Raw genomic sequence first — 72089 nt, 5'->3', positions numbered from 1 at the left:
GAAAGACGTGGGTACGAACACGTTGAAACGCATTATTCTCCTATTTTTGTTTTACAATTAAATTCATTCTTCTTGTAAAGAGTAATTTTTACATTCCTTGACGTTTCTTTAAGCACCTAATCTAATTTGATTTTGCTCCAATACAACATTTATGCGTGGGTTGGACTTGTTTGCTTATGAAATTGAACATGACCTGAGGGGAGACTAGTTCTTGTTTTGGGAATGCAGTGCAACACATTCAATAGATTTCAGCTAACAGTAACCTAGTTCTTGCCCCTAAATATGTCTATATGGTCACTATCTATGGGAGAATATATTGCTTGCAAGTTGATTAAGTTGTGATGATATTGCATTCGTTACCACTATGATGCTTGTTGATAGAAGAAATCAACAGGGGAGGATTAAAAACTTTGGTATGCATTGTCCAGTTTGATGTTCAGACAAAGGTTTGAATATGAGTTCTAACAAAAACAATGATAATAAACAAATAAGAGTAACATATTTATTAACACAATTAAGATTTATTAAAAGAGCTTCTTACAATTCCCTGAATCTTAGGTTTAAAACTTTAGAGAATAAATTTTATTTTATATTCTCGAATACATAAATCTGATTAGAGGCTTGAAAATCTTAGAGTCTTGGTTATTTACCAAGTGTTATCACATTTCATAGTGATGAAGTATGTCTCTTAAATTAAAAAATTATATTGCTTTATTATGAACAATGAATCATGATTATTTAAGGAGACATCTATTAAATATTTATGTTTATTGTTAAAAGATATGACTATCTATTTAGATAGTTGTGTTCTTATAAAGAGACATGAAAATTTCTATAAATAAAAGTTAAATTCCATTTGTCAAACACACCAAAAAAACACATCAAACGTTTCTTTCTATTCAACCACCATCTTTTATATTCTTAGATTAATCTATAAAGAATTTCTGCATCCTAGATTGTTCTAAATTCTTTATAAAAATTTGTATCTTTACTATGCTCCTCTCAGTGTTTAGTGAACTGTTTCCGTCAGTGCAACATGTAAACAATCATTGAGTTTTATTGTATCATCGAGTTTCATTTACCAATAACTGATCTTTTGCACACTATAATATAGGTGAGGGTGAATAGAACTTTAAAAAAAGTGACATTAATACACGCCTTGAAGCCTCCGTTAATTTCTTATAAGTTCATTATTATCCCCACACACCAATAATTTTAAAGTTCTATTTTTACAATTTATGAGAAATTAGAGAAGATATTATTGATTTAGAAGAAATCTTTGTAGCAATAAGTGGTACATTAAAGTGTCTAATAGATTAGTTTTTGATAAAGTAACATGTCAGTTTATTAAACACATCGTATACATGCATAATTATGATTGATACATAAATATATGATATATATATATATGATATGCATATGCATATATTTTAACAATCATGGAAAGGAGAAAGAAAGGAAGTTAATGAGATTTTTAAGCAATGCAAGGAAATAATATTATTTCGATTAAACTTCCAAACATGAAAAGTTGTGATTTTTTAAAAAGACACTTACGTACCTATTGGTACATTATATAGAGATGTTTGGTTGATGTTGAATTAATTTAATTCATTCCATCCAATTTGTGAGTGAAAATTTTAATACAACAACATTCTTTCTTTTTTATGATATATATATATTTAATTTGATATATGAATTTATTTGTTTATTTAAATCATTATATTAGTAACTAGCATTTGAGTGATATTGATGAAACATTATTTTCATTGTTAAAAATCAAAGTTTGTATATGATTATAATATAAATAATTTTGGTTGTTATTTTTGTTAAATAACCATAAGCTAAATGAGTTTTATATATGATTGTACAGATTTTTTTTTATGTTATTTTGGCCTAGAAGTGGTTTTTACTGGAAATGAAATAAATCATATGCACATATATGGTTAAAATTTCTAGTCAGTATAGAATAATGGAAAATATTGACTTATATAATAAGATCAATATTCTAACATGAAATCTTCTAGTGAGAATATATAACGTGATAATCATATATTTGAAATTGAGATCATGCTGTGCATATTTATGATGGTGCATGTATTCTTTTTATATATGGCTTCGATATGATCTATAATCTCGTGGTTCTATAAAATTTTGAAATGTACTAAATTTAGAAATTTACTTTGGAACCCAAAGAATCAAAGATTTTATGAGTATGGAAATAGCAATATGAATGCTATTTCACCCATTTAGGTGATGAACATAATTATGATCATAGTTAGAAAATAATTGAAAAATAATTGAAAATTCCATGGTGAATGGTGAATAAATGTGTGATTTTATAGTCATTTGATTGAACAATTGGTCATCCCTTAATATGACTATATATTTTACACCCTTGCATATACAAGATGTGTTAAGAAAAATAATGTTATTTGACTATGAATGCAAAAAAGGTTTTAAAGTCATGTATTGACTTTGAAAAGAAGTTATAACCAATAGCAAATATATTGTCTAGTTTCACCAAGGGATTCGGCCTCTTTACACAACTTACTTGGTGAAAAAGGCATGATACATTGTTTATTTATTGATATCTAAATATGAAACCAAGTATCCAAATATGAATTTGTCATGATAAGAAAAGATAAAATGATCACTGTAATTTGACAATAATAGAAATGATATCCTAAATAGCATTTTTTTGCGAAAGAATGGATAATTGAACATGGTGGGATGTTGATCTTCTGAATTTTCAGGACACAAATAAATATAAAGTTTCATCATGTGGTATAGATAATTAACATAACTATGTTGAAAATTTAGAAATTTAGGGATGCGATACAAAACTATAATATTTAAGTCACCCATTATGGAAACTTAACTCAATGCTTGGTATAATGTCAAGTCTTAAGTTGAATGAGACAAATTATATCATCAGTATGTGACTGCTAGTATTATAATAATATATAATGTATCATCTCAATGTAAAAATTGTTAAGTACCCATAATGACAAGGAAAGGATAAGGGTATTAAACTCTTAATAAACCCATAACATAAATATATTAAGAGTGTTATAATTGAGGGAACACTCTTGATAGTATCTACCTATGCGAGTGGAAGTGTGATCGCTTCTAGGAGCTCAAGGGCTTGGTGTAATACCCCTACCTGTATTCATTTCCGGGATAGGGTACGAGGCATTACCAGAGTTTACGAATTAATTTTTTTTTTATATTCAATATAGCCCCTTTATAAATATCTAACCTTCCCTGCAATATTAAATCGAGACCAATCCACATCAACTAAATCAATTCAACATATTTTCAAGATAAATTCATGCATATTTATAAGATAACGTCATCACATATCTAAAATCATGTTTGTTAACCATACTAATGGCTAACTTTACATTCATTTCACGTTAACATTTACTTTGTTAGCTTATACATGCCATTGATTTCCAAAATAAAGTTTCTTTATATACCGAAATCCTGATGTTGACAGTGTGATGTGTCTCCGACCAAATCTGACCTCCGAGCTCTTAACACTACAAAACAGGGAAAAAGGAAACGGGGTAAGCACTTTGTGCTTAGTAAGCTCATGTAACAAGAATTATACTTACCTAATATTTTCAATACAATATAATAAACATTCATATATCCATTCAATGCATTATTACCCTAACATGCACAAACTCAACATTCAAGTTAGTACAATAATTTCCATGTATCAATAATATATATACCATGATTGATGAGCTCGTCAATACCATGATTTCCATTTCCTTGCTATTTTTCCATATTTATCCCGTTGAATTTATCGAAATTTCGATGGATTTTCAGAGGTACACATTTATTGTACAATTTCGGGTCCGTCAATTCATATTCATGTGCGCACATATCCATTTCAGAGAGCACACTCCCGCGAACGTCAACCTTGCAGCGGGATTACCAGTCCAAGCTAAATCCCCTGCAATATAAACTCATACAGTATTGTCGGGATTACCAGTCCAGGCTAAATCCCCTGCAACGACAATTACTCTAATGAGCTTGGATCTGAATTACCAGTCCAGGCTAAATTCAGACCCTAATTCGGATTACCCGTCCGGGCTAAATCCATTTTACACATATTCTTTGGGAGGGCTATATCAGGATAGGATCACCCGTCCGGACTAGATCCTTTTTACCGTCAATTCCTTTTCAGAGATCCATCGAATTTTCCTTTCATTCAAACGGGATTTCTTCCCATTTTATCAAATATATCAATGTTTCATAAATTTCCATATAATGAACATTCAAATCATATTCATATCAAAAACATGCATTTCAAGCATTTAAGAATATAATTCAAGTTACACGAACTTACCTTGATACTTGTTTGTAAACAATAAAAATCTACTAATCCCGAACTTTTTCCTTTCCTCTATCTAGCTTCGTATTTGAATCTTCCGGATCTAAATAAATAAATTTAATTATCAATTTAATACATTTCATGTTCATATGCAACATTCTCTATAATTCAACTATTATTTATAGTTCATTCAAAGCTGTCTACTTGAGTCATAGTCACTAAATTATTTATAACTTGAGCTACGGAACTCCAAATTAAGATCCGTTAATTTTCCCTGAAACTAGACTCATATATATTTTTACCATAAAATTTTCATAATTTTTGGTTTAGCCAATCAGTACAGTTTATTCTTCAAAGTCACCCCTGTTCTGTTGTCTAACAGTTCTGACCCTTCTTCACTAAAAATAAATTATCTCTTTATACAGAATTCAAATGATGTTCTCGTTTGTTTTTATTAAAAATAGACTCATTTATAATTCTATACATATAAATTTAAGTCCCTAATTATTTTTATTCAATTTTTTATAATTTTTCAAAGTCAGAACAGGGGAACCCGAATTCATTCTGACCTTGTCTCACAAAATTCATTATATCTCAAAATTTACAAATACATTGCTTACAATATTTCTTCTATGAGAAACTAGACTCAATAAGCTTTAATTCCATATTTTTTTAATCTTCTAATTCTATTTCTAAAATTTATGGTGATTTTTCAAAGTTAGTCTACTGCTGCTGTCCAAACTGTTTTTGTGCAAGCTGTTTATTACCATTTTTCCCCTAAGCTTTTAATAAATGATAATTTCGTCCCTACTCAATTAGCCTCTCAATTGAGCTGATTTTTATCAATTAACATTTTATTCTATCACCTTAAACTAGTTTACAACCTTTAGGAATCAGAATTTTAGCAATAGACTTTAATTCCAAGCATTTTCACAATTAGGTCCTAAAAATCAATTTCTATTGAAATCACCTAATAAAATCATCTCATAAACAAATTAAAGCTTTAATTTAATTCTATTTCATCATAAAATTACAGCACTCAACCATGGTGACTTTCAATTTCATCCATGAAATCAAAAACTAATGAATTTAATAGCAGGACCTAGTTGTAAAAGTCTTAGAAACACAAAAATTACAAGAAAAAGGCAAGGATTAACTCACTTGGTGCAAAAATTATGAAATATCAGCTTAGAGAACCCTCCTATGGCGTTTTTAGCTGCTGGAATTGAAGAGAAATGAAGAGAAATCTAGATATTTCTTATTTAGTCCTAGCTTTATTTAGTTAATTTTGCAATATTCCAATTTTACCCTTAATTTATCAATTTTTCTGCTGATTTCATACCCTTGCCGTCCAGTCCAAATAACTTTTGGGTCGAATTGCCTTTTAAATCCTTTCTCATTAGACTCTTAAGCTATTTAATTACTCTAGCAACTTTTACACCTATTACAATTTAGTCCTTTTCATTTAATTGACTACCCAAACATTAAAATTTCCTAACGAAATTTTAATACCACATTAATAACATTTCATAAATATTTATAAAATTATTTTTGACTCGGTTTTACGAGATAGAGGTCTCGATACCTTGTTTTTACCCAATTTCTTCAATAATTTCTTTTTCTATCTAATCACTAAATTGGTAAAATTTTTCTATCAATATTTTCATACGATTTTCCTATCATATCAATTTTCAAGCAAAAATATTGAAATAAATTTCTCTTTAAATCGGATCTATGGTTACGAAACCATTGTTCCGATAATCTTGAATTTAGGCCATTACAACTCTCCCCCCTTTAAGGATTTTCGTCCTCGAAAATCTTACCAATAAAGAGGTTTGGGTATTGTTTCCTCATTGTCTCCTCCGGTTCCCAAATCGCTTCCTCAATCCCGTGCTTTTGCCACAATACTTTCACCAAATTTATCTTTTTATTTCTAAGCTCTTTTGTCTCCCGTGCCAATATCTTGACCGGTTATTCACTGTAAGTCATATCCGGTTGAATCTCTACTTCTATCAGAGAAATAACATGTGAAGGATCTGATCGATATCGTCGTAACATAGATACATGAAAAACATTATGGATTCTATCAAGTTCCGGTGGTAATGCCAATCGATAAGCGACCGGTCCAATTCTTTCTATGATTTCATAAGGCCCGATAAATCTTGGACTCAGTTTACCCTTTTGACAGAATCGGAGGACTTTCTTCCAAGGAGACACTTTCAGAAATACCTTGTCACGTACTTGAAATTCAATCTCTTTTCATTTAAGGTCAGCATATGATTTTTGACGATCGGAAGCTGCTTTTAGACTATCCCGAATAACCTTTACTTTTTCTTCTGTTTCCAGGATCAAATCAACCCCATGTATCTTCCTTTCACTAAGCTCTGTCCAATATAACGGTGTTCTACATTTTCTACCACACAAAGCTTCATACGAAGCCATTTTAATACTAGACTGATAACTGTTATTGTAAGCAAATTCAATCAAAGGTAGACACCTCTCCCAATTACCTTCAAACTCTAGTATACAACATCGGAGCATATCTTCCAATACTTGAATTACACACTCAGATTGACCATCTGTCTGAGGATGAAATGCAGTGCTGAAATACAATTGAGTACCCAAGGCTTCTTGCAATTTGTCCTAGAAACGAGACGTAAATCGGGGATCTCTATCTGATATAATGGAGACAAGCACTCCATGTAGCCTGACAATCTTAGATATGTACAATTCAGCTAGTTTATCTAAAGAATAATCCATACGTACCAGAATAAAGTGAGCTGACTTTGTTAATCGGTCAACAATCACCCAAATAGCATCTTTTTTCCTCGGAGACAAAGGTAGCCCCGATACAAAATCCATAGTGATTCTTTCCCATTTCCATTCTGGTATAGTAATTGGCTGAAGTAACCCCGAAGGTACCTGATGTTCAGCTTTAACTTGTTTACATATTAAACACCTTGATACAAACTCAGAGATATCACGTTTCATTCCCGACCACAAATACATCTTTTTCAGATCATTATACATTTTATTACTCCCCGGATGTACAGACATAATACCGCTGTGAGCCTCGCGTAGAATCTTCTGTATGAGCTCTAAATTCTGAGGTACACATACCCTACATCTGAATAATAAACAACTATCAGAACCAATCTGAAATTCAGAATCATTACCTGACTCACACTGTGCCCGTTTAACTTGTAACTTCTCATCTTTCTTCTGAGCTTCACATATTTGCTGTAAAAATGTCGGTTTAGCTCTTAATTCTGCTAGGATTGAACCATCATCAGTCAATGATAACCGGGTATTCATAGCTCGTAAAGCAAACAGAGATTTCCGGCTCAAAGCATTAGCTACAACATTAGCCTTACCCGGATGGTAATCAATAATCAAATCATAGTCCTTTATCAGTTCAAGCCACCTGCGCTGTCTCAAATTCAAATCTTTCTGTGTCATCGAATATTTCAAGCTTTTATGATCAGTATAAATATGACATTTCTCACCGTACAAGTAATGCCGCCATATCTTCAGCGCAAATACAATAGCAAATAATTCAAGATCATGTACTGGGTAATTTCTTTCATGTGGTTTAAGTTGTCTTGAAGCATAGGCTATTACTTTACCTTCTTGCATCAAAACACAACCTAAACCATTTAATAAGGCATCACTGTAAATAACAAATTCCTTACCCGGTTCAGGCTGCACTAATACAGGTGCTTTCGTTGATAGGTCTTTCAATCGGTTGAAACTTTGTTGACATTCATCAGTCCACTCGAACTTTACATCTTTCTACAATAATCGAGTCATTGGAGAAGCTATCATAGAGAATCCCTGTACAAATCTCCGATAATAACCAGCTAAACCCAAGAAACTTCTAACTTCAGATACATTCTTCGGTGGATTCCAATTGACAATAGCTGATATTTTACTTGGATATACCCTGATGCCTTCGGCAGATACAATGTGTCCAAGAAAACCCACTTCTCGAAGCCAAAATTCACATTTACTGAATTTAGCATATAACTGCTTCTCTCGTAGAATTTGCAACACAATTCTCAAATGTTCTGCATGTTCTTCTTCATCCCGAGAATAAACCAAAATATTATCAATGAATACTACTACAAATCTGTCTAAGTACGGTCTGAATATCCAGTTCATCAAATCTATGAATACTACAGGTGCATTAGTTAGCCCAAACGGCATAACTAGAAACTCATATTGCCCGTACTTGGTTCTAAAGGCTGTTTTTGGCACATCTGACTCCTTTACCCGTAACTGAACCTGATCGAAGATCAATCTTTGAAAACACAGTAGCACCTTTCAGCTGATCAAATAAATCATCAATCCGGGGTAACGGGTACTTATTCTTTATGGTTACTTTATTAAGTTGCCGGTAGTCGATACACAATCTCAAAGACCCATCTTTCTTTTTCACAAACAGAACCGGAGCACCCCAAGGTGAATGACTCGGTCGGACAAAACCCCTGTCAACAAGTTCTTGCAACTGTGTCTTTAACTCCTTTAATTCTGTAGGAGCCATACGATATGGAGCTATGGAGATCGGAGTAGTTCCTGAAATCAAATCTATAGAAAATTCCACTTCTCTTTCTGGTGGCAATCCTGGTAATTCCTCTAGAAACACATCGGAAAATTCACATACCACTGGAACTGCCTGTATTTTTGACTCAGATACTTTGGTGTCAAGTACATAAGCCAAGTAAGCATCATACCCTTTTTTGACATACCTCTGTGCTGCCATTACCAAAATCATATCAGATAACCCCTCTGTCTGATCAGATTTAACCGGAGCAACTCACCATTCTGACATTTTAGCACAATATATTTTTGTCTACAATTTATTACCGCATCATGCTGGGTTAACCAATCCATGCCCAATATCACGTCAAATTCATCAAATGGCAGTAACATCAAATCAGCCGAGAAACAATAACCTCTTACCATTATTGGACAATTTTTATAAATTTTATCCACCAACACAGACTGGCCCAGGGGGTTCGAGACTTTAACCACAAATTCAGTAGGTTCAACAGATAAATTTTTAATAATTGCAAGTTTAACACATATATATGAATGCGTAGAACCAGGATCAATCAATGCAGTAATATCAGTATCAAGTAAAGAAAATGTACCAGTAATAACATCGGGTGCTGAGGCATCTTCTCTGGCACGAATGGCATATGTCCTAGCAGGTGCTCGTGCCTCAGGCCTACCTGCAGTATCTTTTGTAGCTCCTCGACTACCACTGACATTACCGGATGGTCAAGGTGGTCTACCTCTCGAAACTGGATTACTCAACTTCAATATCTGTTCAGCTTCTTTTTCACCCCTTTCTGGACAATCTCTGAGGAAATGGTCAAAAGAACCACATCGGTAACAAGCCCCGCTCTTTAATCGACATTCACCAAAATGAGCTTTATTACAGTACTAGCATCTTGGTTTAGGAGTGCCAACACTGCCAACACTGGTCACTGATGGAGTAGAAGGCCTTGGATTAGTGCGTTGAGAACCTCGCTCTTTGCCCGAATACCCAATGGCTGAAGTAGAACGATCCTGATACTTCTTCAATTTCTTTGAAGCAGAAAACTGGGATTTTCCCATCGGTCTTTTACTAAAAATTCGAGCTTTCCTCTCAGCCTGTTTCTTTTATTTGCTCAATTCTTCTACTTTGTAAGCTCTCTCTGCCAATGTAGCAAACTCTCGAATTTCAAGAATTCTGATCAGTAGTTTAATGTCTTCATTTAACCCTTCTTCGAATCGTTTGCACATTTCAGCTTCTGATTGTACCCATTCTCGAGCATATTTACTCAATCGAACAAATTCTCTTTCATATTCAGATACTGATCTGTTACCCTATTTCAACTCAAGAAATTCTTTTCTTTTCTGATCGAGAAACCTCTGGCTGATATATTTTTTTTTCTGAACTCGGTCTGAAAGAATTCCCATGTAATTTCTTCTTTTGAAACAACTGAAGCTTTAGTATTCCACTAATGGTAAGCTGTGGCTTTTAGCAGTGAGACAGCACATTTCAGACATTCTTCTGGTGTACAAGATAATTCCTCCAGAACCCGAGTAGTGTTTTCTAACCAGAATTCAGCCCGTTCGGAATCATCATCAACTACTGCTCGAAATTCTTCGGCCCTATATTTTCGAATTTTATCTACTAGAGCTTTCCCTTTTCTGACAGATTCAGTACCTGTACCTTGTGGGATCTCAAGAACCGGTGGAGGAGCAGGAGGGGGAGCTTGAATTTGCTGCATTACAGGGTTAGTTCTTATGTATTGATTAAACCATTCATTCATCATTTGAAAGAAGGCTGTTTTTGCCTCCTCCCCTCGACCCTCTGTCTCGGGCCTTCTACTGCTAGTTTCTTCTCTTTGTACTAAAGCCGGAGCATGACTCCCAACTTCCTCAGATTGAGCTCGGTCGGATGACATTACTATAAGAAAAACACATTTTAAATGGTCAGGAGATATCACACTATCAATAATAATTTAAATGGCATGTATAGCTAATCCCATGTTTGCTACATCAGTCCTAGAATCGGCTAAACCGTAGCTCTGATACCAATAAATGTAATACCCCTACCCGTATTCATTGCCGAAATAGGGTACGAGGCATTACCGGAGTTTACGAATTATTTTTTTTTATATTCAATATAGCCCCTTTATAAATATCTAACCTTCCCCACAATATTAAATCGAGACCAATCCACATCAACCAAATCAATTCAACATATTTTCAAGATAAATTCATGCATATTTATAAGATAACGTCATCACATATCTAAAACCAGGTTTGTTAACCATACTAATGGCTAACTTTACATTCATTTCACGTTAACATTTACTTTGTTAGCTTATACATGCCATTGATTTCCAAAATAAAGTTTCTTTATATACCGAAATCCTGAGGTTGATAGTGTGATGTGTCTCCTACCAAATCCGACCTCCGAGCTCTTAACACTACAAAACAGGGAAAAAGGAAACGGGGTAAGCACTTTGTGCTTAGTAAGCTCATGTAACAAGAATTATACTTACCTAATATTTTCAATACAATATAATAAACATTCATATATCCATTCAATGCATTATTACCCTAACATGCACAAACTCAACATTCAAGTTAGTACAATAATTTCCATGTATCAATAATATATATACCATGATTGATGAGCTCGTCAATACCATGATTCCCATTTCCTTGCTATTTTTCCATATTTATCCCGTTGAATTTATCGAAATTTTGATGGATTTTCAGAGGTACACATTTATTGTACAATTCCGGGTCCGTCAATTCATATTCATGTGCGCACATATCCATTTCAGAAAGCACACTCCTGCGAATGTCAACCTTGCAGCGGGATTACCAGTCCAGGCTAAATCCCCTGCAATATAAACTCATACAGTATTGTCGGGATTACCAGTCCAGGCTAAATCCCCTGCAACGACAATTACTCAAATGAGCTTGGATCTGAATTACCAGTCCAGGCTAAATTCAGACCCTAATTCGGATTACCCGTCCGGGCTAAATCCATTTTACACATATTCTTCGGGAGGGCTATATCATGATAGGATCACCCGTCCGGGCTAGATCCTTTTTACCGTCAATTCCTTTTCAAAGATCCATCGAATTTTCCTTTCATTCAAACGAGATTTCTTCCCATTTTATCAAATATATCAATGTTTCATAAATTTCCATATAATGAACATTCAAATCATATTCATATCAAAAACATGCATTTCAAGCATTTAAGAATATAATTCAAGTTACACGAACTTACCTTGATACTTGTTTGTAAACAATAAAAATCTACTAATCCCGAACTTTTTCCTTTCCTCTATCTAGCTTCGTATTTGAATCTTCCGGATCTAAATAAATAAATTTAATTATCAATTTAATACATTTCATGTTCATATGCAACATTCTCTATAATTCAACTATTATTTATAGTTCATTCAAAGCTGTCTACTTGAGTCATAGTCACTAAATTATTTATAACTTGAGCTACGGAACTCCAAATTAAGATCCGTTAATTTTACCTGAAACTATACTCATATATAATTTTACCATAAAATTTTCAGAATTTTTGGTTTAGCCAATAAGTACAGTTTATTCTTTAAAGTCACCCCTGTTCTGCTGTCGACAGTTCTGACCCTTCTTCACTAAAAATTAATTATCTCTTCATACAGAATTCAAATAATGTTCTCGTTTGTTTCTCTTAAAAATAGACTCATTAAGGATTCTAGACATATAAATTTAAGCCCATAATTGTTTTTATTAAATTTTTTATGATTTTTCAAAGTCAGAATAGGGGAACCCGAATTCATTCTGACCTTGTCTCACAAAATTCATTATATCTCAAAATTTACAAATCCATTGCTTACAATATTTCTTCTATGAGAAACTAGACTCAATAAGCTTTAATTCCATATTTTTTTCATCTTCTAATTAGATTTCTAAAATTTATGGTGATTTTTCAAAGTTAGTCTACTGCTGCTGTCCAAACTGTTTTTGTGCAAGCTGTTTATTACCATTTTCCCCTAAGCTTTTAATAAATGATAATTTCGTCCCTACTCAATTAGCCTCTCAATTGAGCTGATTTTTATCAATTAACATTTTATTCTATCACCTTAAACTAGTTTACAACCTTTAGGAATCATAATTTCAGCAATAGACTTTAATTCCAAGCATTTTCACAATTAGGTACTAAAAATCAATTTCTATTGAAATTACCTAATAAAATCATCTCATAAAAAATTAAAGCTTTAATTTAATTCTACTTCATCATAAACTTACAGCACTCAACCATGGTGACTTTCAATTTCATCCATGAAACCAAAAACTAATGAATTTAATAGTAGGACCTAGTTGTAAAAGTCTTAGAAACACAAAAATGACAAGAAAAAGGCAAGGATTAACTCACTTGGTGCAAAAATTATGAAATATCAGCTTAGAGAACCCTCCTATGTCGTTTTTAGCTGATGGAATTGAAGAGAAATGAAGAGAAATCTAGATATTTCCTATTTAGTCCTAGCTTTATTTAGTTAATTTTGCAATATTCCAATTTTACCCTTAATTTATCAATTTTTCTGCTGATTTCATACCCTTTCCGTCCAGCCCAAATAAATTTTGGGTCTAATTGCCTTTTAAATCCTTTCTCATTAGACTCTTAAGCTATTTAATCACTCTAGCAACTTTTACACCTATTACAATTTAGTCCTTTTCATTTAATTGACTACTCAAACATTAAAATTTCCTAACGAAATTTTACTACCACATTAATAACATTTCATAAATATTTATAAAATTATTTTTGACTCGGTTTTACGAGATAGAGGTCTCGATACCTTATTTTTACCCAATTTCTTCAATAATTTCTTTTTCTATCTAATCACTAAATTGGTAAAATTTTTCTATCAATATTTTCATATGATTTTCCTATCATATCAATTTTTAAGTAAAAATATTGAAATAAATTTCTCTTTAAATCGGATCTATGGTTACAAAACCATTGTTCCGATAACCTTGAATTTAGGCCATTACACTTGGCTCTTACAACACTCATGAAAAAGAGTTTACAGACACATGGCCAAAATAGTGTCCCTAGATACTGTCCATTGACTAGTGTTGAAATCATTGTGTGAGATGTTTTCAGTTAATCAGATAGAATAGTTGGTTCAAAGCATAGTCTATTATGTAATTTCTATTAACTTTAACATATTTTCACTAAGTGAATGTTCAATCGTAAGACACATTCATTTATGCAATTGATTTACAAGTTATCAAAATCTAGAATATTTTGAAAATAGGGGGAGATTATTGGAATATTTTCAAAATATATAGTATTCCAATAGTTGTTGAAAAGTTATAAGTAACCACAAGTTATATCACTTGGTTAGTAACCAAGTGTTATCACATTTCTTCTATAACAATCCATTTTTCAGTGGTACCAAAAACGACGATTTCAGAACCCCATTTTTGATGACCAAATCAGTAAATATTATTTATTAATATTTAAAAATCTATTATAATGTTATATTGATTTTTTATCCTGTAATTTTATTGAACAGTTAGTAATTAAAATATAAGGACTAAATCGTAAAAATCGTAAAAGTAAATCGCTATTGATTTTTATTTGTTAAAAGACTTAAATAAAAATTGTTCAAGAATTTAAATGACAATTAGACCATAATGTATTAGATGGAAGGTTGGTGCATGATTTTAACAATTGTTTTGTTAAAAATTAAAATACATTAATAAAATTAAGGCATTAATTAAAAGAAATAAAAGTGGAAAGAAAGAGAATGAGTTTCATTCTCATCTTCTCCACTAAATATCACTACTGAATGAATAATTGAGAGCTTCAAAAATTCCCTAGCATTCGTCCCTTGCATGTAAGTGATTCTAAAATCCGTTTTTCATAAATTTTATATTTTTGAGATCATTGTAGCTCGATTGTAGCTCGATTTAGCTAACTTGAGTATTAATTCATAAAACTGTTAAAGTTTATAAAAGTTACTGTTGATGAATTTTGAAGCTTTTGGTGTTTAAATATTAGCTTTTAAGCTTAGAAATGAAAAAAAATGATTAAATTGTAAAGTTTAAATGCTAGTTTCGAGTGTAATGACTAAAATGAAAATAATTTGAAATTGACATGAAATTTCTGTAATTATTGAATTTAGAGGGCTGTAGAAGGATGAAATTGAAATCGGATTGTAAAATGAAACTTAAATGTAAAAATTATGATTGTTTTAATTTTAGGGACTAAATTGAATAAAATGAGAAAATTTAGGAAATTGTGAAAAATGAAATTAACATGTTATATACATGGAATGAGATAGTATAAGCTATTAAAATTAATAAATTGAAATGAATTACTAAATAAATCAATATTTGAATCAACCGGTAGATAATCGAGGAAAAAGGAAAATTGTAGATTAGTCCTCGACACCTTGTTTACTATTGTTTTTGCCAGGTAAGTTCATATGATATAATTTTAAATGCAAATGTAATGTATGTGTTTGAATTATGGATCTATATACATTGAATGTGTTTTGAATTGTATGTAAAATAGTACAAAAAGGTGAGAAATAGACTGAATTGTAAAAAATCATTTTAATGTGTTAAGTGTGCCCGGATGAATGTAAGAAATGATAAGATACAATTAGCATGCCATTAGGATTATTGCGTGTTGTATAGTATATGATATGAGATAATACTAATGTACGAAGAATTCACAGTTTAAATCGAAATCCAATATTTGTTGCGAATTACCATGTCTTGTCTCTACGAAGACCACTGTTATTGATTGTCTCTACGGAGACCCTGGTGTGTTCTAAAGGGTTGGATTGTCTATGACATATGCCTATAGGCTTAGCACTTCGGTGCTCAGGTGTGTTTTGAAGTTATCGCTCGAACAAGCAATCTAGTGCGTTTTTGGTGGTTACCTCGCGTATCCGTATCTATTTATTGTAGTTCATCAGGCTATATAATTATTGTAAAACAAAAAATATCCGATTGATATTATGTATTGTATTTGGAACTGTATTGTACGTATTGAAATGTTGTAAAATTGTATCTGATGAACTCACATTACTGCTATGAGATGTGTTGACAGAAAAGTCGTATGGTTAGCTAACTCATTGGGTTAGTTGTGATTTGAGGTGAGTTTACTATTCTAGCTTATATGAACTTACTAAGCATTCGTAATGCTTAGTCGTTTATGTTTATTATCTTGTAGTTGTCTTTTGTGGAACGCATCGATCGGATCAATTCGAAGTCCACACTATCCATCTTCTAACTCGATAGTTTTTTAATTGTTTCGATCTTGGTTATGTGGCATGTATACAAGAGTCACATTACATATGTGTCATTTTGATTGCTCCTGAACTTGAGCCTATGTGGTACTTGATTTTGGATGTTTACATGTTATGTATATAAGTGTGTATGGTGGCCAAATTTTCAATATGTGATGGTTGGGTTATAGCTTAATGCGATGTCTTGAATAAAATCCAAATGGTATTTGTAGGTACGGTTTTGCATGAAAACATGATGTTATGAGATGTCGAATTATGATATTTTTTATCATGAATATGGCTTGGATTTTGAATGGCTATCATAAACATATATGTGTTTGTTGGAAATGCATCAAGCGACGAAAGAAGCATTTGTTTAACAGAATTGACATTGTTATACTTGAATACTTGGTGAATGTATTTAGGTCTTATTAGGCATATATGAATACTTGAATATGTGAACTATCACTGTATTTGACATGGAAGATAATTATATGTGAACTCTATATAAATAGTCATGAGGCAAACTATGATAATGTACGAGCTGTGTTTATATATGATTCTATTTCTAATGAATGTTAGAGTCCTAAAGTATATCAAATTTCTTATCCTAATAAACATCCACTTTATAATAAAATATTTGTCGAAACCACCCCCTTTTTGAATTTTTTTTTTAGGTTTAAAAGAGATGGGGAATTGACTTTTGAAAAACAAATACGTGGAGTCGCCACCGATCTTTGTTTTGGTGTGATCGGATCACCTAAGAATGAAGTTATTTTAATAAAACATTTTTAGTTTACTAAAACAACAACTCTGGTCTATGAAAATTTTAGAAAACGGGCTCGGGAGTCGGTTACGCATGAGGAAGGATTAGCACCCTCACTACGCCCAAAATTGGTACCAAATTGATTAAATATTGTCCTTATGTCTAAAATTAAAAATGTTTTTGAAATGTGGTTCTTTTTAATAACAGTTGAATAACCCGAGTTGATTGTCAAAAATCTTCTTGTTTCGGCGTCCGAAAATTTATAATTTGAAAATCGCGAAAGGATGCTCAACTATTCAGTCCAACGAAAAATCGAAACCCAGTACAGTATGGCACAATTCTTCGAATTTCCGAACATCAAACATTGCCTCACCTTAGAAAATACGAGTGAAATTTCGAAGGGATCTTGGATTGTTTTGAGCAAATGAAAAAGCGCAACCCAGCACGATAGGGCTCGATTCTCAAATCGCCAAACATCGAACATTGCCTTCGTTTTGAAAGGTTTTTAATAAACATGAATGAAAACCTAAAGGAATATTCGATTGTTTTGAACAAAAGAGAAATCACAACCCAGCACGATAGGGCATGATTCCCGAATTGTCGAACACCGAGTATTACCTTCGTTTTAAAGGATTTTTAGAAGACCTGTGGGATATTTGATTATTTTAAACAAATGGGAAATTGCAACCCAACACGTTAGGGCACGATTCAACGAATTGCCAAATATCGCATATCGCCTTCGTTTTAGGGATTTTAATAGACATGAATGAAATTTTGAAGTGATATTCGATTATTTTGAGCAAACGCGAAATTGCAACCCAACACGTTAGGGCACGCTTCTGCGAATTGCCAAACATCAAATCTCGACTTCGTTTTAAAGAATTTTTGAAAGGCGTGAGTGAAATTTTGAAGGGATATTCAATTATTTTGAGCAAACGCGAAATTGCAACCCAACACGTTAGGGCACTATTTCACGAATTGCCAAATATCGAATCTCGTCTTCGTTTTAAAGAATTCTTAAACGAATACTTATAAAACTAACTTAAAACGTATTAACTCGATTTGAAATAAGATGAAATTAATCATAAAAATTTGAATTTCACAAAAACCACATTTCAAAAACAAGGTGGAAAATAATGATTTGAGGTAATAGGCACATATAAGATACCGTACTTGATGAATGAGAATATTAATCAACTAAGAAAATAAACAATTAAATATAATTAACTTAAAAATATAACTCGACTTCAATTATGCATGGAGAACGACTAACATGACAATAATGAATAAATAAAATGCAACTACCGCATATATGGCATAATAAAATTATTAGAGGCACAACAAAATGCAAACCACGGAAACAATATGGTATAAAACTATTTCACAATAATGACGAATAAATGGACATATAAAATATAGATTGACAAATTTGTATAAAACTAGGGATATATATGTAACCCCTTTTTGAAACCGATATCATAGAATGAAAGTTTAAACCAAATTGCATGTAAAATATTTTAAATACAAGTTTATTTAGAAGTTAACAAAACATTTGATAAATGATATGATATATAAAAAAAATACATGACAAAACCTAATGCCCAAAAATGTACATAAATTTTAAGTTGGTCTAAAAACCACACATATCCTTATATCAAAACATTTAAATGATAGGCTATAAAAAATGCATAAGTAATACAATATAAAGAAATATTCAAAAATAATAATTTTGAAATTACAAAAAGGGTTTTTTTAAAAATAATTTTATATATAGAGAGAGTGAGAGAGAATAAAAAAATCATAAAATAGAAAGTATTTTAAAATGAAAAGTCTATTAAAGTAACAATTATATTGATATGTATACCTATGAGTTTAAAAGAGAGTACATGCAAATTTATATAGAAATGATAATGTGCCTAGGGCTAAATCAATTTGATTATAAATTAAACGATAGATTTAAAAAAACATGCTTATGAGTGAAAAAATATATGTATATGTATAATGTATATGTATATAAATAAAATCTAATTAAAATAGATTTAGAAATATATATCAAATATGTGTACTAATATAAGTGAGTATAAAAATAATGTAAACTTTATGCAACACATATGTACAAAACATGTTAAAATAACAAAAAATATATATACCAAAATACATAGATTGAGTCAAAAATTATTATATACATGCAAATACGTTAACTTTATTATAATAAATATATATATAAAATAACGTGTAAACAAACAAATTTAAAAGAAAATAAATAGATAGATATATGTATACTTACACATAGATGCATGTACATGGGATATTGTCAACTCATTACAATGTGTATATATAATATATGTCAATGTGTAAAAATTTGGTGCAAAATACATAAAATGTGGCGATGATATTATATACAAAAAATTACAATAATAAAAAAAAGAGGCAATCATCCAGGCAGTTGAAAAATATAAATAAGTAACAAATACAAAAGGACTGAGAACTAAAAGGATTAAATTAGAATCAAACAAAAACAATAGGAATAATTTGAAGACATAAATAAGGATAAAGGGAAATACGCAATGCGCACAAATGTCAAAGGACCTATGCTGGAAATATTCCAGGCCCCTGAAACTCAGCACACAAGCGCAGACTTAAATGCAAATGCGCATAAATTGACGAAACTAATTTCAAAGAAAAAGAACACAAATATCGGTTGATTTGAACACAGTGCGAAAGGGGAGGGACCGGCGTTGAAATAAACCCTCATCGCCAAAACGCGAGGGTCATCGGGGCACCAGGGAGCTGATCGGGTCAGGCTATCCAAACGGTGTCGTTTCAAGGCTACTCACCATGCCTTAAACGGCACCGTTTCACATCGCCGAATAAAAGAGAATAAGGTCCCTGAAAACCCTAGATTTTTAGTCAAAACAATGGGGAGAGGGGAACCCCAAAAGTTTTGCGCCGTTCGGCCATCATTTCATCACTGCGACGATGGATGATGGCCTTCGGTGACCCCTTTTTACTTGTCTGTTTAATCTAGCGTGGCATTTTTCGATTTAAACCCCGAAATCCCATCCTCGATTTCGATTTCAGTGAAAGGGACGAGGTCTCCGGTGGCTCATATGCGAAGGTAAGTCCTTTCCCCTTCACTTTATTTGCTTTCGAAAAAAAAAAACAACACAAAACGAAGAACAATAAAAAAAGAGGAACGCCCGCAACTCTAAATCGGAAAATCACCTTCCAATATAGGTGGCCTTTTCTTTGTATTCAATATGAAAATAGTCTGTTTGTATTACGTTCGTAAACGTGCATAACCGATTACAAGGTTAAAATCTGGCTTTATAGCCGAAAAGAAAGAGGAAAATAAATCAAAATACAACATTTTCTTTGTTTTGTTTTTTTTTTTGCTGCTATGTTTGCCTCATTTGTTTGCAGGTACAGAGTATGGGGCACGGGCGTGGCACCAGGAGGCTGGGGCGTACGGAGGCATGGAGCTGCTGTCCGGTTGCTGTTGCGGCACGAGCCAAGGCTGCTAGGGTTTCTGCCTTGGCCCTTGTTTTAGACATTGGGCCTATTGGGCCTGTATTTGGGTCCTAGGTTTTAAAAATAGGTCTAGGTTTAATTATTGGGTCTGGGTTTAGCTATTGGGCTGTGAGGTATTGATTTGGGTTTGTATTGGTATTTGGGGCATTGGGCCTATTGTATTTAGTTTTAGGTTTCGGACTGTAAAAATGACTATTTATAAATGGGCTGATGAACTGTTAATAAACAATATTTATGATTTTCTTGTTTTGTTTGTTATTTTAGTTTTTTGTATTTGTTTGCTTGGACCCGGGCAGAATTTGGGCCTTACAAAAATAAAATTGAGTAAAAGTGAAACAATTGTTATTTTATAAATGATAAGAGAAAATTTATGAAAATAAAAATTACCTTCTTCTACCATAAAAGAACATAATATTTTTGTTTAACTCATTTGAATAAAAAAAGTACAAATTTAATTAATTCAATTAACCCATTAAATCAATCGACCTTCTAAGTGATAGGATTAACAATATTTCAATATTCATATATAAGAAAACATATTTATCGAAACGGCAATATTAAAATATCTTATATGACTAATGGCTCGGTATTTTTGGTATTAAATAGAACGAAATAATGTATAGTGCATTTGTTTTGTATGTTAAATTATTTAAAAATAACAATAAACATTATAAATTTAGAGAAAATAGTAAAATAGAATTGTGAATGTGATAAAATTATAAATACATAAAAAATTAATGAAAATACAAAAATATCAATCCTACTTTAGCTTTAGCTTTAACTTAAAGTCCAAGTGCAAATCCAACCAAACCAAACCTCTACTACTACTATACATCGGCGTCGTTTCCACACAAAAATAATTCAATAAAAGCAAAAAGAAAAGAAATAGACAAAATGGTCCAATAAACCAACCCTATTTTCTCTCTCTCTGTCTCCCTGCTCGTCTTCCCTTGTCCTTGTATTTTCTTTTGTTTTTAGATAAATTGGGCAATTCTGGAATTGGGGAATAAAAGGCTAAAAGACAAGACACGATGATGTTTTCAACTCAAGGAACAAAAACCCAGTAAAGGGAGCTAGTCAACTGGTTGGTCGTTGATGATGACGACGACGGTGGATTACGGGGGACCGGGTCCTGGCCAGGTCCGACTAGTCGGAGACTATATTCTGGGTCCAAGAATCGGGTCGGGTTCATTCGCGGTGGTTTGGAGGTCAAGGCATCGACAACATGGGTTGGAAGTCGCAGTTAAAGAGATTGATAAGAAACTGCTGAGCTCCAAAGTCAGTGAAAGTCTGCTCAAGGAGATAAACATTCTCAGCACTATTAATCACCCCAACATCATCCAACTTTTTGAAGCCATTGAGGTCTTTCTTTTTTTCAAAAAAAAATATTTTTGATATACCCACTTTTTCTATTTCCTTTGGAAATTTGAATTATTTTATGACTGATTAATGCGTAAGTAATGCTGTGGCAGACTGAAGATAGGATATTTCTAGTGTTGGAATATTGCGATGGAGGGGATCTCGCTGCTTATATTCAAAGATATGGAAAAGTATCGGAGGAAGTTGCCAGGCATCTTATGAGGCAATTGGGTACTCTGTTTTGAAATTCTTTTACAATCTTTAGACAATTGCTTCTTTGAACCTCATTGATGGTAATAACAGTTATTAAATACAAATTTGATGATTGGGTTGTTTTTGTTTTAAGCTTATAATTCTAGTTGGATATTGCATGTGGGTTTTTGTTGGGAAACCTCATAACAACAGTTACAGCACAAACTTTTGCTGCTTAAGTAGTAACGGCTTTTAAATTAAATGTTTGATAGCTAAGGCAACGGATTTGCAATTTATATTGCTATTATTGTTTCACGTGTGATTTACAGTAAGATATTCTTAATTGCTTTGTTAGTCAAATGGATATGATGCCAAACTGGAGCCCATTGTTTCCTCATATCCCCAATTTTCTTTGCTTACATTCGTTTCTATTTAGCTTATTCAGAAATATCTGGAATGCCCTAATCGGTGGACTATCTTGTGCAGCTGCAGGATTGCAAGTTCTTCAAAAAGAACACCTTATTCATCGGGATTTAAAGCCGCAGGTATGGTGCTTCAATATCTTAGTTTAATTCCTTGTATGTTTAGTAGGATGTTGATTTTCCAAGTAGTATGGGTCATGTTTAAAGAAATGCAGGCATTCTTGTTTTATAGGACACTGCAATGCATTCTCTCTTGTTGTATATTAGTAGATCTATTTCGTAATTAACTGGCAGCTAACCTCTGTAGTTTATATGTGGTGAATACTAGATCATTTATTTCTTTTAAATTTATTGTAACTTTGCAGAACTTACTGTTAACTAAAGGATCAACTCCGCAATTGAAGATAGGAGATTTTGGTTTTGCAAGGTGAACACTTTAATTGGCCTTCTTCTAGTTGGCACAATGCTTAGTTCATGGATATGGCTTCATTTTGCAACATGCAGTATAATTTAATCTGTTTCTTTTTTGCTTTTGATACTTGTAAGGAAGAGATCTTTTTTCTCTTCTCATTTTTTTTAAAATTAGAAAAGTTAGGCTATCTAGAAACATGTGTTCTGACTTCCATGGAACATATGTCAGCCGTATTCTCTTGTCATGACCCAAAATGATTCAAACAAGTTCTGGTTTAGATAACTATATAACATTTTGACACAGGGATCGAAGTTGTTCATAGAAAGCTGTTGATATACCTTGTTTTGCAGATCCTTGACACCTGAAAACTTGGCTGATACACTATGTGGTTCACCATTGTACATGGCACCTGAGATTATTCAGAATAAGAAGTATGATGCAAAGGTGAAAGAACTGCATGGATTTTACTCCCTCCAGTCGACCCACCTCCTTTATTTTTCTTTAGCTAGCTTTTACTTGACTGTAATGATCAATGCAGGCTGATTTGTGGAGTGTTGGGGCAATCTTATTTCAACTGGTCACTGGGAAGCCACCATTTGATGGCGATAATCAACTACAGGTTTATGTGTAGGATGATCTATTTGGCTTATTATCAAAGCTTAAATGCTTCATAAATATTCATTGTGATTCTCTTCTGTATGCAGCTGTTCCAGAATATATTGAGGTCCACTGAATTGCAGTTTCCAGAAGGAGCCCTGGAAGAATTACATCCTGATTGTGTTAATCTCTGCAGAAATCTGTTACGACATGATGCGGGTACTGGTTACTAACGGTCTTGATTTTGGGTTATATGGAACCAATAATTATGCCTGCAGTTTGCAAATATTTGGGATCTTTAGTTTACTTGCAGTACTTGTAAACCCTGCAATCTAAAATTTAACTTAAATTTGCAGTTGAGCGACTGACATTCAGGGAATTTTTCGATCACAAGTTCCTTGGTGAGAGAAGGTAAAATCCTCTTTTAGTGCTTTTGATGCTACTTGTTTCAAATTCCTTTATGTAAAGTTGTCTAGCAGGCAAAGCAACTTGGATTAAGTTTATTGTATTATTATCTGTAGCAAAAAGGTGGGCCTTGAGCTGGACTCATCACGTCTTCAATCAGAAGCAATGGTTGAGAAGTTTGATTCTTCTGCCTCTGAGAAGAAATCTCCATTACCTTATCGGGATCTCATAGACATATCTAGCATAAATCAGAAATCAGTTAGTTCATTTGGATGTGGTAAGGCATCACAAACAAAGGAACACTCCAGTGTCAAAGGTGCTCTTGGGGCAGTGGCTCTTACTGGATGTGATAGCAAAGGAAAATCTGTTGATAACCAGTGTTCACCAGCTGAGCTCAGAGGTGCATTCTTCTGCTAAACAATGTTCCCACTATGCTCTTTTCTTTTCTTTTAATTATTGTCTTTTCTTTTCTTTCTATCCTTCTAATTCCTCATTTTTCCCTTCTATGGCCAGTAGCTGACTCGTTGGAAGGTATTGAGAAGGAATACGTTCTAGTCAATTCTCGTTCCGCATCGATGGAGACTTTCTCTTATTACCTGGAGACGTCCCTCCAAGATTATTCAACTTTGAAGTGCCAAGCAAAGAAGAGTGACCAGGAACCAGCAGTTTCTCTGGAGAAGGAGACCGCTGAAAGTTCTGTCGCTTCTGCAAAATCTCCACAGTTTCAGGGATCAGATTTGCAAACATCATCTGAATCAGCTATGCTAAGGGAAGTACAGAGACTTAACATATTGCATCCCTCAACTAGGCTGCAGTTATTGCATCAGTATGCACTGGCTATTGCAGAAATAGCTCAAGGAAAGGTGATCTTTTATTGTTTTCTGCTGAATAAGTACAGCCTATCTGTTGTAGACAGGCAATTGCATGACCTAGAAGAACATGGATATTGTATTTCTAGTACCAGAAATTTTGTCAGTTATAGAAGAATAGTGAAGTAGTAGCTCCCCAGTTATATCTCTGTCCTTATCTAGGTCATAGATGATCTGGCTATTAAAACTTGAGCGGCTCAACTTTCGGAGAAGCCTGCTTTTCTGTTTGGTGAAATTTTTAAATGCTTTAACCTTTTCCGTTTAGAAACATTGGATTGCTATAAACAGTTAACTAATACTCGTTATATTTTAGGATGTGAGTTCCATTTATGGCCGAGTCAAAGCCTGTTAGTTTTTTCAGGAAAAAACATCTGCATATCTGTTGTTGCAGATTATTGCATTGAGTGAAGCATCTCTCTAACATCAGTTGGGTGCAGTATAATGCAGGACTATTTGTAGAATCATTTTCAGTTGAACTTGTTGTCTTGGCTATATGGAAGAAAGCTCTTCAGATCTGTAGCTCTTGGAAAACCTCTGCTCCAGAAAATGAATCACCTGGAAGCAATTCAGGCAATCAACCTACTACCACTATTCAGAGTAGCGCAGGCTTGGCTCCAAATTCAGGTGACAATGTAGATTTAAATAAGCCTTCATCTGCTTGCATCTGGGCAGAGCAAGGATTTATTAATGCTTATGATCGTGCCGAGAAGTTGTCATGTCATCTTCAAGATATGGATGGTTAGATTGTCAATATGAAATAACACTTTGTTTATAACTTTCTCTTGATTGGGGTTTTGATTGGTCTGTCAAATAATTTCAGCTACAGCACAGATGCCTGATGCCATGGAAATAATATATCAAACCGCACTCACTATCGGGACAAGTGGCGCTGTGAGTAACTTGCATCAACGCCATAATTTATTTACTTACCCTTTGTAGTTGTGACTAACATAAATGCTTTCTTTTTCTTTATCTTTTATGAACTTGTTTTAGGTAGATGAGTATATGGAGAACAAAGGTAGTGCAGCGGCATTGTACTCTAAAGCAATGGTTTTACTTTCATTTATTGTAGGAGAGGCGGCAAGTCTTCCATTGAACCCACCATTTACATTGACTCCTGCCAATAAGAAGCGAATTCAGACATACATTAACAAGTTGCAGACTCATCAATCTCAGTTTCTAACAGCAGCACCGTTTCCTAAGCTGTCTGCAGACTTCCACACCAAATGAAGTGCTCTGCTTGTGTAAAAAAGTAATTTCAAAACTGCAGCAAGTTTTGAGCTGGGTCTTACGAGTATATAATGGGCAATACTAAATGATGTCATTCTATGAATAGACTTGAACTTGATATATCTAATGTATAGAAAAAAAATTATATTAACAAATACTGGCAATCGAACAAAATGATCTTATGTTCCATAGGAGTTTGATGTAAATAGTAGTATTCTTTCTCTTGATAGAATGTAAATTTGAATAGAAATGTAACCTGTACAGTCATGTTTTCCATAAATGGATATAATTCTTTCAATTATTGTTGGAGCCACTATCAGATGTTGATTAAGGATAGAACCTGTCTTAAATTCTTGGGGCAGACTCAACCAAGTAACCCTTGTCTTCTGAAATTAAATTGCAGTGGAGAAATCGTGTACCTGAAATAAATTGGATAAATCGAAATCATTCTTCGCAAGAATAAAAGGATGAGGGATATGCAGACCTGTATGGCATCAGGTGACAATTTTTTCATTATGTCGAAAAATGTCACTCGCCTACTCAACATTTCGTGCACCGTCTGGATTTCATTAATGGAAACAAGGAGATAAGAACTGAATTGATTTCAAAAGTAGAATATAAAGAACCATATAATCAAGTTTCAAGAATAGCGCACCTAAACATCCGGTTGATCTTGAGCTTGAATAGCAGCATCAATATTACCTTTCACTGATTTATCATGGCAGGACCTATTTTGCACCCAAAAAAAATCTAGTTAAGACTAGGAAGAATAAAATAAAAAAAGCAGTTAAAAAGTTACTACAAACCAGTGGATGTCCTGTAGGCTGCAACCGCAAGGCAGGCAAGCAAACCTTTCCTTTTCATTTTGCCGTTTCAATGCATCTAAAAGGTTATAGTGAATAAGATCACCAGAGTAGAATAGTAAACACAAGGGCATATATATGCTGAAAAGAACCCAAAGCAAGGGCCATTCAATACTTAAAGCTTCTTATCTATTTCAAAGGAGTTTTTAACTACAATTGCATTGTCCAGGAAAGTGATTAAGCCAATATAGACATATAGTACACACACTTAAGACATAAGGTCTCGTGAGCTGCAAGTCTTAAAATTAAACATGGTAGTAAATCAGACACGGGGAATATTAGAGATCACAAGCAGCAAACAGAATTTCCTTTGTTGATTGCATGCAATTGCGTAATTCAAGTCGGAGCTTCCCCTTCCAAGCGTATCCTCTTGGGATCTTTCTCTTCACCTTGACTGCCTGTGTTCATCACTCTGCTTTCCTTGGCCTCCACAGAACACCTTTTGTAAGGTTTAAATCCTGTTTGACGGGCCTTAAGCTTTTCATGTCCTAGCCCAATCGTCAGCAAGCTCTTGTCCACAATGTTCTTAGCTTTTGACAACGCTTTTTTCTCAACTCCTTGATGGTCAGAACAAGATCTGAATGCCTCGCTGGAGAAGTGTAAAATTGATGTCTCTCCATTATTCTGATCTGAATTTTGCTCATCTTCACCTACACTTTCCTTTTGCTGCTCTTTATTCTTTCTGTCATGAGGAGGAGAAAAGCTTTGCGGTAGTACTTCTCTCGAGAAGAGAGCTTGAAAAGCCAGTCGGCCCTGACAAAAAAAAAACACAGCTACCAAATAGTAGTGGAGCCACAAATGTAACAATATCACAATAAAAATGAAATGAAAACAAAGTTAAAGCTGCATGAAAAAACACACGCATCAACTCACCCCTTCAGATACCTCCTTCCAAGAATCACTCAGGTTGGTACTGCTTCTGCCACGACGATTGCTACATTCAACTTGTGGATGATTTGCATCAGCTGGCTTCGGATCTTCCTTGTCTTCCTTGTTCTTTTCTAATACATCTATCTCCACGTCGCTAGAAGAAGGTGTATTGGAACCACATGAAGATCGGTCAACTTGTTTTCCATTCTTTGTTTTATTTGGATCTTGAGGCTCAGTTGCTGCAGTTGCTTTCACTTCAGTATTTGCTTTTGCCTCACCACTCTCTTCACGGTCTGATGATGATGAAGTAGGTGATTTAGATGCTGATGGTTGACATTGCATAGCTTCAGCATATTGAGGGTCCAACCGTTGATCCTGCATGGATGGATCTTGACCAGCATACATTTTTCTTTCCATATTTGCAGCCGGAGCTTCACCATTCTCCATAGGAGTTACTGCAGCTGTGGATGCAGGAGCACAAGTACAGCCAGTCTGCAGAGGAGCACATACGGAAAGCAGTCCATGCGCAGCCCACCAAGCAGTGGCAGCTGCTACAGTAGCAGCTGCAATTGCAGCCATACTTGTAGCAGAGTTCATTTGTCTAGAAGGAAAACCTTTCTGGTCACAAGCAGGAGAATCATCAGAATTTTGAACATTTGCATATGGCCAAAATGTAGCCGCAAAGCTTGCTGCAGCATGAGCTGCTGGATTCTGTAATAAAGTAGATACAACGAGACTGGAAAATGTGGAAGAGACGTGTAGAAATGATCGGTAGTCCTCTTGATTGGGCTGAAGATGCATAAAGGGAGTATGAAACGTTGGAAACGCCTGATGAGTTGATCTTGGTGCATTATTCTGATGTGCAGTGGTAGCAGATGCCGCTGGATTTGCAAACAGGTTAACTTGTCCATGAATATCGCCCATAGGGTGAAATATAGAATCCTGAAAAGTTATATCCATGGAAGGATTTGGAGCACATGTTCCTGGGCTTCCATCTAGGACATGCACAGCAACATGTTGAGGATTATTATGAGTGGCTTGCATCTCATCTGTACATGTAGCACCGTCCATATCATCTTTTCTCTGAACTTGAGCTGGTTTCTCATATGAAGTGCAAGAATTCTCCAAGTTTGAAGGCTTACTTGTATCTTTATTAATTGTCTGTAAGACATCAAGTTTATAAGCCTCATAAATTTTTTAAAGTTCAAGAATGACATAGGATAGAATTCATATTTATCATGATTTACTACCTCCTTTAGTGAAGGTACAAACTCCCTAAGAGGGCAAGAATTTCTAAGCACTGTTGATGTTGGTATAAAATTCTTGTTCACAGAAGACATGGAGGAGCAGTTTGCTTCATGGAGAAGGGTAAAAACCTCAGAGCAATTATCATCTAGAATTTCTTTCAGATTTGAAGATTTTTCATCTCTGCTAGGTCTCTGGCAGAAAAAGGAACATATTAAGATTAGACAATATGTGGAACATAACAAAGGACATGCATTAGATAAGTGAGGTATATGAGGAACTGAAATTAACCTCTGGGAGAGGTTCTTTCTCCAAGTTGAACGCCTGTTTGCAATGCAAAGAAGATACTGGAGTTTCAGATTTTCCATCCTTTGCTCCCATCTGCACTGAGGTAGCAGCACTCATTTTCCGAGGGTAAGGGTTTCTCGGTTTTCTTTTAGGACGTGGAGGTGGAATTTCTATATCAAGAGCTTGACCAGTTGGAATGCCCTTAGTAAGTGCTTCCTTCTCCAGCTGAGAATGGAATATTTGTTAGTAGTCTAAACTCAAATGAAAATGGAGAAGTAAAATATTTCTAGTCATTGATGGTGCCATTTATTTTCTCTGGAATTAATTTAGATAAGGAGACAAAGTTGTTTTTCTAATATGAATAAAAAAATATAATCCAACTAGAATAATACTAAGCATTATCAGGAAACTAGAAGTCCATGCATAATTTCTGTAACATCTACTTATAACTCTTACAGGAGGTTAACGCAAAATTTTATACACCTGCTGTCAATATGGCCCGTTTTACATACATCAGACAATTTTGTGACAGTTTTTCCTACCCTCACCTAAGAAAGTATACACACAATTGCAGCTTTTAAATCAAGTAAGCTCATTCCATAAGGTGAATCCTTTAAGCCACCTTTTAAGAGTTATTTACAGTTTTCAGTCCTTAAAATCCACATTGAATGCTCTCAAAAAGATCCTACACGATATAACATTTTGACTGTAGCAGACATACAAAAAGGCCACAATTGAACATACATGCACAATCATTGACTAAATTAAAAAAGGGGCTGGTTTAGCCAAGCAGTCAAGCTGACTGCTTGGCTAAACCAGCCCCCAATTTTTATTAGGAGAAAGCTTTAAAATGGCATAAATATAGGGGAGCGAGAGGATCAGTCTACGTATAGATGGAAGAAAATTACCAGTGGTTTCTTAGGAATCACAGTTTAAGTTCAGGATGAATAAGTTCGATTTTCATAGAGCTGATTATGAAGGAAACAGTAATTGACAATCACTGTCCATGGATGTTGAAAAATTCAAGTTGAAGCAGAGTCAAAACTTTGCTATAATATAGCCCTGATGCACGCCTTAGTTCGGGTCAGCCCAAATTCTCTCCTTACAACCTCAAAATGGGTGTACTTCATTCTCTATAATAATTCAGGCTACATGTCGCTACGTGACTTTTATATGCCAAAAACCCATACATCCAAATCCTCTGTTATGGTAGATTAAGTGTAAAATTACATCAGCAAGTTCAAAAGTGAATAGACAACTGGATGCCTGGTGTATTAAATGATAGTGAAATTCCAACAAGGAAGTAACCATTTAAAACAATGGAGAAAAATGGAGCCACGCTCCTTTATTTTCTCACAGCTCAGATTCCTATGAAGATAAAACCTTCCATGCACACATCTGATCACTGTTTTCATACCCAAATAAATGGAAGTGAAGTAGCCGACATCTCCAGAACAACAAAGCATCTTTCTAGAGAGGGGAAAGGCTTCACCTAAATGTGGTAAGCAAAATTACTTTGGTTATAAAATTAGTATCAAGGTTGCTGCCTTTTCTAGATATGATAGAAGTGCTTCTTCGCATAATTGGCTATAAATCTGATCACTGATACAGAACTAATGTTTTAACAGAAAGCTATTGAGTATTTACATGTATTAGGTTCAACTCTTTCTCCTCAATAAGTTATTCAGATGTGCCAGGGGAACCTCTATAATATTCTCTTGGTTGCAAGTAAGTGCTAAAAACAATATAAACTATAAAGTAGAGAGTAATCATAATATTCCCAACAATTGAGGGATCAACATTTCATATACTTATAGCAGAAACAAGAGTTAAGAAGCAGAAAAATACATTGAATATAAGCATAAGCAAGAAGGCACCAAATGACCTTAGAGAAGAATTTTTGAGCATGACTCCTGATCTGCACAGCAGTCTTAGTTCCTATGTGTTCTGCGAATCACCAAGTAAACAGAAATGAGAGAAAAAACAGATATTTAGTTAAGACACAGAAAATTACTAAAGCATTTCATATGGAACTACTAAGTACTAACAAATTTTAGCTCCAATCCAGCAGTTGAAATATTTCTGTATCTTCCACCTCCACCCACCAACAAAAAGAAATAATAAGATGGAAGAATAAGTGAAAACCTTCAATGCGTTGCCAAGCTCGTCCATAGAGCTTCAAGGCCTCTAGGAACCTATTATGCTCCTCCTCAGTCCACCGTTCACGTTGTTTTGTAATCGTATAAGGCTTCCTAGTCTACCATTCAAAACGAAAATTAATTAAATAATTGAGGTTGTAACAATAAGAACTCCAATTTTTTTACAATTTCAAATTGCATAATTTAAAAGAAATAGAAAACAGTTTCCTCATTTGATAATTAATACCTTAATTAAAAGTTCTTCTCCGGAGGAGTATGCGTCCATTTACAGGACCTGGGAGCTCTACCGCTGCTTCAAATCCTCTGTAACGAGAAACGGGTAAATCGCGAAACTCCTTTCATTTATTTCGACATCCAAAACTACAAATAGCAATGCCGATTTTGAACTCCAAAAAACCTGATGATAGCTATTTACTGCTGCAAAACACAAAAGCCAACAACAATCGATAGATATCCGTCTCTGGTTTTTTTTTCATTCCAATTAATTTTACTTCCTCATCATTCATAATCATAATAATTAATAAACAGACTGAACTACATTATTTATAATCACATAGTAAACTTTGAAGTAAAGTTAAATCTCTGGAAAATAACAAACAAATAAATAAAGGACATCCACCGTAACAAAGAGAAGAAACGGCTTCTCCGAAAGATTAAAAGAAAAATCCTTTATTCAGAATCCTCACCAAAACGAACCCGTAGACGCCAAAACCTTTCGAGAAATGAGAGGAAAAAAAAACTTTGATTAGTAATTAACGAAACACTTGCACATACATCCTTCCGATAAATGCAAAACTTTGCCGTTTTAGCAACCAAAAACATAAATAATTTTGAGGGAAAAAAAGATCCTTTACCTTCTATTTGGTTGCCATGGGGGAGGGGGGGGGAATCAAACACTTTTTCTTTTGTAGCTCTGCTCAACTGCGTATAAGGAACATAAACTTAAACTCAGGTGAGCAGAGTTTTTAACAAAGCAAATTATTTTAGGTGGCAACCAAACGGAAAATAAAGAAAGAAATCCTGAAAATGCGGTGGAAATACCTTGACAGATAGCCATGGAAGACGATAATTCTGGAAGCAACGATCACGCATGAGAGAAAGAGTTCAACAAGGACCTGTTAGAGAAATCATATTTTCCGGCAATGAAGAGATCGGAATCGACACCTGAAAACAGTTTTTTTAATGGATAAAATATTTAAGAGAGTGAAGAAATAAAGCTGAAGTTGAAAGCTGACTCGTTTCTGGTGAGACCTAAAACACCAGAAACAACAGTTTGGGGAGGAGTAAAAGGAGAAACCTCAGCCACTACAATTTCCTGTGGAATTATTTTCTTTAAAAAAATAAAGGAAATTGGGCGAGTTAAATTTTGTTTTGATACAAAGATAAAAAAAGTAATTAGGAAGAATCGGAATGTATGAGTGGGAAATGAATTTCAACCTTGCGAAAGAATTCATTTGAGCTGGCTGAGAAAGAGAATGAACGGTGAACGGTAAACAGAAATGAGAGAGGCAACAGGATGCTGCCAATTGGCAGTAATTTAGTGGCTGATTTAGGTATAGCCCACCTTTGCGCTTTTTCTCTATTTTTTTTCAACTTGTTTGCTTTGCTTCTTACCATTCATTTCAAATCTCAGCCACAAGTTCCCATTCTGTGAGGTTAAGTCCGTAAAAGCGCCTCCACATTTGCCACGTGGGACCCTCTTTCGACGTGTGACTTCGCCGCCTGCCAGATTTCCCCGGTTGTATCCGTACCACCAAGTATGAAAAAGTGGATGGCATTGCGCCAGCGTAGCATGGGCAACCGGTACGTGGCCTTTTTGGGTCAGATACGAAGTCATGCACTAATATCGGCCTCGGGCTAAGCAGCACGAGACGAGGGGACAGGATGTCAAGTTCGACGTCTGCGGTTCATGCACTGCCACGAAAATTATCTCAATTTTAGAGTTTTTTTTTCAAAAATATATATAAAAATATATAACAACTTCTTAATTTAACTGCTTACATTACATCTAAGGATATATCATCATTAAGAAAGCAACTCCCGCGACAATAATTTATTTCGTCAATTAATTCTCACGTCCTCTTACAAAATAACTTTATATAGATACGTCAGAATGATAGGCAACACTAATTTATTTCTTCGATTAATTCTCACATCCTCATACAAGATACACTAGAATCAAAAGGTTTCGGTTACCTTAACATGTTCAAGTCTTAGCATATTGATCCATTTCATTTGCAGTTGCATGTGCTGCAGAGATCGCCTTTCCAATCATAAGCATTTCACTCCATTATTATTTAATTCCTTCTCCTTATTATTAGATTGCATGACACATGGAAAATGAAATGTATACATTTTCAGCCTATATTTTTCTAATAAGATTGCAAGCAATACTGATATCATATTAAACTTCGTCATTGTAACTTAAACGTATAAATTAATCTCTATCAAAAGCTTTTCGATACATGCATCAACTTTCAGAAATTTTAAATTATGTTGAATTTAAAAATTTCGATCATTTAATTTTTAAAAAATTACATAAAAATATTTTCATAAAAATTAAAAAAATTAAAAATTTGAGTTTGAAACTTTACGGTATTGACAATAATGTTTGCAATATGTTCTTCCTAACACAATTTATGTGATAATTTTTCCAAACTTTTCTAGACTTTTGACAGGATTTTGAGTGGGAATAAATGACAAATGGGTGAGGTATTTATGGAGTTGAGGTCAATTTTCATGGTTGTCAACAGATAAATAAATTCCCTAATTAAAGTTCTAAGCTCTAAACTCAACATACTTGGATGTCGATGAATATTTTATAGTACTTCACTATTGATATAAAGGGCATGAACTCTTGTAGTGATTTGCCAAATCCCAGAATTTAACATTCATTAAGATATGTATTCCTTCAGAAAAAAAACATTTTAAAAAATAACTTTTGAATAACATAATTTAGTAAATAATAGAAAGGGTAAATTCTAAAAAATAGTCATTCAATTATTGGTGTATTTCTGTTTTAGTTACTCAAGTTTAAAATTTTCTAATTCAAACACTAACATTATCATAATTTAGTACTTTGATCACTCCTTCGTTAAATCACTAAAGGTGACCTTTTATTGGCATAATAATATATTTAACCCTCCAATGTTTATAGATTCTATCAATTTAATCCTAAATCTAAAAAACTCAACAAATTTAACGCTCAACTTTACATATTCTATCAATTTAATATTGATTCTTAAATTTAAAAAAAAACTTTAAAGTATAAAAAATTATTTAGAAGTTCATTTTTCAAAAAAATACATAAGATTTTATAAAATACATATAAAAATATAAAAATATTTATAAATAAATGAATATCTATTTTTCTCATTTTCTAACATAAAATTTATTTATTAAAATAATAATTTAATAAATAAAACAATTTAAAGGGGAAAACCATAAAGAAGACTTATTCATATTTAAAATTTTCCTTTTTTCAGCATTAATGACCACCGTATTCAAGTTGAGTAAAAAACTACAACCTGAGGTCAAAAATGGTGAGAATTAATATCTTTAGGTTGTTGCCTAGAAAGAGTTTGTTCTGTTTGAAGTTGGGCTTGAGGCAGGCATGATTAGGGATATATATACAAAGATAAGGTCTTGAAGACCAAATAGGTGAAAGGTCATGTCGGTAACTTTACAATCAATTATTAATTCTATGGCGCATTGATAGAGTACGTGAAGTTGAATAGTTCAGAGTAAAAAATATTGGTGTCGATGATTATGGTTATTTATGCAGGTGATTGCGAGCAAAAACGATGCCCAATGCTTAGCATATTTGACTGGGGACTAAAAAACATGACTAAACAAATAATAAAATTTATTATTTATAAAATAAACTAAAAAGAAGGATAGCTTTGAATGTAGTCTAAGTCTTGTTTGTGGGTTTTTAAAAATATATATATTTTATTGATAAAAATATTATGTTAATAAATAAATTTTATGTAAAAAAGAAAAAGAAAAATTTAGGATTCATTTATTTATAATATTGAGCCTATGTTTATAAAATATTATATATTATCATCGAAAAATGAATTTTATTTTTTTAATTTTTTTAAATTTAAAATTTTAAGAAGTGAAACTAGATTGACTGAATATGTAAAGCTGATAGTTAAATTTGTTGAATTTTTCAAAGTTAAAACTAAATTGTTAGAATCTGTAAATACTAGATAACTAAAGATTTTATTATGCTAATAAAAAAGTCACTGCTAATAATTTAATGAAGGAATAATCAAAATATTAAATTCTGATAATATAAATGACTAAAATAAAAAAATAACCTTAAATGAAAAAAATAAAAATTGGATTAATAAAAAATACAAGAATTAAGTAGTGTGAAATAGGGATGAGCATTTGATCGAATCGAGTGAAAAAATTTCGAGTTAATCGAGTTGATAAGTCCTATTTTATTATCCTAACTCGATTTTCAAAAATTTTTCTAATTGAGTCGAGTAAAATGAAATTCAAGTCGAATTGAATCAAGTGAAATTGTTCAAGTTAAATTAAAAAATTAAACATGTCAAATTAAAATACTGTTATAGTATAACTAATTCCTTATCAGAGTACATAAATTTAAAATCATATATATTTGAAAACTTTTTCAAAGTAAATAATAATAATATACTTTAGCATGATAAACTTGAACCATTAATTACTTTTTTTAGTTCCCAAAATTATAATTTTAGAAAATTTTAAAAATTTTAACTTTCTTTATTCTTCAAAATTATTTTAAAATTATTATATTTAAAAAAATTAAAATTTTTATAAATATTTAGAATTTTTAAAAATTATTTTTAATTTTTGTTAAGTTTGATCAATTTGTTTATTTTTAAAATTGATAAAGACCAAAAAAAATTTTTTACAGTAATCTAATAATCCATTATTTAAATTATAAATTTTAACTCGATTCAAAATTGAATTATTTATTCGATCAATCCAAAATTAAAAAAATATTTTTTCAAATTAAATTAAATTTTATTCACACTAAATTGTGAAAAGTTTTTGTTAATGAAAAGTAACCAAAGGAGTTTAGCCTAACCGTATGATGTTGTGGGCCTATTTATTCAAAAGTTATATTGCAAAAATTATTTTAGCGCTTTCTGGAGGAAGAAGTTCCTCAAGTTTTCTAGAAATAAACAATAATTTTCATCTAAAAGAAGAAGCATTTTTGTCTTTTTGTGATGACAAAGAAATCATTAACGTGTTAGATATGAAATACTACATTAAACTCGAAGTTTATTGGTTTTATGCACGTGCGGTGAAGAAAACAAACCACAAGTTTTCATGTATTTATATTTTAATTTAGTTATTTTTAATTCGTATATTTTTAAAATTTAATAATTTAATTATAATGAAAAATTAATTATTAAATTTATTAAGTTTTATTATTTTTAAAATTTAATATCTCAAACATATTATCACCTGTGTAATGCTACGTTTGTTTATTATTTTCACATATTACTTACAAAAAAAATATTTAATAGATTTAACGATGGTCATTTATATTAAGATTAAAATTTTGAAATATATATATATATATAATCACTAAGGATGGTTCAATTAATGAACCTAGATTAAATCTATAATTTTACGCATAATTCAAGACTAATAACATAAGGTGACCAAACAAATTTAACCGTTATCATTAGGTCATGATTAAAATTTAAAATTTTAAAAAATACAAAAATTAAAATTAATTAAATTAAAGTGAAAATACTAAATTCAAAATTTGACTATATCCAAAATTAAAAATATATATCAGTTATTAAATAATATTAAATTTGTGCAGAAAGAAAGTTGAAATCAAAGATTGTGTAAATCTGAATATAATTGGATTATAAATTGTAACTAAAAAGAAATATTTGAGGTATAAACTGGAGAAACAAGGTGTTGAGAGCTTTAGATAACATTCTAATTTTCTTTCTTATTTCTCTGGTGCTCCCATCCCATATGCCAGTAACTAGTTAGGAAAACTGCCTTAATATTTTCCTTTTTCCAATCCACAAAATATTGCATTTTGGAGTTATATCTCCTCCTTCATAATTTAAACAATCTCTCTTCTTTTTATTAAAAGAAGATGATGGATCTATTAATACAAAACAAGGGTGGATCCAGTGGGCCAACAGCAAACACGGAGAATGCAGTCCATTAACGTAACATCTCCAACGTACTTGGACCGCTGCTTTTTTATTCAATTAGTTAACACGCCATTAATTATTATACTAAAGTTTTTAAATGAATTTGGTATCACCACTTAACAAAACACTATAAAATTAATTACGGGAGTTAGGTAAATTAATAAAAATTATTTTTAATTAATAGTCAAGGGTTCGAATCTTGTCTTAAGTATATAACAATTTTAAAGTTTACAGTTAATATCTACTCCTTAATGGACTTACCAAATGCGAAAGATTAATTATTAGGCTCACACCAATAAATAAATTGAGAAACTAAAAAAACCCTTTATAAAATTACCATTTAACCATAATTAAATAAAGTAATTATAAATTTTTTTATTTAAAATTCACACACAAAAACAAACAACTACTCTGTATGACCTTAGTGGTTTTTTCCAACCATCCACCACTAGTTTTAACAGTCTACTCAATCAAACTTATATTTTACTATTTTCACCTATGCAATAAATACTTATAATAATTTTTTAAGAGAATGATATATAATTAGTTTTTTTAGAAAAATAATATTTTTAAAACTAAAAGTAATTATATATTGTTTTCTTTACAAAGTTAATTATATATACCATACAATTAAGTTGAACTCAATTAAATAAAAATTTTGGCAAAAACAAATAGATAATGATTAAAACACTGTTAATTTAAGGTTTTTTTTATATTAAAAAACATATATAAATAGTAGGATTTAAATTTTGAGATATTATAATTTTTATCGTCTCTACTTTATTGTTTCAACTAAAATTTCATTTATTTCTACATTAATAATAAAGTGTGTGGTTGCATTTGACATCACAAGTTAGAGTTGGAATGTTATAGTGGTAAGACACATTACACTCCTAAAGAGAGAACTCTAATTTCAAACTTTGAAGAGGAAATTTTAGAATAAACAATCACAAACATCAAATATAGATAGTAAAATGGACATAAAAATATAAAAAAAAATCAACAAGAATCTTTGCTAGTTGGAAAGCTTCTTTAGAAATAAGATGTGATCTAGGTTCGTTATTGATATTAAGCAGTTTGGAGGGGTTTGAGGTTTAGCTATTGTCAAAGAAATGAAGGGTTTCCAAGTTTCTGCGATTAGTCGATGAAGTTTGGTAAGTACGTTCCAATGAATGAGTATGAATCAACCATGAGCCTTATTACTTGTTTTTGCAAGAATCATTAGAAGGCTTGAATTTGTTGATCTTTTGAAGGAATCTCAGTTGATTTGATTGTTACATGGCAGTACATATTACAAGAATATCAGGAGTTTCAGAACTATTTGATGGTCAAACAAGCCTATAAGTATGTAGGAATCATGGTTAAGGCCATGCCAAGGTGAAGGAATCTAAGTTGATTTGATTGTTGATCTTTTTTTCTTTAATTTCAGAGTTATACGAGTGTTCGATTAAAGAGATCAACTCTAAATTTAAGTGTATGAGATATATGAATATTTGATTGAAGAGATCAATTCTAAATTTAAGTGTACGAGATAAATCTATTGACTTGTTCTCTCTTCTTTTCTATTGCTTTTTCACTTTTACTCAAAAGAAAATTTTCTTATTTTAAAAAGGAATGTAAGGAATATAACATCATGCCTCTCAAAAGACCACTAACCCAATATATTTTACCCTGTTCCTGGGTATTACTTTATTATTTTCTCATTTCCACTTCACATATAATTTCTATATCTTTGGTTTTCTTTTTCCAATTCCAGTTCTCACCCACAAAATACTATCCTCGAGGTTTATCACTTTTAATTTAAGTCAGACCAGTTCAATATTATCAAAATTTATCAATACTGATAGTTGCGTCCAACTAAGTTTTTGTACTATCTTGCAGCACTTTCTTCCATACGATAATTTTGTTTGTCAAGGGATGAACAATTTTACTCAACACTTCGATGGCTTCGTCACCCTCCATCCAATTCATTCAAATTGAAATCAATCATTCATGCACTTTGTTGGTAAGTCGAAAACTACCAACCCCAAATGACAAATTGTGAACTGTAAACTCACCACTCCCTTCCAGTTGGTTGGTAGATACAAACTGAACAGATGACGCGTGCTCTGGATGACGAAAGCATCATGACGTTATCCCTTGAAGGAGAAAGCTGGGCAACCCTTTCGTAGTTCGTAAAACGTAAGCACTGATGCAAAACCCTCATTTGTTTTTTATTGGGAATTTCAGTTGGTAAGTAATGGCTTTTGTCAGAGCCATTATGGACTTTTTCCCTGTATCGATCTTCCTACTCTCTCCACAATGCATTTCGCCATTCACATTACACAACTGAAATCATATCAAAACAATTCCGTCACTATAAAGATAGAAGATATCCAAGTTAACAAGTGGCTTGGGAGCTGCCGAGCAGGCTATGAATCCCTATTCGTTGTCATGGTCGACATGCATCATGCATGTGTTCGGTTCTTGTTCATTCATTGCTTAAAAATGGTATGAATTTTAGAATTCATGTGTAGAACGTGTTGGATGCAAACAAAATCGGGTTTACCAATATCTCAAAACGAAACGAAACCGCCCAACTTTTAAGACTTATGACTACTGATCATAAACAAATAAAGCTATATCTCTTTAGAAAATTACAATGACAAGATTTTTTAGGTATAAAGCGTTGTACCTAAACTCGTAAGACTTCTGGGCAAAAAGAAAAGAAAGAAAAAAAACTCGTAAGACTTGTACAAATGAAGATTGTTGTTTAATTTGAACATTCTGAGTTTCCACTATTATCATTATACTACTTTTCTCAACGTTTCCTTAAAATAAAATATCTATAAATTATAAAAGTATAAACACATGACACATAAATAAGATTTTACAAATTTTATGTTGGAAGAATATTTCCAAAATAAAAAAAAGATAAATTGACCGGAATTACAATATTAGAAAATTTAAAAATAAATTAGAGATACATCACTTCTATTAAAAGTGTTGAAATTTGCATTTTAGTTTTGCTATCATCAAGAAAATTTGACGATGAACTCTAGTTAATAAAGAAATAACTGTCAAAAGACTCACCATATCAATGATGTATAAAAAACCAAGTCTTAGATAATTTATCATCCTTCATTTTAATTTTACAAACACTATCACTATATTTTATCATGATGAGTTGTTTGGAGAATAATTCTTAATAAATCTTACAACATCTTTACTTTAACAAGTTTCATAAAAAATTAAAAACCAAAATTACCATTATTTAGTGGACAAAATTTACGGAAAAATTGGAGGATATCATTGACGATTGACAATACCATCGGCAAAAACAATTAACTTGAAAAATTTGAGAATAAAACTTTTTGGTGAGCAAATTTTGTAACATTGAATGTATTTTTAAGAGTAATGAATCTACTTTTGTCAACGTTGAAATGTTGGTAATGTCAAGATTTCTAATTTGTTCGAATAATTTTCTTCTTAGGCCGTTGATAAAAATTGCTGTCATTGAATAAAAGAGCAAAAAATAAAGCTTTTCTTTAATCAAAATTTGATAATGAAAGTTTTGTTTTACCATCAAATTAAATATTCATAAATGACTTAAGTATTTTGAAAATAAATTTGGACCAATTCTATATTTGTATGTTATATTTTTATTTTTACTAAAATAATTAAAAGTTAAGTAATTAGTGGAGTTTTTAACTCACTTCAATCAATTAAAAAAAATTATAATATATTTTTCAAGATATTATAAATAGAATCAAAATCAAAAGCACCATTAAACGATAATTGGTGAAAATAAATTCAGATGCTAATAATTTTTGATCAAGTATGAAAGTTTTCGATTGTTCCAATTATGTATAAAAAAAATTAGATAACCGATACATGATTTATATTAATCCAACATCTATAGTTTTTTAAACTAAATTGTATTAGTTGTATTTGAAAGTGTTTTTGTTATTTTATATATAGAAATATGCATAATAAGATTTTCAACTCATACATTTTTAGTTTTTCATTATTCAACAAAAACCTAATTAATTATCTATACTATTACTAAAATCTTTAACTGATTTAGTGTTACAAGTTAATCGGGCACCAACTCCGATTAGGAAATTACAAAAATGACCTTTCATTTTTAAAATAAGGTATATTGTTCAAGGGTACTTTAGTCTTTTTAATTAAAAAACAATATAAATATACATATGGTAAGATTTAAATCAATGCTAATTACAGTAGAAAAACTCTAAATTCACCATTCAACCAAAATATTTATTTTAATTTACTTCTATACTATTAATAAAACCACCCTCAACCAGTCACCAACTCAATTATGAAGTTATAGGGATATTCTTCCGTTATTAAAATAAGTAATATTATTTAAGAGTATTTTAGTTTTTTCACTTAAAAAAAACATATGTATAAAATGATCAATTGAATTAATAAAACATTTAATTTACCACTAAACTAAAACTTTCTTTTAATATTTTTATACATTTTAATTTTATTATTCACATTTTATTACTTCCATTAGTTGTATATCTATAATATTAATAAAACTCCTTACTGAGTTAATGTCACCCTCAACCGGGTCACCAACTCAATTGGAAAATTATAGGAATGTCCTTTCATAATTAAAATAAGTAATATTGTTTAAGGGTATTTTCATATTTTCACTTTAAAAAACAAAAAAAAATATGCATATTGTGGGATTTGAACCCACATCAATTGCATTAATAAAGCTTTATTTTAGACATTTTTATACATTTTAATTCTATTGTGCACATTTTTTTACTTTTAACGATTATATATATATATTAATAATATACTTGATTGAGTTGTGTCACAAGTTAACTCGACACTGACTCAAGATTGATGACAACACCATGATAAATAATTTAATTTAATTTTTTTCGTTTTAATAATGTAAATATTTCATGTGTTATTGTTAATTCGTTTCAAACCATACATTTCATTAATTATTGTATGTTATTTTTAAACAGATATTTGTGTTCTAAGTTTGTGGTTTCCACACACATTCACGTGATAGAATTTCTAGTATATTTTAATTTTGTTATGCACATTTTATTACTTCTATCAATTGTATATCCATACTATTTATTTTAGCCTTTCACTGAGTTGGTGTCACCCCCTAATCGAGTCCCGACTTAGTTACGGAACTGTCAAAAAAACATTTAATTTGCAAAGTAAAATATGATTATGGGTATTTTTGTTTTTTATTTTAGTATCATATATATTCGATATGTTATTATTAATTAGTTTTAAAATCATACTTCTTTTTTATCATTTATTGTATTTTATTTTTAAGCATACATATGTATTCTAAATACATGATTTCTACAAAGATACTCGTGTGGTAAGATTTTTAATTTATATAAACTTTTTAAATATATATATAATTTTATTTTTTTGAAATAAACTATCTGTTTTCAATTTACAATAGTTACAAAATGAAGTTTTCTTAAATACCACCTCCAACCAAATCATCTACTCTTATTTTGTAACTTTGCTCTTTAGAGACAATTAAAAGTGGGCAAATTTCGATTCGATTCGGAAAATGAAAAATTTTTTCGAATTTTGAATTATTCAAATCAAATTAATCAAATCAACTTGAAATTCTTTTCGAATTTCGAGTTTAAATAAAGTTGAATTTTTGAATTTAAATAATTCTCATAATTCAAATAAATCAAATATCAACCCTTTTTACTTTTCCTCCAAAAAATTGTACTTTCCCCAAACCCCCCCCCCAAAAAAAATTTCTTTTACTTTCCCCCCACAACTTTTACTTCCCCCAAACCCTAAAAACATTTTTTCCTTTTGTTTTCCCCTAAAACTTTTACTTCCTTTCAATCCCCAAAAACTTCTTTTTTTTTGAATTTATGTTTACTATTTACATTATTGAATTAAATTTCACATTTTGTATTATTTATATTATTGAATTGGTTAATCATACTGAATCTTTATCATTTTCTGTTAAAATTAAATTATTGATAATATCATCAAATATTTGTATTAAAATTTTCGGTTGATATCAATTTCACATTTTATTTTTAGGATAACTTTTATTAAAAAAAATCACATTTTTTACAGTTAATATATATTTTGAAACAACTAAATAAACAAAGAAGCTAACTCGTATATAAAAATATTAATAAATAAATTATGAGAGAATCAAAGTTAATAAAAAATTTAATTACGGCGAACAAACTTGATTACAGTGGTGGCAGTGACTACAAGTATCCAAAGTCATTTTTTTAAGTTAGCTCGAACAAATATATTTGATTTGATTCGATTTGAATTCCATCTCACTCGACTCGATTCAAGAAAATTTCAAATCGAGTTATGATAATAAAATAGGATTCATTAACTCGATTAACTCAAAAAATTTTCATTCGATTTGATCGAACGCTTACCCCTCAAAATAACAAAAGAGATAATTTATTTAGATCTGTCTGTCTTAATTATTATTTCCATTTTTCAAAAAAAGAGCAAAAAATGACAAAACCCCTACCAAAATTTTAAGACTGTTATAAAATAAAGAGAGATGGGTAGAATAAAAAACAAAAAAAAATATGAAAGCAATAGAGAATGTACTTTATTGATCAAAAGAGATGATTTACAATGCTTCATCAAATTATTTATTTATAAGCATAATAAGTATAAAAGAAGTAGAGATTTAATTCTAATAACTATTAGAATTTAAAGTACACCAAAATTTTATCTTGATCATGATTGACATCCACTTAATAAGATATTCATAACACTCCCCCTTAGATGTCCATTGGTAGATAATGTGCTTGTTAAAACCTTATAAGGAAAAATCCTGTGAGATAAAAACCTAATGAAGGAAAAAGAGTACACAATCTATAATATATGCATAATATGCTGCTTCATTAAAAACCTTATTAGGAAAATCCAATGGGACAAAACCTAGATTAAGGGAAAAAGAGTGCAACGCCTATTTATTCCCCCTTATGAAAACATCACATATTTTCCCATATTCTACGTATTCAATCTTGAATTCTAGTTTTTAAAATGACAATTTGAATGTAATTGCTAAACATTTATATTACCATTCTTTTAAAAGTCATGAGTGAGGGAAATTTGGGGAATATATTTTGATCTGTTCAGGAGATTCAACAATAATCATAACAAACTTTAATCATGATTCATTTCTAAAAACACAAATAGGTATTTTGGTTCACTTTATAATCATTCTTTAACTACTATTCACTAAGTCAAATTTACCACATATGTTCAAATTATTTTAATTTATATAAATGAACAATTTATCGAGAATTTGAATATGCTTCTAGCATCCTAAATCCTTCAAGGATTTTTGTAACAATAACAATTAGACGCAAGTTAAATCTTTTATTAATTGTTAGTTTAATAATATATCTAAAGATTATTGCATCTACTACAAAATTATATTATATCTTTTCATAACCAATGCCAAGATTTATCGAAAAACTTCATATTCTGCTTTTGTAAAACTACTTCAATTGCACATTCATTAGCTTTATACCTTTAGATATTTGGATTACTGGCCCAAAAACTTCACGAATTTAATTGTCATTGAGTTGCGTCTTTCTATTTTGATTTATTCCATATTTATATTTCTCAATAGATTTATTCAAGATCCTCCTTTTATTTCATTATTTCAATAATAATATTACATGCAAAATTATTGTCAACTACTTTTATTATTTGGTTCCACATTTTCTCAAATTGACATAACTTATCGAGATTTCTTATTTTCATTATTTTTAAATTTAGTTTCAGGTACCTGAATCTGAATTTTACTTATTAGTTATGTTTTGAATTTTCATCTTTGGAACCGATCAATCTATTATTTATTTTAACTGATTGTCCTACTGGGACTTTGATTCAAATTAAAATATTAGATGATATATAACAATTGGTTTTTCTCATTAAGTTTGTAAATACATCTAACAGTTAACTTGTAATGAGTTATCCTTATTGAATCTCTGGTTCAAATTATTCTCCCCCTAACTCATTACAAGTTACTATTTCTCTCCCTCTAATGTCGGGAAAACTATCGAATCAAAATTGTAATCACAAATCATGTCATAATTGAAGCTCGAATACATTCAAAACATCTAATAATATAAAGAAACTTGTAATTAATATATATTTCCAACTTTCTTTAAAGATTCACTCATCTTTATCTGTTGTGGTGGAACAATTGGAATATATACAAACCTACAAAAATTTAAAGATGAAAAACTTTTATCTCTTGATCAAAAACCAATTGTCATGGGAGTATTTATAACTTATTGGTTTGATGCGTACAACATATAAATAAATATAACCTCATGTTGAAATAAAAAGTTTAGTTCTCATAAGTAATGATTTAACTCTTAGTTGGAGGCATTTGATAAACAATTCAGCTAAATTATTTTGTGTGTGAACATGAGCTATAGGATGTTTAACTTTTATCCCAATTGACATGCAATAATCATTGAAAACTTGGGATGTAAACTCACCAACATTAGCAAGATGAATTGTTTTCATTGCATAATCTGAAATTAATTATTTAAGCAAGCAATCTTGCAAACGACATGTTGCAAATTGATAACACATATGTGATTATTTTGTAGATGCATCTGCTAAAATCATATAATATCAAAACTATCCACATGGTGGATGAATGGGCCCATATTTGTTTCAGAAATACAAGACATTAAATCTCAACTTTAGCTAGTGAGTTTCTAATAATCAATTTTTATTGAGAACAAGCAACATATGAGAATTCTTTTAAATTAAAAAAATTACGGTTCTTTTGTAACACCCCTTACCCGAGACCGTTTCCGGAGTCGAGCACGAGGCATTACTTAGCTTATCTTACCAATTCGGAGCATAAAAACTAGGTTTGAAAATTTATTTCATTATTTGCAGCAAATCTGTCCAATCGCGCAGTAGTTACTAAATTAATTATAACTTGAGCTACAGAACTCGAAATTTAATTCCGTAAATTTTCCCTGAAACTAGACTCATATATCTACTCACAATAAAATTTTTAGAATTTTTGGTTCAGCAAATTAGTACAGTTTATTAGTTAAATTCTCCCCTGTTTCACCACCTGACTGCCCTGACCTCTAGTCACTAAAAATAAGTTTTCTCACTGTAGGATTTTCATATGAAGTTCTTACTTGTTTCAACAAAAAATAGACTCATTAATAAATCTAAGCATGTAAATTTCAACTCATAACCATTTTTGTACAATTTGTAATTATTTTCTAAACTCAGAACAGGGGACTCCAAAAACAGTTCTGACCCTATCTTACTAAAATTCACATATCTTAAAATATAAATTTCCTTTTTCTACACCGTTATTTTTCCATGAAAATAGACTCAACAAGCTTTAATTCCATATATCATTCACCCTATAATTCATTTTATACTATCTTGGGTGATTTTTCAAATTCACGTCACTGTGCTGCCTGAATTCTGTTTCTTTGCAAAATTTTATCCTTTCATGATTTCCATGCATAATTTATCACCTAATCTTTCATAACAACAAACACCTTCATCCTTAATCATTTTAATAATCATACATCATCAAATACTTACACATCACTCATTAGCAAAATCATCATTACAAACATACAAAATAACTAAATCCCTATACATGCCATAACTCAAACGTGTTTCGATATAAAATACCGAGCAGTTGTAGTTGATAGTGTGGACGATCTCCGACTTCTTTAGGATCCTTGAAGTAGCTTTGCAATACTATAAGAGAAAGAGAAATAAAAGAAGTAAGCATAAAGCTTAGTAAGTTTACTAGCAAATAAATAACAATATTTAACTTAAATAATTAAACTCAATGTCTATATCTCTAGTTTACTCTTTAGTTAATCTCATACTAGTTCTCTTACTTGTTTACTTAGAATACTTGTGTGCATAACTTACTCAATCCTTGCTGCATCGTTGAACATCAATTGATAGTATAATAAGTTCTTAAGTCTTACAACTTACCTGAGCTTGCCATTTATGCTTTAAACTGAACTTTCATGAACATGATTCGTTTACAAGCCCGTTGAGCTACATTGGAATAATAAGGATACTCGGGTCTCTTCTGATAATAACATGCCAAAGCCATGTCCCAGACATGGTCTTACATGGGATGTTCTCGTGATGGTGCCCATGCCATGTCCCAGACATGGTCTTATAGGGGACCTCTCATCTCGGTGCCAACGCCATGTCCCAGACATGGTCTTACATGGGACCTCTCGTCTCGGTGCCCATGCCATGTCCCAGACATGGTCTTACAGGGGACCTCTCATGATCTTAAGGATGCCAATGCCATGTCCCAGACATGGTCTTACATGGGATCTCTTTACCCAAATGTCATGACATTCGTATCCAGTACCATCCTTATGTATCAACGGGACTTTTAAATTTTAATTCTCTATCATTTCATGCTTGGATCATCATCAAATAAATTCATAAAATAAATTCATAATTGCTGGAAATTAACAGCATTAATAATAAATATTGAAATATTCCATTTATTTACCGTAAACTTACATCGGTACCAATTATAGCCAAATTCACCAACTTAGTCTTTAACTTTATTCTTCCCTTTGTCTAACCTCGAGTTTCGTACTTCTTGATCTAAAATAGTAAATTTAACTTATTTAATAATCACATTCATCAAAACAGCCCTCGACTCTAACTTTTTCAAAATTACAATTTTGCCCCTAAACTTTTACATAATTACATTTTTGCCCCAAGGCTCGGAAATTAAACTTCATCTCTTATTCTTATGTTTTATAACATTCTGAACATTTTTCCCTTCTATGGCAACATCAAATTCCCACTCTAACATGTACTTATGAACATTAGGTATTTTTACCGATTATGTCGTTTTACTCGTTTTCACTTAAAATCGCTTAGCAAAAGTTGTTTAACATAATTTCTAGCTTTATATTCTATCATAAAACATCAAAATAAACACTTTTCACCTATGGGTATTTTTCCAAATATAAACCCTAGGTTAAATTATTGCTAGAATAAGCTAAATTAAGCTACCGGGATCTCAAAAACGTAAAGAACATTAAAAACGGGGCTTGGGATCACTTACTATGGAGCTTGGAAGCTTGAAAACCCTAACTATGGCTTCCCCCCTTGCTGATTTCGTTCATATGAAGAAGATGATGATTTTTGCCATCTTTTTCCCTTTTAATTCATTTTAATTACTAGATTACCAAATTGCCCCTAACTTAAAAATTTTCTATTTCACTTATCTCATGTCCATTTTTGTCTACCAAGTTACCAATGGTATAATTACCATATAAGGACCTCTAATTTAAAGTTTCATAACAATTGGACACCTCTAACATGTAGAACTCAACTTTTGCACTTTTTACAATTTAGTCCTTTTGACTAAATTGAGTGCCCAAACGTCAAAATTTTCGAACGAAATTTTCAAAAAATCATTTTGTGAAATTGTAGATCATAAAAATACAATAAAAATAAAATTTTTCTCATCGGATTTGTGGTTCCGAAACCACTGGTCCGATAACCTCAAATTTGGGCCATTACATCTTTAATAGATGTCCATATAAATTCTCAATTAATTTTCACATCATATACGATCCAAGATGATCTAACTGGTCACGTCAAGTAGTAAACGTATTTTTATTAGTAAACTTATGGTTTACTTTAACATGTGTTTTAACTGTACTAAATTGTAACAAATTAATAATTTTATCATCATTCCTTTTAATTTGTATCTACATATAAGTATTATTGTGACATTTACTACTAAAAATGTCTAAATCAATGTGAAGTCTATAATGTCACCAGGTCAATAAATATAATTTTCAAATAATTATATGCAATATTCGCTTCAGGAATATGCCAAAATATTCAAATGCCCAAAACTCTATTAATAGAAAACTTTGAGAGTGAACCTTATTTTCCAGGTGTACAACAGATACATAACCAATAACTTTTCATACATAAGTTTCTCTCTTACAAGTTCTCGTCAATAATATTTTACCACATAATTTTAATTGAGAACTTATTCTGAATACTGTAGAGTTACACTCATAGTTTTCAAAAAAAAAACTTGCAACTTTAGGTGCATCCAACCATAATAAACTTTAGATAGAATTATCATATTCTATCGCTCATAAGTAGATATTTCACTGTCAAATATTTTGCTTTCAACCCTTTAATAGGGATGATGACAAAAGATTATCACAAAGATTATAAAATAAATATAAATTAATAACCCAATCCTTTTTTATTTGTAATACCCCATACCCGTACTTGAGATCGGGATAGGATACGAGGCATTACCGAGATTTTCAGAATAATTTCAATTAATTTATATTATTTAGTATTCATTTTCATGTTTCATGTAACATTCTTTTCATATATTCAAAAAAATATCATATAAAGTACGATACAATACTTAAATTTTCATATTTACATGCTCATGCAGGATATACGAACCTACCTGACTAAATTGCAAAAATACCAAGATTTAGGGGCATATTGGTGATTTACCATATTCCCAAATTTCACCCAATCTTAAATTGATAATTTCATTCAATTTATTAATTTAGATAATAAAACAATTCATTCCTTTCAATTTAGTCATTTTTGACATTTTTACAAAATTACCCATAAAGTTTTACTTTTATTCAATTTAGTCCTTGAGCCAAAAACATACAAATTAGCCATGCTAGCTGAATATTCATACATATTTTTCCTCCTTATCTCCATTCCACATCCTTAGTATAAACAACACACTTGTAGGTAACATTATCCATAATTTTCACTATCTACTTATGTGAATATTCAAGCTGTCCATCTGTGTCATAGTCACTAAATTATTTTTATCTTGAGCTACAGAACTCCAAATTAAGATCCTATAATTTTCCCTGAAACTAGACTCATATACCTTCTTACCATAAAAATTTCATAATTTTTGGTTGGGCCAATTAATACATTTTATTCATTAAAGTCTCCCCTATTCTGCTGTCTGACAGTTCCGACCCTTCTTCACTAAAAATTAATTATCTTCTTGTACAGCATTCGAATGATGTCCTCGTTTGTTTCTCTTGAAAATAGACTCATTCAGGATTCTAAAAATATAAATTTAAGCCCATAATTAATTTTATCCAATTTTTTATGATTTTCCAAAGTCAGAACAGGGGAACTCGAAATCATTCTGACCTTGTCTCACAAAAGTTATTGTATCTCAAGATTTACAATTCTATTGCTTACATAATTTCTTTTATAAGAAACTAGACTCAATAAGCTTTAATTTCATATTTTATTCATCCTATAATTCGATTTCTATAATTTTTGGTGATTTTTCAGAGTTAGACTACTGCTGCTGTCTAAAACAGTTTTAGTGCAAAATGTTGATTTTCATTTTGCCCCAAATTTCACAATTCATACAATTCAGTCCTTACTCAATTAACCCCTCAATTAAGATAACTTTCTAAATTAATACTTTTTCTAGACATTATAAGTTATTTCATAACTATTTAAATTCATAATTTCCATATGAAACTCTAACTTCAAACTCTTTTACAATTAGGTCCCAAACATTCACTTTCTATTCAATTCTTTCAATAAAATCAGCATATAAATAATTTAAAGCTCTAATTCCATTCCAAATCATCATATACTTCCAGCACATATTCATATCAACTTTCAATTTCTTTCATAGAATCAAAAACTAATGAATTCAACAAGTGGACCTAGTTGTAAAAGTCACAAAAACATAAAAATTTCAAGGAGAAAGCAAGAATTAAACTTACATGAAGCTAGAGTATGAAAACCAGCTTGAACCCTCCTCCATGGCTGTTTTTCAGCTGATGAATATGAAGAGAAATGAAGAGAATTTTAGATATTCCAATTTAGTCCCATTTTTATTTAGCCAATTTTGGCAATTTTCCAATTTTGCCCTTATTTCATCCATTTCCTGATTTTTCTCAGCTATTGCCGCCCAAAATATCTCCTTTAGGACTATTTTCACTTTAGGTCCTTCCTCATTTGATAATTGAGCTATTTAATCCTTCTAGCAACTTTTACACCCTTTTCAATTTAGTCCTTTTTATTTAATTAACCACCCAAACGTCAAAATTTTCTGACTAAATTTTAATACTACCTCACCAACACTCCATAAATATTTCAAAAATATTTATGGCTCGATTTATGAAGTTGAGGTCTCGATACCTCATTCTTGACCCAATTTACCTAATTAATTCTTTTAAATCACCAAATTCACTAATTCAAAAATACTTTTATATTCGCATTTGACTCATAGGTATTAATTTATTAAATTTTTAACTCGCCCGTCGGATTTGGTGATCTCAAATCTCTATTCCCGATACCACTGAAAATTAGGCTGTTACATTATTCATATGAAATATAATATTTTCCTCATTCACAATCTCAATATGAGATCCATTACAAAGAACTTTTAAAAGTAAAGCATTAACCATCACAAATTTTGTGCTTTTTAGATAGTGACATATTAGCTCTTCTGGAGCTTTCAACTAATTTTGTACTATCAAATATTGGAATAATATTTGTTTGTTTCAGTACCAAATAAGTTAAATATTTTCTATTTGTAATTATAGAATTCATTTCTACATTTTCATATCTTCCTTAAAGAATATTAGGATCCGTTTGTTTACATATAAAAGGTTTTACGGAAAATGTTTTCTGCATTTTCGTGTGTTTGTTTCACAGAAAATAGTTTGGTCAACGGAAAATGATTTCCAAGTCAAGGTAAAATAAGCCCCTTTTCTTGTAAAATGACTTACCCTTTTGAAAAGCGTTAGTCATTTTCCGGAAAAGAGCTCATCTATAGATAATTTTATTTTTATATAAAAATTAACTTAAATCAAGCTTAATATTATTATATTGATAATAAATTTTATTTTTATTTTTAAAAATATTTAAAATATTATATTTTTCAATATTATTAAACATACATATTTAATTATTTATATTTAGTAGTATAATAAATTATTAATATAATAAATATAAATTATTATTTTAATAAATTATTTAAATATTTCAATTTTATTTTAATAATAAATTTTAAAAATAATAATTTTAAATAATATTATTCACATATTATTAAAAATATTCAATATTAATATTTTAATAATAAATATTTATTATAATTATAAATATATTAATAATAAATGTTTTGTAATATAAAGGTTAAAATATGTTATAAGTCTATGTACAGTTCACATATTTGTAATTTTGTCTTTGTACTTTTATTTTCAAGAATTTAGTCCATTTACTTTTCAAATTTGAAAATTAAGTCTAATTGTTGACATCGTTAATTTTTTTTGTCAATTTTGTTTATGTCACATTTTTAAATAAAAATATCCACTTAGTAGTCATGTAATTAATGACGTTATAATGAATCTAAATTTAGCATAATATTTTTAATATATGTAAATACAATGTAAATATAAAATTATAGATAAAAATAAATTCAATTAAACAATGAAAAAATAAGAAAATCTTAAATATATGTTTGTTCAATTGAAAACAACTTTTATGAAATATTTTTAAGAAATCTACCAAACAACAGAAAATATTTTACACAAATTCATTCAAATACCAGAAAATATTTGTTTTTCCAGAAAAATAAATCATTTTCCAGAAATTATTTTCCGGAAGACATTTTCAATGAAACAAACAGAGCCTTAATAGAAACAAAATATTTAGGCATATGCCATGTGGCTAGTAATCTTTTCATATCACATTGATAACAAAAGTTATCTTTACTCTTTGAAAAGTTATATTGAAAACTCTCATTGTTCTTTTATTTATTAATATGTTCCCACTTTTAGTGGTCTATGAGTATATCTTTTATTTTCTTTATGTTTACATTCACTTTGATGAAAGCAATAGGTTTACTAGGACGAACTTATAAACGTCCCAATAGATTGTTTATTTCATAATCACCATCACAAACATACATAGATTTTAAATTAAAATCTATCTATTCATGTTGTCATGATCAGTCTCCAATTATAATAAACATGATATAATAAATAAAATATATATGAAGACCTTTAATATCATCGTCATCACCATGATCCATTATGAGATTGAATCTTTCAACATCCTGCAGATGAAGTTGTAAGAGTGAAAGTTTAAGATGAAAGAGGAATTGGATTTGGGGGACGAGTTTGAAAGCTGATAACGTGTTATAAAATAAATAGAGATGAGGTGAATAAAGAACAAAAAAAAATATGAAAGCAATAGAGAAGGTACTTTATTGATCAAAATGAAAGATTTACAATGCTTCATTAGAGCCTTTATTTATAGGTATAAGAATTATAAAAGAAATAGATATAAGAATTATAAAAGAAATAGAGATCTAATTTTAATAACTATTAGAATTTAAAATATACTAAATAAAATATTCATAACAACGACATCATTTTGATGATTTCTAAGCCACAGGCCTCTATAAATTAGTTTGTTTACCATCAGCAACACCATCGCACAAATTCAACTAATTATTAGGCAAAGATAAAAACAAGTGTTATCTTCAACTTCCATTAATCCTCCAATGAAGCCGCTATTAACCGACCTTGTATCAACTGTGAGTTCCATTCCTCAAAATTTCATTTGACCTGAGTCAGATCGTCCAAACGTCGATGAGGTTACCTTTGATCATTCCATACCTCTCGTTGATCTCCAGCACTTTGATGATGGCCCCAATCGCTCTACCGTTGTCAGAGCCATCGGCGATGCCTGCCGAAATTATGGTTTCTTTCAGGTATGAATGGATATATACATATATATATAAATGATAACTCAGTTTCTGCCTGCACTCCCAATTTACTTTTCTGTAAAGAAAAAGGGTTGAGCAGTAACGTTAATCTGTGTGAAGGTTAAAAACCATGGCGTTTCGAAAGAGGTGATCGGTAAGATGTTGCATGTCTCGAAACAATTCTTCCATTTACCGGAGAGTGAGCGATTGAAGAATTATTCTGATGACCCTATGAAGACCACGAGACTTTCTACGAGTTTTAATGTGAGAACTGAGAATGTATCAAGCTGGAGGGATTACTTGAGACTCCATTGCTACCCTTTGGAAGACTATGTTCATGAATGGCCAACCAACCCTCCATCTTTCAGGTTTCACAATATGTTTATTAATTAATTATTACCTAGATCTTCAAGGGTTTTAGTTTATATGTCGTTTTCAATTATTTCACAGAGAAGATACTTCTGAGTACTGCAAGATCACCAGAAGGCTGGCAGTGAGACTGCTTGAAGCAATATCAGAAAGCTTAGATCTAGAAAGGGATTACATCAATTCAGCACTTGGAAAGCATGCACAGCACATGGCTATCAACTACTACCCACCGTGTCCCGAGCCAGAGCTCACCTATGGGTTGCCTGTTCATGCAGATCCTAATGCTATTACCATTCTCCTTCAAGACGAGGTGCCTGGTCTGCAAGTGCTCAAAGATGGAAAGTGGATTGCTGTCAACCCCATTCCCTACACCTTCATTGTCAATATCGGTGATCAGATACAGGTTAGAGGATTACTACATATATGGGAAGTCTTAAAATTTGCCACTGCACCACTAATTAATTACCAGTTTCTTTTTATGCTTAATTGGTCATCATTATTACCAAACCTAGTACAATATAGTCATAAAGCTTAGTCAATTATACATTTTAAATGGAGAGTGTAAAAGACAGGAATTTTCTGGGAAACAATCATATGCATTTTAATATAATATTAAAGATTAACTGCACCTAACATTCCTAAATTATTGCTCAAAATTTAAATCGATTTTTAAATTTAAAAATGTTATAATTAAGTTTTCAAAATATCAATATCATATTAATTAGTTCTTTTTGTCATTTTAATCGACGATTTAGGCATTAAATGTTATTTTAGATTTGACATGGATTAAATTATAAACTCGTATGTATACTATAACATGGACATCTTAGATCTAACATTTATTTTTGAAAAAATTGTAATGTCATTAAATTTAGGAGGATATTATTTTTAACAAATAATCTTCAAACTATCTATGAAGTAGATACACAAATATTAATAATAATATCTACAGTGTTTTAGATGTTTTCCACCTCATATTTGAGTTAACATTCGCTAGCCGAAGAAAGGACCTAATTGATGAAATATTATTGCTTTAAATAACGTTTACAAAAACTTTGACCTACATTTTAAATTCACTTGAAGACCCATGTAGCTTTTGTAATCACTTTTCCTCCATTTTTTATTGTAAAAGTTAAATACATGGGTGGTTGGTTTTTCAACTTGATAATCTAGAATTTTAGATGGCTATATATAAATTATGAAATTCCACAAGGTCAGCCCCAGTTGTTCCAAGTGGTTGTATAAACTAATTATGTAGATCAAATACCAGGTACTGAGCAATGATAGTTATAAAAGCGTGCTTCATCGGGCAGTGGTGAATTGCAAGGAAGAGAGGATCTCCATTCCAACGTTCTATTGCCCATCAACCGACGCCGTGATGGGACCAGCTCCGAAACTAATCGACCCCCTCCATCATCCTCCCTTATACAGGAACTTTTCATACAGTGAATACTACCACAGCTTCTGGAAACGGGGTCTCAATTCTGAAACATGTTTAGACATGTTTAAAATTTAAGAACACCCAATCCTTCGTCTTTATGTCTTTTTAAGTACCATTATATGCGTTACCAGAAATAAAGATTTAATTCATAGTACTCCTATAGATTTAGTATTCCTACCAAATTTATATGTAACCTTGGATCCAATGTCTAAAGTGCTATTCAGAAATTTTAATCCATTGCGTGTAAGTCTCGCCTCTAGGGATTATGTGACTGAGTGCATTTTGTCTAAAGGTAGATAAGCCATCTGACATAATCTTTGCTTGAATTTATGTTTTGGGGGTATATGAATAATTGTATCTTAAGTTACTGAAATTATATCAAAATTCAAATGAAGAGGATATTAAAATCATTTCAAAAGTTTACAAAGTTATCTCAAGAAGGTGAGGGAGCAATCAAGATTCTTTTTATTCTACACATAGGGGAAAATATAAAAATATATAAGCCCACCACAAGACCACATCACATCGGTTTACTTTTGTTAGAACTTTGTACTGACAAACTGAAGCAAGTGCTGCAAGTATTGGGCTTCAGGTATATTCTCGTCTTCGCCTCATCTCAGCACCATCCTTTATTAACAACTGCCCAGTTTCCCTCTAGCTGGTTCCAAGTATTTCTTTGTATGTGTCTTTTATTTTGCTTATCAGAGCGGCCCTAAATTTTTAATTAGGATGAGAGAAAACTCATCACTAAAATGGGATTTCTTTTACAATTACATGTAAATATGTAATGCGATGAATTGGAACCAAGAGATTAAGTTGAGCTTACCTGTCTGGCTTGAAAATAAGGTTTTTGTATGCAAACCACTGCAATAAGAGAACACAAAATGCCTAAGAAAATGGGAATTTCTGAATGTAAAAGCTTTGATAATTGAGTTCAGCATACCCCAGTGTAGCCAATACCCACGACCTCAAGAAATGTGGAAACCACAGGAAGCTTATCAATTGCCTGTAACAGAGGATATCCGTTTCACTAATTTAATTGTCGGTGTTTCAACTTTTTCTAGTATAATGTTTAAGGCTTAAGACAATCTGCATATTTTGAATCTCACCGAGACCATTCCAGCAGTACCCCAGACCAAAACAAGACCTGCTACAGCAAGTGAACTCACTGCGTACTTGTCCTCAACTTTATCCCACTAAAAACCAACCACATGCGTGTGTTGTGAGAAGGTACAAAAACAGGGAAATGAACAATACGTGAGACGAGATTCTTACGGTTTCTTGTATTTTGTTGATAAACTCTGTCAGCTCAGTTGGGGTAACTTCGGTTGGAGCTTCACGCGTGGCCAAAGTCTCACCAGTGGCCATAGCCATCACATTTCGAGCAATCTTGCGACCTGCAAAAAGTGGAAAGACCATTTGGTATACTAGTTGATGCATGTCAAGTGTGTGATATAGATAGTCTATGAACTTACAGTAGGCAGTGGTCTTCCAGGGACGACTCTGGGACTGAACGGGTGGGGGAGGAAGAGTAGGAAGAGTGACACATTGTGGGGATGCAGCAGTTGGTTGACGAGGAGCTTTGGCATCCACGAGGGTGGATGAGGGTGAGATTGATAGTGAATTGGAGGAAGCTGAAGCCATGGCAACTCAACCTCTTACCAGGATGTAAACTCTCTAGTTCTGATCTGAGAGAGGCTAATGAAATGGGAAAATGATGCAATTTGGGTGGTTTGTTTAAATTTATTTATTTTTTCTGGTTTTTTGTTGTAAGAAAAAAAAATGAGATAATTCTGAAATGAGGATGTGGAGATGGTTTGTGTTGCGCGTTTGCACCCACACAACCACTCATTCAGTTGATCTAGATAGTGCTGACATGGCAGTTGGATAGGCAATTTATGGTGTTTGATTCCAATTCAGCCCTCTACTGTGCTAAAACCATTGGTGGGGTTATCTTTCAAAACAACCAAAGCTACCATTTCCAAACCCAAAATATCTTTCTTTTTTTTTTCTTTTTTTTTTTGGGGTTTGAGCAAAATATCTTTCCTTTAGCTCGACGATATAAGTCTTAATTTTACTTTTACTTTTGCTACCATAAAATTTCTCTGCTTTCTCATCAATCCGTTTTTGCCAAACTTAACTGGATAGGATCGACTTCATTAAATTTTTTTAAAAACAAATTGTTAAAATATTCAATAAGTCTCTCTATTTTTTATAATTTAAAAATTCAGAAATTTAATTATTTTATTTTTTAGATTTCAAATTTTAGGTATAATTATTAATATTTTTTTAAAAAATTTGTTAGTGTGATATTTTAAAATAAAAAAATACTCACTTGATAATCATATAACTAAAAAAAAGATATTACAATAAACTTGAATTTAATAAAAAATAATTAACAATTTTAAATAATTGAATTTACATTTTAAAATTTAATAAAGAGATTAAATTCTTAAAAATAAAATATAAAAACTAAAATTTAAATTTATGGAAATTACATAAACCTAATAATATATATAAAAGTAGCAAACACGAGGATAGTAGAGATGTCCAAGCTCTAATTTGTGACGGGCGGCATTTTGTTATTTTCAGCTGCAACGTGGGGAAATGGGGATGGGTGGGAGAGAGGGGATTAAAAGAAAATAGCTAAAAAGAAAGAGAGAGTAAAGGAAGAAAAATAGCAAATTTGTTTTTCTTTCCCTTCTTATTATTATTTTTGTTTTAAACTTATTTGTTTTCTTTATAAATTAATAATTTTATACATATATTATCATATTTTAAGTATATTTATATATTGTGTTTGTATCATCTATTAATTTGTTTAAAACACGATCCTGTCTTCATTTTCATGATAATTCAATTTAGAAGAAATATTTTATTACATAATTTTAAACTATATACATTAAAAGGGTTAGTAGGGATGTTAATTTATTTAGAATTTGTAGCAAATTTCTTAGATTTTTTTTTTAATGACAAGTTAGTTTGTGCAATCACTTGACATTTTATTTGCCTTATTTATCTTTAGAGATTGGTTGGACAAAAAATAAAACGGCTTCCTTTTTATATTATCCTGTATTTATCATGCTTAATTATTGGCATAATTGTAAAAAATACCTTCAATATTTATGAATTTTTGAGTTTTAGCCTTTAACCTTTTTTACTTTTTGATTGTCACACTTAACGTTACGAACTTTTTAGAAATCAACCCAATTTTAACGATAAATATGAGTTAACCGTCAATCAAATTGCATGTCAACAAAATAACTTATGTGGCATGCTACATAAGCACGATGTCATAAATGACATCATCTGTAAAAAAAATTGTTTTAAGTGTAGCAAAACCAATGAAAAACTAATAGCAAAAAAAAAAAAATCTTCTACTATCTTCATTCACCATGAAAGCTATGATTGTAATACTACTATCGATACAAACGGAAATAAGAATTTCCTTCTTCATAAAATAGATCATCAAATAAATCGCAAATACTAATGAAAACTAACAGCAAAACCAAAACCAAAAGAAGAAGAAGAAGAAGAAGAAGAAAATTTAATTAGTAACTTGTTAAAGTTCAGTTGAGTACCCCAATGGTGAAGAAAATAACAGCAGTAATCAAGCCTCTTCGACGACGACCCGAACTCCTTCAGACCGAGTCAGACACGACCGGAATCCGATGACTCATCCGACTTCTTCTCCAACCTTTCTTCCTCTACGGACTTCTCCAATTTCTGTTTTTTGGAAACGTCTTCGATTTCTTCACTGTCTTCCTCTCTCTCACGCTTCGTTTTAGAGCTACCATTGGTGCCATCTCCGATATTAGGGTTTTGGGTGAAGGAGTCAAAGGTTTTTGAGATCCATGTCTTCAGTTGCTAGGTTGGCCTTGGCAGGCTCCGGCTACGCCTCTTTCTCCACCATTGAGGAAGATAAGATTTCAAACCTTAGAATGTTTGGCGGTAGATGAGGATTTAATAGAGTTTGCACAGAGGTTTTGTTTAGTTTCCCATGGGTAAATATGTGATGAGGAAGATGAACTGATTCGCGCATGTACTAGCTAATGCAGAAGGGTCCGCTGGCAATGGAGATCACGATGAAGCAAGATCGTTGGTGGGTAGATTTTTAGAAAATGGATTGCGATAGGCTACCTGAGGAAGTTTGTTGGTTTTGTTTTATTGGTTTCCATCTGATGCAGAAACGATGAGGAAGAAAGAGAGAATAAGAAAGAATGGAAAAAAAATGAAAAAATAATTATGACATCGTGCTTATGTGGCATGCCATATAGGCTACTTTGTTGACCTGTAGTTTGATTGACAATCAAATAACGTTTACTATTAAAAATTGGGTTGATTTTTGAAAAACTTGTAATGTTGAGGGTGTTAATAAAAAAAAAGTTAAGGGCACAAAACCAAAAACCCTTAAACGTTGAGGGTATTTTTTGCATTTATACCACATCAATATGACATTTTAGCTATAGTCTAAGGACTAAATTAGTAATCAACCTTGTAAATTAATGTTCTACATCATCATTTAACAAATAAAATTTAAGGGAGGGGTTAATTTGCTAATTTCGAAATGTATAGGACTAATTTGTCCATTTTTTCTGTAACACCCCTAACTCGAATCCGTTCCCCAAATTGGGTTACGGAGTATTGCCAGAATTTACAGATTAACTAACAGACATTTCATATTATATAACATTCATATCAGAAACTAGTCAAGATCAAGTATAATGTCCCTTTATAGGAGCCCTCAAGGCCCAAAATACACATTAGAAACAAATCGGGATTAAACCGGGTACTCAGAAAATTTTTCGAAAAATATTAAAAATTTTCAAAGGTGCAGAGGACACACACCCGTATGGCAAGGCTGTGTGGATCACACGATTAAGAGACACGCTCGTGTCTCAAGTCGTGTGAGCATTCGAAATAGGGGCACACAACCGTGTCCCAGCCTATGTCTAAACTTATGAGCTCTCTGACTTAGGTCACACGGCCAAGCCACACGCCCGTGTGCTAGGCCATGTGAGCATTCTGTTTTGTGCAAATTTAAGATATAGGGGACACACGACCGTGTCACCTGCCCGTGTGTCACACACGGTTAAGACACACGCCAATGTCTCTGCCCGTGTGGATGAAAATAGGCCATTTTACAGGCCATATTTCTCACTCAATTTGTTATTAACCTATCCCCAATAATTCACACAACTACAAACTATATCATGGCATTCAACACAAGCTAAAATAAGTGGCTAATCTCAACAATTTACATATAGACCAACATTAAACAAAATATTTATACATGCTATTATGACCAAAACCAAAACATTCGAAAGTACCGATAGAACCGATGGATAGTGTGATATATCTTAGACAAGTTTTCAACCTAATTGAGCTTTCAATAATCTGAAAAGTAAAGGAAAACGACTACGTAAGCAATGAATGCTTAGTAGGCTCATATAAACTTTAATCATATCAATTCATTTTAAATAAAAATTTATACATATCCAAAATAATCCAATATTGATACCATAATATTCATGAAGTATATTCAACAACTTTAACTCTTCCAAATTTTTAAATTTTCATTTGCATTTCTTTACAATCCATACTCATTCCATGCATAACACACCAATCATAAACATACCATACCACCATAACACAAGCTAGAGCATTTGAACATAGCCATTTTCATATTAATCACATGATAAGCCGATTCATAAGAAATTGCATAACTTAAAACTTACTACCCTTTCATGAGCACAAGTATATTTACATTTGTGCACTTACCCTTCCAATACATCGTATAAATAAACATATTACCATTTAACCAATAGCTTGGCACTTGTCTAAGCATCAACAACAACACTTGTTAGCATACTTGAACATATTTCATATAAATTCAACATTGATAAACTTATTTTATCAACAAATTACACTTGAGTTTATAACTCATCACAACTTACATAATTTTCATGTATCAATATATCAAGATATTGATATATATATTCATATCGTGATACATATCATTCTCTTACTGTTTCTTCATATACATATATCATCCAAAAACAACTCCTGTTATCTTACCATTTGAAGAACGACTTACAAATATAAGTACATCATTAACAGAAGCTCATAAGCTGAACAAAAACTCTTAAGAGTTGAACAGAAGCTCATAAGAGCTAAACAGAAACACGTATGAGTTAAATAGAAGCTTGTAAGAGTTAAATAAAAAGTTCGAGAGTTTGCAATAAATATTGAACCTTGGTTTACTTGGGTAATTCGCCGTCATTTTCCTCCAATGTCATCATGCGCCATATAACGAATGTACTCAAATTCTGCGTTTAATCCAAACTGAGTATTAATTTCGATAATATTTTTCTAACAATAATTCAATTCTAATTATAGAACATATATATATTACCAATCACCAATTAACATTCATTTGAATCAAAATTATACAAAATACAGTACATACGAACTTACCTGATTTAAATTGTAATAATTACAAGAGTTTAGGGACTATTCCGTTATTTTTCTTTTTTCATGAGTATCTACGTGATATTGATCTAAAATATAAAATTACTCATTCATTAGCATATATTTCAGTTATAATTCATTTCACAATTTATACCGTTCAATTTTTTTAATTTAGATAATTACCCCAACTTTTACAACTTTTACAATCTAGTCTCTTAACTAGTTAATCTATCAAATCAACTAATTTTTCTCAATTAATAACTTATTCAAATATTCTAGGCTATCATACAACCCTTAATAAAAAAATTTAATACCAAACCGTAATATTTTTGACCTTTTCACAATTTGATCCTAAAATCAATATTTAACAAAATCACTTTATATAGTCATCATACAACAAAATTAAAGCTCTAAACCCACTTGATATAAATTAATAATTTCTTTCAATATATTAATTTAGACAATAAAACAATTCATTTCATGCAATTTGGTCATTTTTAATATTTTTACAAAATTGCCCCTAAAGTTTTACTTTTATTCAATTTAGTCTCTGAGTCTAAAACATGAAAATTAACCATTTCTAATGCAAACCCATGCTAGCTGAATATTCATGGCATTCAATACAACCCATTTTTATGCTTTTCTATCACTACTAAACTTAAAAAAAACATAAAACCTTAACATCCATATCTTATTCTCTTGAAACCAAACTTTAACTTAACTTTCTCTCTCCTCCACCTTCTATTTCTTGAATCTAACTTGATATTCTAGCTCCTCATAGTTTCCTTATTATCTTCCTCTCTTGGTAGCTATGAAAATTCTTTTGATTTCTAAGTGAAAATGGTGAATTTTTTGTGAAAGAACCAAATTATAAATAAAAGAAAATTTTCTTTCTTTCTTTCTTCTCTCATATTGAGAACATGGAAAGATGAAGAGAATTCTTCATCTTCTTTTCCTTATATACTAAAAAAATTAATAAAATATAAATAAATGTCAAATCAAATATTAATAAACTAATATTTATTTATTCATTTAATCTAAAATATCACCATTATCATTATTACTCTTCAAAATTATTTTCATTGCTAAATGACTATTTTGCCCCTTATGATCCTTCACAATTCCTCCATGGGCTTATCACTCATTTTAGTAAAATTATGATTTAACCCCTTATACTTTTTCCACTTATTCAATTTGGTCATAATTCATCCATTTTCCTTAGTTTCTAGATCCTCCCACCCTTAAAAGATTTACACTATTGGTTCTTTAACTTTTTTATATTTACACTTTACCCTTCAAATTTTAAGTATTTACTCTTGGGCCACAAAACTTTTCTCACTTTTTCAATTTAGTCCTTTCTTGAATTAATATATCATAATATGCTTCCCAAACAGATTTGGTTGACATAACTCAAAATTCCCTTTTTTGTAACTTTATTTCTTTATTTTATTATATCAAGGATAATATTTCACTTTCTTACTGTAGCACCTTTTGGGGTATTATATTTTCAATAGAGGGGCCGAAATGTAATCTGCCCTAAGTACAAGGGCTTCCCTAGTACTTTTATTAATAATTTACTCATACATTTAAGTAGGACCTATATATATATATATTTTTTTTGTTTAAGTTTTTCCTTTTGTTTATTTACCATGGCAAACATTCACGAACTATGAGAGTGCAATGCATAGTTGAAACGCTCCAATGGATAATATTTGATTTTATAATAAGATAATATCTTGTGATAATTAATATCATATATAAATTTATTAATAAATAAAACTTAATTTAAATTACATATATTACATATACGAGAGTACATATTAGCAAATTGGAGTTGTAAGAAATAAATGAAGTTAAACATTATTTAAATAAATACTTATATTTATATAATTAAAATATTCATATTTTATATTAGGTTAAAATAAAACATAAGACATTGTACTCTTCGTGAATTTAAAATTTAGTCTTTTTGAGAATTTAATCCTACTTTTTAGATATTAAAATTCAGGTTTAGTTGTTCTTAATATTAAAAATAATTTGTTAAATTTAGATTCACTCAATGTCATTTTTTAGTTACATGACTACCAAGTGATTTTTTTGTTTTAAATATGTTACAAACAAAATTGTCAAAAAAAAAAATTGTTAACAGTTAGACTTGATTTCCAGATCTGAAAAGTAAAGAGATTAAATTCTAAATTTATGAAGACTAAATGAACTTATGACATATTTTAACCTTTATACTACAAAATATTTATTATCAAAATAAAATTTTTATAAATTATATTAATAAATATAATAATTAAGTATGCATGTTTAATCATATTGAAAATTATAATGTTTTATATTAGTATTATAATATTTTTAAAATTAAAATTAAAAAATTTATTATTAATATAATAATATTAAACATTATTTAAAATTTTTTTTTTTTGAAAAATGATTTAGTTTTTCAAGAGGTAAGTCTTACAAGAAAAAATACCTATTTTCAGATGAACAAATTTTTCATGAAACAAAAATAAGAAAATTAAAAAATGTTATACATAAATCATTTTCCGTCAATCAAAGTAGCCATTAGGGAAACATTGCTGAAGAGCAGAGTGAGTGGTGAGTGGCGACTTTTGGTCAAAGATGTGGATTCAGATTCATCTATTGCTTTGGTTGATGGAAGAAGGATAAAGAATGTGAGATATTGCCATGCCGATGCCGATGCCGATGCCCATGGCTATGGGGCCTTGAAAAATAGGCACAGATTCTGCGAGAAGATCGCTCTGGTCACTCTCTGTTAAGAGACGGGGCAGTGTCTTCCTTCGGGAGAGAACAAGCTCTGATTGCGATTCCATTTCACCCTTTGGGGCATCTCAAAAAAACCCAGGTTTAAAAACTTAACCATGCTATCACTCAACCAAATCTAGATATAGTATATTGTTGTCAGGATATTAGAGTTGGGGAAAAAAATTCTCCAGAGTTGATTGATATATAGATAAAAGCCAGCACTTGGTCAGATTCTTTTTTTTAATGGTTGGAATTTGAAGTTAAAGACTGCTATATAGTACAATTCTGGTACATGATAGAACTTTAATATTTTCTTCATCGGAATTTGGAGAAAGGTAGATGGTCATGATTTTATACTTTATTTATTTTCTACTTTGAAGGTGTCTGAATATATAAATCTTTTAATAATTTCTTATTATAAAAACTACCGTGTTTGGGGAAACTAAAACGAAACACACACTTAAAACAAAATAATGGAGGAAATCTCTGTACTATTAAGAGATGAAAAAGAAAGACTATTAAGGATGAATAGGGAGCAAGAAATTAGGTTTGGTTCATTAGGAGACGTAGTCACATAGTCATGTTACCTGGGCCGGGTATAGTGACGGGGTAGATAAGCCAGAGTCCAGAGACGCTTCAAAAAAGATGGTACCCTTGTGGATGTGCCACTGTGGGGCTGTTGCTGGTCCCAAAGCCTCTTCCTTCATTCCCACAGCTGACGCCTGACGGCCATGTCCCTTGCTAAACCACACCCACCTTTTCAGACTACTTTCCAAAAGTTTAAACAAAATTTGAGCAATGCCAACGATAATGTGAGAACTGAGAAAGCTAGAGTTATTAAAATAAACTAATGCCAACAATAAAAAATATATATTAAGTAAAAAAAACGATAATATATATATAGAGAGAGAGAGAGAGATTAATTTGGTAGTCTGAATATGCTATGCTATATAAACATTCACATCTTTCGAAATATCAGACCAATGTTCCCCCTTGGATCCGTTTTTTATATAATATGATCGGCGTTGCCCAATGCTGTAGCTCCACTATACTCTGTCGACCTACCTACTATACAGTGGTAGTATTATTTTATTAAGGTATCAGTTTAGATGTTTACGTGTTGGATAAAAGAAACTTCTTTTAGGTCTTCTTCAAGTTGGCATTTTCTACTTTCTAAGAGTATGCAGATTTTTTTAATTATTATTATAATTTTATAACATTTCCAATTTCTTAAGCTGCTAAGAACTGAGCTCTGAGATTAGCACTTCCAATTAACTAACCATAATGTTTCACAGTACTCCTAAACAGCTAATAATTCTCAGGAACCATAAGAACTGAAGGTAGTAGTTTCATTGACTTAGGAAAGAGCTAAGGATCATTAAAAAGAACCTGATAGCATAGAAAGAGGAGGAAGGCAGTAATAATGATGGGAGGTGAAGCTTGTAAAAGGGTTTTAAGAAAAATGAAATGCATAACAATGGTGGATTAGGACTGAGCTTGGGAAAGGAAAGGCTGTCAAAAAGAAGGAACACGAAGACCCAAAATGACTAGGACATTGGCTACAATCAGAGAGCGATTTGTCTCCAGCCCGGTCTTCTTTTGATGCTTTCACATGGGGATGTGTGCTTTAAGCTGCTGCGCACTTCTGCATTTGCATCTATCTCCCTTTCTCTTACCCGTATGACAATTTTCAGTGGGGTTGCTCACTTGCTCTATAAGCTTCGTCAAATTAGCACCTTTGACTTTTTATTATTTCCGTCAAAACCCTCGCCTTTCTTCTTCTTCTTCTTGCCCTTGTAGTTTTCTACCCTCCCCCCAAATATCCATCACTTCTACATTGTGTTTATCTAAAAAGGTTTGTCACCTCAAGAACCTGTCACTGCAGCCAGGCAGGCAGGTCAAATCTTTGTTAATGTCATTTAACTAAGTAAGATTTAGATTGTTATTTCATTCAAACACCCTTTACTTCGATAAAACTTGAAGTCAATGAATACCCCCATGCCATGACCATGAGATGAGCACATGAACTCTGTTGGTTTTGGTAATGCGTGAGACTCGGGATTTTATCGAACACTTGTAAAAACCCATCCATCCTGCCATTCTTGTCCTTCCTATTACATCTTTCCTAAGCTTAAATGAGTTTATTTTGCCAACCTTCCTTTATTATAGTCCATTAAATGTGATAATAATGTTCAAAAGTATAAACCCTACAACCAATTTCTTCCATAAATGTTTATTTAATTATTTCCTCCTTGCTACATTTAGGGAAACAAAGCAGTTTAGCAAATGGATTATTAAATTTACAAATTGACTTTTTCATAGAGGAGTCACTGAGATAGAAGGCTGGAAATGAAGTGTGTCAAAAGGGAACTAGAGTCCAAAAAGAAAGGTGCAACCAGGAAAATTTAAAAGAAAAAAAAAAGAATGGCGGGGAGGACATAGTATAATGATGAAAACATACATACGTACGTCACCGAAGTCAATATAAAAAGGGGAGCATCATTTGCTAAAGTGCAATCATGAGATTTATACAACAAATTTTCAAACTAGATGAACCCCATACTTTCCTAAACCTCCACCAGGCCCAGGGCAGGGCAGGGCATGCTGGCTGGCTGGCCCTCGGTTGACCCCACACTCCAGAAGCTAGTACCAGAATAATATAAACATAGAATAAAGGAAAAGAAACTTGGAAATTACATAGATTTATCATTTCTATTAAGTAAGCAAATTAAATCATTAAATGATAAACAAGGGAAGTTTCTTAAGTTAAGATGTAAACATCAAGGGCTCTGTCTTCAATTGTCTTTGTGGAACAAAGCATTGCTTGGAATGGACCCCTCTTTTTTCATTTTTTTTTCTCGTTTTACCTTTTTTTCCTGGTCTGCTCTTTTCTACCCTACTTTCCCTTCAGGAATCAAGTCAGCTGCCTAATGAATAATGACCAAATCCTTTTTTTTTTCATTTTAATTTTGAATTTAGCTGAATATTTGATGAACTGCTGCTGTTATCTCATCCGCTGATCTTAGCGCAGAGTCGTCCTCCATCTGCCATTCCCATTTCCAACACGGACCCAGATAAAGAAGAAAACAAAACAAAACCAACAAAAAAACAAAGACTGTTGAGAAATTTTGGAACTAGGGTTTGAGCCACGACTTGTTCCAACACCAGTTTGAAAACGCAAACTAAAACTTGTTTAAAAAAGAACAAAGAATATTACCTTGAGATTGAACGAGTAAAGAACAGATGCTTGCGAATTGGTGATGTTGAGGTGCAAAACCGTTAATCTAAGAGTTTCCAGGGTGACAATGGCGTGTATCAACTGACCAGCTCTTCTTGAACACTGAATCTTCAAGTTGACATGATTGTGTATTACATTAACCTCTACTTCGGCTGCACCTGTTTTGCTTTCTGCTTTTACTTCCTCCCCGCAATGTCCATCTTCAGATCCATTTTCATATTCTTGCTGATGAGTTTCCATGGCAGGCTTTGACATGCTATTGTTGCTTTCCTCGACTTTTCTCGTTCTCTTCTGTGCTTCCAGGGATTGAAGAAGTTGCTCTAGCTCCTTAACGAAGTCAATTGCACCAGCTATGATTGACGCTTGGTCACCCTGCAAACACAAACCCAAACATGATTTTTTTGTGAAAGAAAGTAGAGCTAAACAGCCCAAAAGGGGGACTAAAATGTTGGTGAAGGTTAGATTGTTATACTCTTTGGATATAACATGGAGGCATGAGAGAGCGGAGAGAATTTAGATAATCGTTCATTTGACGTCTACGGTTTCGTTCAACGGCAATGTGGGTCATGCGTTGGCTTTCAACTTCTTCTTTATTCTTGGCTGCCTTCGTTCGTTTTCGCTTTCTTCGTTCTCTAGTAATCGGAGGGGACTTTGTGAAAATCTTCTGAGGCGAGGAGCCCAAGTTGGGTTCTCTGCTACAATTGTCAGACTTTGGTTGGTGTTGGTTAGACCTAGAGCTGAGAACTTCAACGCATGAGCTTGAAGGTGGGCTTTTCTTAAGCTCTTTGGTCTCGGATTTGACTGGTGAATGTAAGTCGAGTACTGTTTCATGGGTGACACAACTTTCCAGCTCTAGGGCTTGAACTTGGGTTTCCATTTCAGGAATGAAAGGATTGTTGTTTAGCTCCCAAGGCTTCATGTGTTGCAGTCTCAAAAGTGTCTGGAAGTTGGGTTCTTTAAAGGCAAAAAGCTGAGGAGACTCCACGCTCTGAAGCATCTGAAGGAATGGCATTTTCTCTTCAAAGCTTGGTATTGAAAAGTGTGCTTCTTCTTCTTCTTCTCCAAGCTTTAATCTCTCACAGCTAATAAAACCTTGTTCTAAGCATTCCACCTCCAAATGCTCTCCTAGGAACTGCAATGAGTAATTTGAAGGGAGAAAACAAGGACAAAAGGAAATAAGCAAAATTTTTAACTTGGCTCAAATGCTAACCATGTAAAGATATTTGAAAAGGAAAATATCATTTAATTGGGTGGAGGGCACATGGTTCAGTCTCTCTCAGCATCTAAAGAGAGAATGAAAGCAGAATGAGAGTAGAATGTTGAAAGAGTAAGAAGAAGCAGTAGTGCAGTAGCAGAGGTTAGTATTTTCCTGCAAAACAACATAAGATGCATTGAATGCAAGCATTTTTAGAGTAAATGCAGTCTCCATCTTGAGTCTAGAAACGGGATTCGAGAAAAGATGAAATGCAATAAGAAACACAAAGTCCTAATGCAAGCAAACAACATACATAAGGATTAATGGGTCCTTGGAGCCTCTCCATAACAGCTTAGCAGTAGTTGAAGTAAATGCCTTAAATTCTTTCTTTTTCTCCTTCTGTGTCCCTCTCTCAGTTACCAACATTCCATATATTGAAGCTAACAAATCAATACAAGTAATAAATGTAACCCCAATGAAGCAGAATAAGACCCTAACACCACCCCCATAGCCAACACACAATTTATTCCTCAGTTTCCTGGTACTGGTAATAAATGATTTGAAGGACTCTCACAGAAAAAGGGGGAAAAATGTAAACAGAGTTGAAATGCTGCAACTGGAAACTGGGATAAAACAATGGTGAAGGAAAAGGAAACGAGCAACAGATATGGTAAGAAACGAAGGGTGGAAAATAGCCAAAGTGAGAGTGAGAAGATATACAGTATGTATTTGAGTATATGGGAGTGGGAGGGTTGGTGAGGGTTTTGCAGAGGGGGAGAGAGAGAGGGATTGTCTGATTTACAAGGTCCCAAGCATTATTGGCGATGGCAGTTTTGTCCAGCAGTGGGGACAGACAGTTGTGGGGACTCCCTTTCGAGCGTACACCAAAAGGAAAAAAAGCTTTGGAAAGTCCTCCTATGGATTTTGTCACCCGTCTGATTGATGATGGGTCATTTCCTTATAGCGCATCTCCACCATTTCCTTTGTTTTTAAAATATTATTATTCCATATATATGCTTTTCTTTTTATGTGAATGCCCCTTTTCACTGCAAGTCATACAAGCCTTCGTTTTCCGTTTGCACATGGCATGGGGTTCAATTGCTCATTTTAAAGACTTCCCTTGCCTCCAGGGTTGATACAGCGACCCCTCAAATTTATTCCGCCATCTGTCTGGTTATATAGTTGCCGGGGTAAAAAGGTTTTACCAATTAAGTTACATTTACATCCCAGTTAGGTACTTACATTAAAGGCTTAAACATTCTCCATAGATTCTAAATTGGTCTCAAATTCTAAAATATTTTGGTTGAGTATTTTTTTTTTTGACAAGTTTGGTTGAGTACTTTAAAAATTGTTCTTGTACATCATTTTATCAAATTCACCATTAATTTGGACGTAAATAGAAATTAAAATATGATGTGGAATATATTTAAAACATATGGTCAAATTACATTCATGTATGTACCTATTAAATGAATTGTTTAAATTGAATTTGATGTGTTTTAAAAAAAATAGCCTCCTAGATTTTAATGACATAATCTATATTTTTGACATATCAAATTTAAACTGCTCATGCAGTAGCTACACGTTTTAAAAATGCTTGAAAAACTGATTGCTACAAATAGTTGATCCTCGTCTTGGTATGCAATCTGAGCGTCAACCTCTTGTTGCGAAATTTTATATTTGCAAATTACAGCATCATGTCTTTGATTGATTGCATTTGCTACATTCTGCACTAGGCCTTCTTCGGTTCTCGAAATGAGGATGACCTTTTCCGCCACAATATCGACATAGAGAAAATTTTCCCTTTTTGCTTCCACAACTTTGCTACTGTTGTTGTTAACGGTAGCTTCACTAAAATTTTCTTACGTTTCTTTTTCATATCTTTGCCACCATTTTCATGCTTGGTTGACAATGTTCCTTCAGCAACACCATCTTATCTCATCACTCGTCTTTATTCATAAGCATGCATGGCATTTAATAGTTCTGCCAAAGTAATCTTTAACAAATCCTTATAATGATCCAAAACAATAGTAATTGTCTCAAAATTTTCAAGCACAGTATCAAGTTTTTGAACAATTCTTAAATAAAAAAGTTTAGAACCTAACAACCTTACACTGTTGGTGATGCTAAAAAATCTGTTTGAATTTATTTTTGATGGTTTTTTACTCGATTTTTTTGTTTTTTTTTTTTGCACAAGTTCACTTGCTTTTTTCGATCCTTTCATCTTCTTGATATT

General features: G+C 31.8%; 4 protein-coding genes, 1 long non-coding RNA gene and 1 pseudogene across 20 annotated transcripts; 3 read left to right on the top strand and 3 right to left on the bottom strand.

The window, feature by feature from the left end:
- Positions 1–19543: 19543 nt before the first annotated feature.
- Positions 19544–20699, top strand: LOC107922885 (uncharacterized). Its single transcript, XR_001691454.2, has 2 exons — positions 19544–20048; positions 20354–20699. It is a non-coding gene; the product is annotated as an uncharacterized lncRNA (long non-coding RNA).
- A 619-nt stretch (positions 20700–21318) lies between these two features.
- On the top strand, positions 21319–26248 carry LOC107923950 (serine/threonine-protein kinase ATG1a). 6 transcript variants are annotated; one of them, XM_016854166.2, is made up of 13 exons: positions 21319–21823; positions 21934–22051; positions 22499–22557; positions 22800–22861; positions 23197–23290; positions 23385–23465; positions 23551–23662; positions 23800–23854; positions 23965–24248; positions 24362–24711; positions 25155–25455; positions 25538–25608; positions 25711–26248. In XM_016854166.2, the coding sequence occupies exons 1-13, from the start codon at positions 21557–21559 to the stop codon at positions 25945–25947; spliced, it is 2091 nt and encodes a 696-aa protein (XP_016709655.1). In that variant the 5' UTR covers positions 21319–21556; the 3' UTR covers positions 25948–26248. The 6 variants fall into 6 exon arrangements, with proteins under 6 accessions (XP_016709655.1, XP_016709656.1, XP_016709659.1 ...); XM_016854167.2 differs by having other exon boundaries at positions 21330–21823; positions 24365–24711; XM_016854170.2 differs by having other exon boundaries at positions 21330–21823; positions 25155–25341; positions 25790–26248.
- A 674-nt stretch (positions 26249–26922) lies between these two features.
- LOC107923949 (protein LATE ELONGATED HYPOCOTYL) lies at positions 26923–32833 on the bottom strand. 10 transcript variants are annotated; one of them, XM_041081020.1, is made up of 10 exons: positions 32414–32833; positions 32227–32293; positions 32059–32084; positions 31599–31789; positions 31359–31470; positions 31099–31160; positions 29217–29438; positions 28931–29119; positions 27684–28841; positions 26923–27563 (listed from the first exon to the last, which is right to left on the bottom strand). In XM_041081020.1, exons 4-10 carry the CDS (start codon positions 31635–31637, stop codon positions 27147–27149), a joined length of 2199 nt encoding a protein of 732 aa, XP_040936954.1. In that variant the 5' UTR covers positions 31638–31789; positions 32059–32084; positions 32227–32293; positions 32414–32833; the 3' UTR covers positions 26923–27146. The 10 variants fall into 10 exon arrangements, with proteins under 10 accessions (XP_040936954.1, XP_016709654.1, XP_040936955.1 ...); XM_016854165.2 differs by having other exon boundaries at positions 31062–31160; positions 31992–32084; positions 32414–32774; XM_041081021.1 differs by having other exon boundaries at positions 31599–31786; positions 31992–32084; positions 32414–32773.
- Positions 32834–54042: 21209 nt separating this feature from the next.
- LOC107922951 (protein DMR6-LIKE OXYGENASE 1-like) lies at positions 54043–56424 on the top strand (annotated as a pseudogene).
- Positions 56425–56561: 137 nt separating this feature from the next.
- On the bottom strand, positions 56562–58211 carry LOC107922952 (protein CURVATURE THYLAKOID 1B, chloroplastic). The gene is made up of 6 exons (XM_016853156.2): positions 57653–58211; positions 57453–57574; positions 57287–57373; positions 57121–57183; positions 57004–57041; positions 56562–56889 (listed from the first exon to the last, which is right to left on the bottom strand). The coding sequence occupies exons 1-6, from the start codon at positions 57819–57821 to the stop codon at positions 56832–56834; spliced, it is 537 nt and encodes a 178-aa protein (XP_016708645.1). The 5' UTR covers positions 57822–58211; the 3' UTR covers positions 56562–56831.
- A 9653-nt stretch (positions 58212–67864) lies between these two features.
- On the bottom strand, positions 67865–70996 carry LOC107924746 (transcription factor bHLH67). Of its 2 annotated transcripts, none has more exons than XM_016855327.2 (4): positions 70167–70996; positions 69131–69790; positions 68638–69030; positions 67865–68464 (listed from the first exon to the last, which is right to left on the bottom strand). In XM_016855327.2, exons 1-4 carry the CDS (start codon positions 70197–70199, stop codon positions 68396–68398), a joined length of 1155 nt encoding a protein of 384 aa, XP_016710816.2. In that variant the 5' UTR covers positions 70200–70996; the 3' UTR covers positions 67865–68395. The 2 variants fall into 2 exon arrangements, with proteins under 2 accessions (XP_016710816.2, XP_040936952.1); XM_041081018.1 differs by lacking the exon at positions 70167–70996 and adding an exon at positions 69869–70022.
- Between the last annotated feature and the right edge of the window lie 1093 nt (positions 70997–72089).

This window comes from Gossypium hirsutum, chromosome A11 (genome assembly GCF_007990345.1).
Source record: "Gossypium hirsutum isolate 1008001.06 chromosome A11, Gossypium_hirsutum_v2.1, whole genome shotgun sequence".
In the NCBI taxonomy this organism is placed as follows: domain Eukaryota; kingdom Viridiplantae; phylum Streptophyta; class Magnoliopsida; order Malvales; family Malvaceae; genus Gossypium; species Gossypium hirsutum.
This window is presented reverse-complemented; position numbering and strand designations above follow the sequence as displayed.

Excerpts from the sequence above, each read along its gene's own strand:
- LOC107923950 (XM_016854166.2), top strand. The coding sequence starts at position 21,557 with ATGATGACGACGACGGTGGATTACGGGGGACCGGGTCCTGGCCAGGTC. Across the intron at positions 22,862-23,196 it reads GGAGATTTTGGTTTTGCAAG|ATCCTTGACACCTGAAAACT; the intron begins GTGAACACTTTA and ends CTTGTTTTGCAG. Across the intron at positions 24,249-24,361 it reads TTCACCAGCTGAGCTCAGAG|TAGCTGACTCGTTGGAAGGT; the intron begins GTGCATTCTTCT and ends TTCTATGGCCAG.
- LOC107923949 (XM_041081020.1), bottom strand. The coding sequence starts at position 31,637 with ATGGACGCATACTCCTCCGGAGAAGAACTTTTAATTAAG. Across the intron at positions 31,471-31,598 it reads GAGAAGAACTTTTAATTAAG|ACTAGGAAGCCTTATACGAT; the intron begins GTATTAATTATC and ends TTTGAATGGTAG. Across the intron at positions 29,120-29,216 it reads AGAAAGAACCTCTCCCAGAG|AGACCTAGCAGAGATGAAAA; the intron begins GTTAATTTCAGT and ends TTTTTCTGCCAG.
- LOC107922952 (XM_016853156.2), bottom strand. The coding sequence starts at position 57,821 with ATGGCTTCAGCTTCCTCCAATTCACTATCAATCTCACCCTCATCCACC. Across the intron at positions 57,042-57,120 it reads TGGGTATTGGCTACACTGGG|TGGTTTGCATACAAAAACCT; the intron begins GTATGCTGAACT and ends CTCTTATTGCAG. Across the intron at positions 56,890-57,003 it reads CTTATTTTCAAGCCAGACAG|GGCCGCTCTGATAAGCAAAA; the intron begins GTAAGCTCAACT and ends TTAAAAATTTAG.
- LOC107924746 (XM_016855327.2), bottom strand. The coding sequence starts at position 70,199 with ATGGAGAGGCTCCAAGGACCCATTAATCCTTAT. Across the intron at positions 69,791-70,166 it reads AAGGACCCATTAATCCTTAT|TTCCTAGGAGAGCATTTGGA; the intron begins GTATGTTGTTTG and ends TACTCATTGCAG. Across the intron at positions 68,465-68,637 it reads TTTACTCGTTCAATCTCAAG|ATGGAGGACGACTCTGCGCT; the intron begins GTAATATTCTTT and ends TGGGAATGGCAG.